The sequence below is a fragment of the Triticum urartu genome, chromosome 3A (genome assembly GCF_056163025.1).
Source record: "Triticum urartu cultivar PI428250 chromosome 3A, HENAU_Tu73, whole genome shotgun sequence".
NCBI classification, from domain to species: Eukaryota; Viridiplantae; Streptophyta; class Magnoliopsida; order Poales; family Poaceae; genus Triticum; species Triticum urartu.
This window is the reverse complement of record NC_141875.1, coordinates 698,674,561-698,746,184: the sequence shown is the minus strand read 5'-3', so window position 1 is coordinate 698,746,184 and position 71,624 is coordinate 698,674,561. Positions and strand designations below refer to the sequence as shown.

General features: G+C 45.9%; 3 protein-coding genes, 1 long non-coding RNA gene and 2 pseudogenes across 5 annotated transcripts; 1 reads left to right on the top strand and 5 right to left on the bottom strand.

The window, feature by feature from the left end:
• Positions 1 to 3,026: 3,026 nt before the first annotated feature.
• LOC125547251 (glutathione transferase GST 23-like) lies at positions 3,027 to 10,766 on the bottom strand. The gene is made up of 3 exons (XM_048711202.2): positions 10,452 to 10,766; positions 8,686 to 9,023; positions 3,027 to 3,063 (listed from the first exon to the last, which is right to left on the bottom strand). Exons 1-3 carry the CDS (start codon positions 10,764 to 10,766, stop codon positions 3,027 to 3,029), a joined length of 690 nt encoding a protein of 229 aa, XP_048567159.2.
• Positions 10,767 to 14,908: 4,142 nt separating this feature from the next.
• LOC125547250 (dirigent protein 19-like) lies at positions 14,909 to 16,383 on the bottom strand (annotated as a pseudogene).
• A 5,095-nt stretch (positions 16,384 to 21,478) lies between these two features.
• On the bottom strand, positions 21,479 to 22,117 carry LOC147981798 (glutathione transferase GST 23-like). Its single transcript, XM_087514111.1, has 2 exons — positions 22,037 to 22,117; positions 21,479 to 21,955 (listed from the first exon to the last, which is right to left on the bottom strand). Exons 1-2 carry the CDS (start codon positions 22,070 to 22,072, stop codon positions 21,581 to 21,583), a joined length of 411 nt encoding a protein of 136 aa, XP_087370237.1. The 5' UTR covers positions 22,073 to 22,117; the 3' UTR covers positions 21,479 to 21,580.
• A 14,304-nt stretch (positions 22,118 to 36,421) lies between these two features.
• On the bottom strand, positions 36,422 to 39,031 carry LOC147981797 (uncharacterized; annotated as a pseudogene).
• A 1,056-nt stretch (positions 39,032 to 40,087) lies between these two features.
• Positions 40,088 to 41,445, bottom strand: LOC147981796 (uncharacterized). The gene is made up of 2 exons (XM_087516110.1): positions 41,124 to 41,445; positions 40,088 to 41,010 (listed from the first exon to the last, which is right to left on the bottom strand). Exons 1-2 carry the CDS (start codon positions 41,443 to 41,445, stop codon positions 40,088 to 40,090), a joined length of 1,245 nt encoding a protein of 414 aa, XP_087372236.1.
• A 2,502-nt stretch (positions 41,446 to 43,947) lies between these two features.
• On the top strand, positions 43,948 to 49,911 carry LOC147981795 (uncharacterized). 2 transcript variants are annotated; one of them, XR_015599044.1, is made up of 4 exons: positions 43,948 to 44,490; positions 47,371 to 47,446; positions 48,779 to 48,811; positions 49,032 to 49,911. It is a non-coding gene; the product is annotated as an uncharacterized LOC147981795 (long non-coding RNA). The 2 variants fall into 2 exon arrangements; XR_015599045.1 differs by lacking the exon at positions 48,779 to 48,811 and having other exon boundaries at positions 43,954 to 44,490.
• Positions 49,912 to 71,624: the final 21,713 nt, after the last annotated feature.

The following is a 71,624-nucleotide window of genomic DNA, read 5'->3' as shown; positions in this document are numbered from 1 at the left end:
GACACATCTGAAACGAAAATACACAACTCCTAGGCTACTCCTTCAAGAAGGAATGACCGCACGTGTGTCAATGATGGCGAGTCCACCACAAGGTTGAGCTCCGGATTCTCATCCCCAAGCCAAGCTTCAGTCCACCACCTTTACCGAGGACACGACATAGGGGCGCGTCAACATAGCCAAATTAGAGATCTTGTGTTTTCACCGGAGTGCATAAACTCGTCGTTGAAGCCGTCCGTACCATCTGTCCTTATCCGTCTACCGACGCCTTGATAGCCGGAGACAAAGACAAAGCTCTGGAGAAGACAACGGAAGACAAAGACGTCCTGTACCGCTTGCCTACCGCTATTGTCGCACCATCTTCGACCCAATAGCAACAGAGTAAACATGACACCTCCGCCAGAACCACCGTGCATCACCTGCCGGTAGCAGGCATGACATGACGTCTTTGAATAAGATGTTGTGCATAGCATCCGCCGGTAGCGCATCCACCAGTGGCTTCACCAGCCGATGACAGGCACTACCCGACAACTGCGGAAGAGGGACATGTGTCACCTGCCGAGCCACATTTGAACCTGATCTGTTGACGGAGGGGACGTTCCATACCACCAGCAGCTTCAGAAAGGCCGTCACCACCTCGAGATCCAGACTCCGAGTTGCCTACATGACCCCGGCATCCGCCACCATTGATAAAGAGGGTCCACCGCCCCATTTTTCGGCACTACAGGGAGCACCCACCATCGCACCCAATGTTGTCGTTGCCCATACAACGGCAACTGCCACCCCAATCCCGCAACAAGCATCGTCGGCGCCGGAGGAAGCTCCGGCCGCCGCACGCGTCCTGCGACGTCCCCGGGTGCGAGATCCCAAGATCCAGTGACACCGGTGCCGCCACAAGGATCCACCACCTGGTCCGCCATCCCCGACGGAGGGGACGCCACCACCGCCATGTTTGGATCCGGACGGGAGTCACTGCCGCCACCGCCAAGACCGGATCTGGCCCGGATGCCGCCGCCGCCACCGGCCATGCCCAACCCTGTCTCCATCCTCTGGCGATCTCAACCCGCACCACCACAGACGCCTCCATCAGAAGCCACCGCGTCACCATGGATCGAGGAAGATGGCCGCACCTCCACTGAACTATCACCCTCGTCGCCAAATAGCCTGGGAAGGAGGAGCTGTCCTCCGCCACCGCTATCCCCCGGCAACGACGGAGGGGAAGGAGGAATACGATCAGCGGTCGCAGCACTTCCAACGACGAGGTTGCGAAAAATTGTACTTCCCTTGGGTCGGTGGTTGCAGCAAAAAAATCGGCTGATAGTAGCAAAAAAAAATGTGCCAGTTCCAGCAGAAAAAGCTCATTGGCAGTAGCAAATGAAGTCACCGGTGGTAGCAAAACCAAATGCCGGTTCAAGCAAAACAACAATCAACAACGAACTCGAGTAGTTGGTATTACAACAAAAGTTTATTGGTTGTAGCATCCCTAGACATCGGATGTAGCACAGGTCGGCGAGCCCGCACGACGCAGCGACGCTAGCTGCAGCTCAAGGCAGGCATCGCTCGGGCGTTGAAAGCCTCCCGTCGGCGCTAAAATAAATATAGTACCATACCGCTAGCCGTGGACGGCGTGCACCAGTATATAGCCGTGCCTCTGGTCTTGTGCACCAGCCGGGGGTGGTGGTGCACGCCTGTGACTCCAGCTTCGGAGGGCGGGCTGGCATTTGGGGGCGGGCTCTGGGTTTGGGCTCTCGAGCCTGCATATTCTTTAACACGACGGACTTCTCCGGGTCGATCGATCGTCCACTATAAGAGTAAAAAGTGGCCCAAAAGAGATGCGTGTAAACACGACATGACATCTCCGATCGAGGGGTCGTGTTAAAAGTGGCCTGAAAGTTAAGTAGGCCGGGTTGTTGGCCCGACCTTCTACTGGTTATATGCGCTGCGGGGTTATGCTCCCAGTCGAAGCCCAACTTCTGGATGGTTATCCCATCCGGCCATCCATGTGTATGTGGGTTCGCTCATCTCAACTCCCCTTCCGATGCCAGCTTTTTATTTTCTTCTTTTAGCAGCAACGAACAATCCCAAACGGTATAACTTTACTATTCATGAGCCTTTAGCACCAAACTGCCAAACAGTATAACATCACCAAGTGACCATTGTTTTTCTTGCCTACCAAATGGATATGAGTTTTTTTTTCAATTCAAAATGGATATGAGTTGGAACTTCAAGTTTCACAGGCTTGCCTAGCAGCACCTTTCTAGCATATACCTACATACAATAAAAGCATATCAATCTAAAAATGGGTGGCCATAGCTCCAAGGAAAGAGGCCCACGCATCTTGTTGGGGATATTCCCCAGGGGCGAGACCCGGCCAGAGAAGGACCTGGCCTAAGGGTATGACCCGGTCTGGGACGAGACCCACCAAAACATCAAGGGGGCCCAGATAGGGCTGCGTAAAGGGATAACTACGCACCAGCTTACTGCGGGCAGGAAGGAGACTCCGCCCAAGGGAGAAGGGCCGACTTACATAACCTTGAGCGGTAGGACAGCCGCCTTACATGGAAGGCACGCGGTACTTGGAGTAGGACTCCTAATTTGAGTAGAACCAGGATATGTTGGAAAACCGGGGACCCGACTGGTATATAAGGGGGGAGGGGTTTTTTTAGCTCTCGAGACTAGATGGTGAAACATGACCCTTGTAATCGAGATCATCATCATCAATAGCTATCTAGCAGGAGTAGGCTTTTACCTCAGCCTTTTATCTACGTTGGATCACCCGACATTGTCTTTTCGTTGAGTCTCACGGAAATCATGTCCAGAATTTTCACAGTTTGCACAGAATCTTCAAATCAAGTCCAAACGCCAAACCGGCATAGACCCAAACATGTATACGCACGTACGTCCTGATTTAATCATAACCTTTTGTGTAGGTAGGCTTGTCCCTTGACCGCGCACTTGTCACCTTTCCTTTTAATAACTTTTTTTGAACTGCTCATGCATGTAATCTTGGACTCCTGCGCTAATAACACCTAAATGTTACTGATTATTTCCTTGCGCGATCCATGCCTATTTTCTTTCGAATAGGCTTGCCCCCAAGCCTTCGCTGTCGGAAAGCGGGCTCACAAGGCAGTCTTGTCCTCCCAGGTGTTAGCTACGGCCACACTATCAGACCATCGAACAAGTACATGTTCCACCATGCGTCCGTTCTTCTTCCTACGTCTTGTGTCCATGGTAGCTGTTAGAACCAGCAGAATGTCGCTGAAGCGAGGAAGTTGTTGTTCTGAACTTGTACCTGTGGACAGAGCGTGTTGTAGTTGTGAGACGTGGAACACAGGGTGCACATCCGCATGCTCCGGCAGTTGCAGCTTGTACGCCACCTCGTTGATCTTCCCGACGATCTTGTACGATCCGTAGTAGCAGAAGGAGAGCTTGTGATTGGCACGTCGGGCGACGGATGTTTGAACATACAGCTGCAGCTTCAGGAACGCCATGCCGCCCACCTCAAAGACATAGAAGGAGCATTTCTTGTCTGCGCTCTGCTTCATACAGAGTCGAGCATGCTGCAAGTGCTGTTGGAGGAGGTCTTGGATGACTGCATGATCGTCCATCCACGAGAGAGTAGCAGTTTAAGAGATGATCCCCCGCTGACGAGGCTCGTACCCATATATCGCACGGAATGGCGACATCCCAAATGGCAAAGTGGTGTGCAGAGTTGTACCAAAACTGGGCTAGAGGAAGCCAGTGGATCCATCTTCGCAGACAGGCTTGGGTGAAGCACCGGTGAAATGTCTCCAAGCACTGATTCACACGCTCGGTTTGCCGGTCCATCTCGGATGATTCGCCGTGCTCATGCGGAGTTTCGTGCCGGCATACCTGAACAACTCTTGCCAAAAGTGACTTGTGAAGACCGGGTTTCGATCCAAGACGATGGCGCCCGAAAATCCATGGAGAGGATAGATGCGGTGCATGTACAAAAGAGCAACTTTAGCAGCGGTGTATGGATGGGCGAGAGGAAGAAAATGTGCAAATTGGTCAACAGATTCTTTGTCTGCTTCTAACTATGAGATGAAAACTTGCTACGGCAGAGGAACGGTCAGGATGATGTGAGCATCATTTTGGCTCACTGGTTGCGAGCAACTTCTCGGACTCATCTCATTGTCAACTGAAACTCAACTTCAGCCTAGAGCTAGCGTGACCAAACATAGCACAGTTGTTGTACCTGAAAAAGTGGCTTGATTGTTTCCATGAATTAAGAGCAACAACATACCCTAAACTTCATTAGTTGGTTCCATTCTAGACAATAATCCAGAGAGAAAGTATTATCTCTAGAATTTCATCATCTCTAGATATCAACGTGTCATCTCATCTGCAGTAACCCTCTCTGAATTTCTATGATACTATTGCGCAATTACTAACAAATCAAGAAATGCGGGGTCTGAAAATTGCTGCGGGTTCTTAACTGGCAATCATGTATATCTCTGTGACATTTATAACAATTTCTACCTTGACAATAGATCAACATCACATTCGAATAACTGAAAAATAATCACCACTAGTAACACGAATTGCGCATTACCCTGATGAAATCAGTCAAGTAACCATGATCAACGTTTATGTAAAAGTTGTTGAGATCACTAATATTGGCAGCCTTTATTTCGTAACAGGAAGGCCTGACAATTTTCCCACTTTCTCTAGCATATTGTGGGGTTATGTATAGTTTGCCATGTTTGTCCACGTAAGCAAAACCGTATGCACCATTTGATCTCGCATGATCATTGGGGCATCTTGAATCGTTCATATAAAATCATATATCATAATACAACCATTTTAAATATATTTTTTCTGGCTCAAACCCAATCATTCCATTACAGTCCACCGCCATTGCTATTTTTTTTTGAGCATCAGTACAGACACAAGCGCTCATATACATGCGCATACACTCACCCCTATGAACGCACACACGCACACCCTACCCCTATGAGCATCTTCAAGAGACTGAGCCGACATATCATCTTGAGATTTACGAAGTCACCGTAGGCATCATTGGGGCATCTTGAATCGTTCATATAAAATCATAAATCATAATACAACCATTTTAAATATATTTTTTCTGGATCAAACCCAATCATTCCATTACAGTCCACCGCCATTGCTATTTTTTTTTGAGCATCAGTACAGACACAAGCGCTCATATACATGCGCATACACTCACCCCTATGAACGCACACACGCACACCCTACCCCTATAAGCATCTTCAAGAGACTGAGCCGGCATATCATCTTGAGATTTACGAAGTCACCGTAAGCGCCTGGTCGTCGATGGGAACGTCTCCTCCCACTGAAAGTGCATCGCCGGAAATCCTGAAATAAATTCAGGAATAATGCGAGCACCAGGATTTGAACCCTAGTGGGTTGGGGATACCACTATCCACCTAACCAACTCAACCACAGGTTGATTCGCGTCATTGCTAGTATCCTAGGATAACCTTTATCATATGCCTGGACCACGAAACATATATCGCCCTTATAGCGAGTGATCCTTCAGTCATGCCTGAAGCTTTTTTTTTCTCGCACGACATAGACGGGCCCGCCCATTTGTTTGTTTTATTTTTCAATCGCCCTAGGTTCTACTATCGTTGGTAGCCTAGCGTGCCATGGACGTACAGGTTTGGTTTGGTTCTTTTTTTTTCTTTTTTCTTTTCCTTTATGCCTTCTTTTAGTTTTTTCTGTTTCTTCATCCTATTTTTTCCTATGTTTCTTAGTTTTTCCATCGGGTTTCTTCATTAATTTCAAGGTTTTCACTGTGTTTTCTTTTTCTTTTCATTTTCCTTTGTTTCTTTCTTGGATTTTGCTGGATTTTTTCTTTTCTGTCTTCATTTTCCTTCGTTTCTTTCATCGGTTTTCTTCATTTTTCTTTTTTTCTTCTTGGCTTTCTCTATTTCCATTCTTCTGAAATGGTTTTCTTGGTTTATTTATTTTTCCTTTTGGTTCTTATTGGTTTCTTTGTTGATTTTTATCGGTTTCTTTTTTGTTCGACACATGTCAATTTTTCTAGTACAAATTCAACATTTTTCGTATATATCCAAAGCATATTTTACATACATGCTTTTAAAATATATGATATACATTTTTTGAAAAAAAATATGTGTCCTTTTTTCCATACACATGGTCCTTTTTTTGGCATATATCTAATACATTTTTTAAGAAAACTTTAACATGTTTAATATACAAGATAAAAAATATGCAAAACATTGTCAACATTTTAAATATATGGTTAGCAGTTTTTAATCAAAATTAACATTTTTTTCACACAGAATGTAAATTTTACATATACATTAGGAACATTTGTATGTAATGTTCAATATTTTTTAATATAGTATTGTCTTTTTTCCAAATTTTCATTTTTATGTATACTTTAACTAATCTCAATTGTAAATTTTTCCTGTACATCAGGAACATCTTTTATACACGTTTACAATTTTTTTTATATACATGATCAACATTTTTACATACACATTAACATTTTTCCTGTACTTTTTAATATTTTTGTATGTATGACAAACATTTTTCTATAAACATTTGGCATTTTCCAAGTGCTTGATTAACATTTTTCAGTGCCTCCATAGTTCATGCCCTTAGAGTATCCTTAGCCGAATGTATCTAATACGGCCTCTCAAACACACGTGGTTGTGCACAGGCCTGTCCACGGGCACTGACTGGGCATCTCTTATTTCGTTGCTTACACAACTGTGTGTCTCATATCCAAATCCTCAAATCCATGCAAGAAATGCAATGCTACGTAGATGAATAACATGAAGACGCTTGATGGCAACAAAGGAACGAGTTCACATACTACTAGCAACTACATTAGTCATCTCACACAAAAGGATCAAAGCTCATCACTGAACAGCGCAAATTCATACTTCAAAATTACTAAAATATAGATAAAACGGAGAATGGCGGAGGAAATCACCTTTTCCTCACCGGCCCCTTCCCTTTGCGGTTGTCGATGTGGTTGTATCCCCTTCGTGTAGGCGTCCACAGCCAGACGGGCATCGTTGTCGTCATCGCTGGATCCGCCGCTGTTGTCCGAGGCCTCACTAGAGGAGATTTTGCCAATTGTCAGCCTCCGTACAACGCGCTCCTGCACCTGGGCCAGCTGGAGTGCCCTTGCCTTGGCTGCCGACTACGTCGTTGCCTTGCACTTCGACAGCTTGATGGCTAGCCGGAGCACTTTGGCTTTTTTGTGGCAGAGCTGCTACACGTCTGTCTGTCGATGTGAAGGAGCGTCGGAGGACAGACACGAGAAGCGCGTCTTCCCGGACCACTAGCGCATGCTTGCCCGACGTGATGCGAGCGCCTCTCTCTCTCTCTCTCTCTCTCTCTCTCTCTCTCTCTCTCTCTCTCTCTCTCTCGCGGTGAGCGGTCGACGCCTCAGATTCAGGCGTCCTCGTCCGCGGAGGCCTCAGCGAGGGCACGAGTACCCAGCGGTGGCCGGGGACACCCTGGCATTAGTAGAGTAGGAGAAGACAGTTAGTGTGTACCTACATATTGTGGCGGAGCGACTGGAGCTAGCGCCCGACGCGAGGGGCTGACGACGTCGCCCACAATGCGACGCCGGGCGTCACGTGCCGTCGCGGAACATGAGCTTTCGCTGCTGCCGCCCCGGTCCATGATTGACTGGTGCAACGCGATGCGGACGGCGATCTCCTCCATGTCGTCGTCGGCATCGGATCCGCCACCGGATGCAGCGCTGTTGCTGTCGCTCACCATAGATCGTACGTGGACGGACGGTAAGAGGAGGAAAAAGAACGAGAGATAGTGGAGTGGACTGCGGTCTAGGGTTCGTCAGGCTTTGGGGTTTATGTGGGGTCGTTGCGGGCCATGATGCGCCGGGCTGATGTGACGGGTGCGTTTGGGCGCTTCTGGTCCTCCCCAGATCCGTCTTAGATTTATGCTAAATATGAGGGGTGTCGGACAGGCGTCTAGTGCCGGTTTGAGAAGCCCGTTGGGTAAGTTTTCTGAGCCTGTCAGTAATCAGGCCATCTACCGAGGCGTACAGTGGCGGTTTGAGGCGCCCAGCTTAGGTGCTCTAACACATTCATACTGCACAGCTCATAGACGAAAGAAGATAGATCACTCGATCTTACACCCGACACAATTACACAAATTGAAGACAAATTTATGATTTTGAAAGAACAAACAATACACTCACTGTTTACCACTATCCACGTAATTGTCCTTTTTTAGCTTATATAATAACCTTTTTCATCACGTGACTTTGCACGCTCGTAATACACATCTATATTAGCATGTAGAATTTGTTTTACCATTTTTTGTTCATTTCTATACCTGTTAAAAATTGATTGACAAATATTTTTATATATGAGCAACAACAAAAATCAAATAAAAATAAGCATATTCTTTCTTATGACACCTCGCAAAAATATATATTCCTTTATAACATTTTGCAGGTGATCAGGAAAAATATTAGTTTTCTTGACTTCGTCTTATTCCTAAAACGGGCTCCAGGCAACTCGACATCCATTTGTATCTTCCTATGGTGCACACACTTTATTGCAATATATAAATTCTCACATGCAACTTACATATGCATTATTACAACAGGTCCAACACATAGCGCGCTAGTAGTTCTTTGCGGCCATCGTCATAGCTATGGACACATACCGATCCTTCCTCGCCGTCAACTCGGCAAGCACACGACCCCTCTCCGGAAGGCATTGCCTCACAATGTCGTCAGCCTTGTAGTCCCTCGCCCACTTGCACAACAATGGGTGGTCCTCCTCGGTGAGCAGCCTTACCCCGGCCATCTCCTCAAAGACTCCTAACCAATGCGCGATCCCGCCCATGGCTATGTCGAGGAAGCCAATAGTATCACCTCCGAAAAACCTCTTCCCCTCTGGCAACTGTCCCTCAAGAAGCTTTAGGTTCTTTGCCGCCTCCCTCGCTGATGAAGCTTGCACTTGACCGTCCGTCCAGAGTGCCATCCATACATACCTCCAGCACTGCACATATATAAATCCCTTCCATGTCAATGTCATCTGAGGTTCTCTTTTATGTAAATAATTATTAGAAAATACAGTTATAAATATTTGAGTTGGTAGTCAGGTGTTCCCTCATTTACTAATACTAGATGATATCTCGAGCCTTGCTATGGGAATCGGTTGCAATATATTTCACTGAGATTTGATTGTGTGAAATATAAATATTTAGATTAATAAGACGTGACCAAAACTAAAAATACACACGACATAGTATATTTGATTATGTATATTGACAAAATGTTTATTGATTAAAAATAGAATAATAGAATGAAAATTTTTTCCCATGAATGGTTGCAGGCGGTGATGGTTTTTTCCGATGCATGGTTGCATGTTGAGGTGGGTCGTGATGATGTGGCATGCTTGCGTGTTGATGAGATAAATAAGTTAGTGAGGTCACTCTCTTAAGTATATATAATCCGTCGTTTTAGCCATGATAACTGGGGTCATGCAAATCCCACTCACAAATTTGGCTGGTCTACCCCTGTTACCTCCCCTATCTCTTTCCCATGTTTCCTCTCATCTCCTATACCCCTCCTCCAATCTCCGATCTTTGCTGGCCTAGCCAAAAATCAAATCCAATATGACTAACTTCAATGATGGCAAAGTTCTTCGAATCTTAGCGACCAATGATATCCTAGCCTATCGTTTTGGCTGGCCTACCGACCTTGTCCCAGTTCGCCTTGCCAGCAATAGTAGCTAGTAAATCATTTGTCCATGAAGCACAATTTATGAATGAAAGTATAAACGTGAGAAAACTTGGTGAAAAACACAATTTCAGTCGGCGAATGCACTTTTTCACCAAGTTGTATTTTACTATTTAAAAAATTGTAATCATAAGTTGTCACTAATGTGTATCTATCCGTACCGTAATATTTTTGAATATTATGAATTAGGGAAATTTATATGCTTTCTCATTCCATTCGCGAGGAGCCGGATGACAAGAAACTCTCATGTGCAGTTTTGCAGTAGAGATGGAAGTAAGAAAGAGAACCATCGACTAAGGCCCCAAAAGAACCAGATTTCACAAACAACATAGAGGAATAATGAAAGGAAAATCCTGTGAGGCACTCATATTTGCTTTGGTAGATATCCTCTTCATGCACTTGAACCTGCTTGGATCACGGTAGGACAGATAGAAGCAGGACCAAGAGCAATAACGCGATATGCACGCCGTGGTGGAAAAAATGCACTTTTTCACCAAGTTGTATTTTACTATTAAAAAAATTGTAATCATAAATTTTTGCTTAACCAAAAGTGTATTTACCGGTATTAACTTAGACATCAAAAAATATCTGTCGACTTAGGATTAACAAAAGTGAAACATGAACCGAGAAATAGCAACACCACTAAACGAACTTAGTACTGCCCGCTGATAATATGTTTACCCACCTTCTCGTTGACGAAGCGAGCCCAGAAGCGGGCGGAGGCACGGGCGAAGGGGTCGGAGGGGAGGAGCGGCGGGCCATCGAAGGCCTCATCAACATACTCAACAACGACAAGCGACTCACATACCGCAGGCCGGTCGCCATGGAGGAGCACGGGGACCTTCTTGTGGACGGGGTTGTGCTTCAGCAGCAGCTTGCTTTTGTTTGCGAGGTCTTCTTGGATGAACTCGTAGGGGACTCCCTTCAGAAGGAGGGCCACCTCCGCCCGGTGGACCATCGGGCTGCCGAAGGAGCCGATGAGCTTAAGCGGTTCAGACATGTCTGAAGGAAGATAGCTAGCTCCGGCCGGGCTTCATCTTCATGAGAAACTTAATATATGCATTGCGTGCTTGTGTGTTCGGATGACACACATCTTGGTAGCTTCGCAACGAAGTTTGTTTGTCGCATGTTTTTTCACGACTGAAAGCTACGGCCCGGCTCTAAACAATTGCGGACACAACAGAGAACTAGATAACGTAGCGCTACATGTCACTTTAATCCAACGAATGTGCATTTGTGGCCTTGTGTGTGTGTGTGTGTGTGTGTGTGTGTGTGTGTGTGTGTGTGTCCGTTCTTATCCAGGATGCACAACTATTTTACAGTGATGCTCATATTTTTCAAAAAAGGTTTACGTGTTACAAATAAGTTCTCATTTGCTGTCAACAGAAGTTCTCTTTTTGATTAAAAAGTAATAAGGATTTATTAAAACCATAAAATATACAATCATGTAAAACATTAGAAATATAAAAAAGAAAAGATAAAAAAGAAAAGAAACAACAAAAGAAAGGGTTTAAATTACTGGCCTTCATGGTGCGGCCCATACTGGATTGCTCCATAATAACTTGCAATAAGCGAAATCACAATATGGCCAAACGCCAAGGAGACAAAAGCCACAAGAAATCATGAAATGAAAATCAAAATGAGGAAATAACTAGTGCGAAGGATGACTAGGAGCGTCTTTGTCTCGCCCCAAAGACCACTGTAGTGGGACGACCCAGTCGGAAGCTGTTGCTTTGCTTCGTTTGTTTATTTCATTGGTTGGTTTTCATTCGTTCTTTCTTTTAACTTTCGTCTATATCTCAAAATATTAATGTTAAAGCAGTGTTAACATGTTTTTAAAAAAAGTCTAAAAAAGTTCGCTGTGCATTTAAAAGATGTTAAAGCAGTGTTAAAATATTATTCGTGCAATTCTAAAAAATATGTGTACCATTGAAAAAATATTAATGACATTTAGAAATTGTTCACGTGTTTCAAAATATTGTTTATTATATATTTTCATAGAATTTGAATACAATGTAAAAATTTCCATGTAACTTTTAAAATAAGTTTTGTTCCGTTAAAAAATGGTAACATGTTTTCAAAGAATTGTATGTGATATTTTAAAAATAATGTTCATAAATGTAAAAAATACATAAGTCTTAAAAATATAATATTTCATACCATTCAAAAATATGTATAAGACATCTAAAAAATATTCGCATGTTTCTAAAATATGTTCATGACATATAGTGTTACTATTCATCATTCAGGGTGCGGAATAAGTTATTCTTCATCCGAGGTAATTTTACGGCCATTTCATAAATAAATTATGTTTGCAATACAAATAGTTACATTCATATTGATTCACTACATAAAATTTGGCATAAAAAGTTAAAATATAGGTCATAAGATCAGGAAAAATGCATTTCATGTATAATTTACACTATGTTTTACGTTTGTAATTTTACGTAACATAAATATTCTTTACGATGACTATATATTTTTCTTATGGTCTATTTTTACGTATAAAATAAAATAAAACTTACGGAACGTAAATTTACGGTGCATTGATGGTAAAATAGAGGGGAGTGAAGAATAACTATTCCTCACCCAGGGTGCAGAATAAGTTATGCTTCACCCGAGGTAATCTTACGAACATTTCATAATTAAATTATGATTGGAATTCAAATAGTTACATTTCTATTGATTCACTATGTAAAATTTGCCATAAGAAAATAAAAATATAGGTCATAAGACAATTGTTTTTGCAGTTTATGTGTATTTTACACTATGTTTTTACGTTTGTAATTTTACATAACCTAACATATATTTTAAAATGATAATATATTTTCTTACGGTCTTTTTTTTTCTTCGGAAATAAGAAAAAACTTAAGGAACGTAAAATTACGGTGCATTGACGGTAAAATAGAGGGATGAAGAATAACTATTCCTCACCCAGGGTGTCGATTAGTATAGTGATACTATTCATATATATAGAATTTAAAAAATGTTTGCATAGTATAAAAAAGTTTCGTATGATTCAAAAGAATGTTCATCGTGTATTTGAAAATGGTTAAAATTTATTAAGAAAATGTTCAACATGTATTTGAAAAAATGTTAATCTTGTATCTGAAAAACATTCCACACATATAAAAAGATGTTACGTGTGTATAAAAAAATGTACTACTTGTATTGAAAATTCGACATGTATTTTTAACAAGATCAAAATAAAAAAAACAGAGAAAATAGATGAAAATACACACATTAAAATAACAGAACTGCGTAGAAAAAACATCTCTCCAAAGTGTATGTTCCTAGCAGCAAAAAAAACAGAAAAATCTACAATAACAGCGCATATAGCATGTGAAACTGAAATAAGCAAGAAAAATATTAAGCCATCTCGCAAAAAGACACTGCCTTCCTGGTAGAGACGATGGATTGTCAGTTTCCATCACCATACCATTAAGATCCATCCAGCTGGCATGCGCAGATCGTGCATGAGACATCTCCTCGCATATTTCCATCAGCACGAAGGGGGCTTCAGTATTGAAATTAGAAAGCTGGCGCTTATCTTTGACAAATATTTTCTAGGTCACACAAAAGATAGAATGCCATGGGCCACCGCACAAACTTTAATTTAATACATTGCACACTGTTAAATGCAAACCTAGCCCCCTCCCCCCACCCCCGCCCCCAACCACCCAAGAAAACAACAACCAAAATTCAAAGTTATTCCTGTTTTTCCACAAGAAACAGAGGAGAGCAGTGCTGACTAAATTGATTATATCAAGAACCACGTTTGTGAAATGGATTCTAGCTACCACCTCCTAGTTTTCCCCTCAGAATTGAGAATTGCCTTACTGAAAATGTTTAAATGGTACGTTATCACGAGCAACTTACATCGGTTGGGACACATATATTTTATGATTCATGAACAAAAAGACGAATCAGAACTATAAATGGGGGTACATAGGACATTATAGGATTACGGCCCCTCCCCCCGCACCATCACCTCGCGGCCCCCTTTGTTTTTGAGGTGTGAAATTGCTAAAGTTATGGGCAACAGATTACAAAATTAACTTACGAGCGTGATTTCCTTCCCTAATCCCACTAACGTCCTGGTATTTTATTGCGGGTTCCACCCTGTAACTAACCATAGGCCTCCACCTCAACCCATATTTAATCTTCATAATGAACACCCTGTAGTTTACTCATTTCAACTACCCTGCCTCGGGCATATTGGCTTGTAGATTGTGGTTTGTAACAAACAATCTGTAATTGTAGCAAAGTTAGTGGAGGGGGTAGAGATCGACAGCCATGAGGTCTCGGTCTGGCAGGCATTGCCTCATCGTTTGGTCCGCCGGTAGCCCTTTGCCCACCGTCTATAATACATTGTTTCTCCTCGGTGAGCAGGCGCACCACAGTCACCTCTTCAAACACTTCCAGCCATAGTGTAATTGTGATGGCACCTAAGTCGAGGAAGCCAATGGTGTCGCCCTCGAAGAACCTTTTGGTCCGTTGCAGCGGCCATCCCTCCAGCAGTGTGAGGTTCTGCATCACCAACCTCGCCAAGGTCCATCCAGATCAGCACCCCCACCATATTAATAAAGCACTCCATATATGCGTATAGCAATTAACAAAATGGGTAGAAAGTTAAAAACAAACCTTGATTGTTAATAAATTATATATGCCTGAATAGTTGATCCTCACTACTTCTATTTTTCTAAACATGCACACACCTCACCTTACCACACATGCCAGATAGCACTCCATGTCATCAGGTAAATGTAATCCCTTCATATTTCTTTTCCGGCACATGCAAGCCCTACAAATCATCAAACACATGGAAGCCATCCACATCATCAAGTATGCAATGCGTCAGCATCACTGTTTTTTAATTATTTTTCAGCAAAAATCATTCCCCTGAAGCCAGAATGCATATCACGATGAGAATGTGGAAGATATTATTCTGATATATTCTTGTTCCATTTTTGATAAATTTTTTATTGTAAATATCACCGGTAAAGCGAGCTGTTTCGTACGGTTCATAATTGTCAGCGAGATACTCACCTTGTCATTGACGAACTAAGCCCATAAGTGGGTCATTGCTCAGTCATGCACGTCGCCAGCACGAACGGCAGGCTGTCAAAGGTCTTGTCCATATTACTCCACGATGGAGGGTGACGCGCAGACGACGCCCCAGTCACCGTGGAGGAGCATCAACAGCTTCTTGTGGACAGGGTTGTGCGTGAAAGGCAGTTCCCTCTCGTTCTCGAGGTCCTTGAGGATGAGCTCGTAGTGAACACCCTTAAAGCCAAAGCGAGGATTGCCTAGCTATGGCATGGTTATGACTTATGACTTGGTATAAATGATAATTGTTTCATAAATTGTTTAATATTTGATTTGCATGCATGAAATGGATGATAGGTGTAGAAGTGCATGCTCTCGCCAATGCAATCAAAAAACCGATCTGATGGAAGACTAGACACCACATTATACGTCAACACTCCCTCTCACGTGTGGCTCCCTCAGGCTTAAACGTGAACCGAAAGTGGGCTGCAATTTTAATTGCACCAGCCGGGTCTTGAACTCAAGACCTCTTGGCTTCGATACCATGTAGAAGTGCATGCTCTAGCCAATGCAACCAAAAGACCGATCTGAGAGAGAGGGCCGGACATTATACTCCAACTATATGATTTCAATTCCCGGCGATCGTGGATGGGTAGATGAAGATTGGGTCAAGGGGGCAGAAGTTGTTTGTCAATAGGTTGAGCCACTGCATGTGCCCAGCTTGGAAACCTCCACCACCTTGGATCTGCCACCACCGCGCCCACCTGCACCCTCGAGCATTGCCTGTCGTTGTGGTTCTTCAGACCATGTATGTCGATGGTCATGCCTCCTCTCCTCCACTGTCGATGCCACTTGCACGACCGAGGTGGTCGTGGCAGGATCGTGTGAGCAAGGCGGCGATGGCGTCTAAGTGGGGCCATGACGGAGGTATTCAATCGGGAGTGGACCTAGCCATCGCGGGGCGAGGGAGAAGACACGGTTGGCAGCCTAGGAGATGATTGATTTGGTAAGGAAAAAACACAGGAGAAAACTAGATGCCGCCGAAGATAGAAAGAGCGAGTTTTACATATGCGAGAGAGATGTGTGAGGAGAAAAAAAAAATTAAAAGAGAAGTGGAGAAGGGCGATAAAGAAAAATAACTGAAGGCAGAATGTGGTGAGGCGAACGTTTCAACAGCAGCCAAAGCATCTCACGAACCTCGGTGAACACCTCGTTGCGACCGATAATGGCGACGCTGCTGCCGTTGTACTTGCCGGCGGTGAAGACGAAGTTCATAAGCATGAGCAGCGCCAGCTGGTCCTTGCCGGCGGCGTGGCCCATGAGCCTGGATGAGTTGAGGCTCGGCCCCGCGGTGAGTGAGTTGTCCATGACCATGACGACGCCGAAGGCTGTCTTGGAGGTGTTGGTCGTGGCCGCGCGCGCCACCGGCACCGACGTCAGGTCCGGTCCGCTCACCACGTCATGCCATGCCAGTACACCTTGAGGTGCGTCTCCTTCTGGGACGACGTGGTCTGCGGCCGCATGGTGGCCAGGGCGAGGAGGACGACGAAGAGCGCGGCAGAGGCCATGGATTTCCCTTGAGTAGTCGGTGTTTTGCTGTTGTGATGCTTTTGTGGGCTTGACTATGATGTGTGCTGTGTGCGTACTTCGTATGCTAGTATTTACGCGCTGCGGCTGGGCGCGAAAGCGGGTATCCATACATTAGGCGGCGCATTGACAGTTCAGCAAGAGATATATGTGTTCGGCTCGTTAGAACTAGTGACTTCGCAGTAGGTACAACGGCTCATCTGCAACAGTGCCCAACGACCGTCCTCGCCGGGCGTATCTTTCTAGCTAGAAGGCGGTGTGGTGGCTTCATTTCGAACGTTAGCTCCCCTGCCATGCACCCTTCTGAAGATATCTTGTGCCACCTGAAAGAACTAGCTACGTCACTAAGTATGTTTTACGTTCCTTCTTTTTTCTGTAGAACAATCCACGAGTCTAGCAGCGCATGCAGTAAAGATAACATTAGTAGGCTCAAGTATATGTTGAAAACAAGATTTATGTCTCGTTTTCTAAATAATACTCCCTTTGTAAAGAAATGCGAATATAATGCTGGAGGAGTACATGAGGAGTACTAGAGGTGAGACGATTCCAAGCCGGATCCGTGCTTTCCACGATGGTGTTCTGCATTTGTTTCGAGCTGCTCCCCTTTTATTTGTCTTTAGATATACTAAAACAGATTTACTATTTCACATCTAGATATGAATTAGTTATATCACATCTAACTTGCCTGCCGTTGATTTTTCACATGCTAAGATTCGTGTTTCTGGTCGATCGCCTGGCTTGTCGCTTGTCGCGGTGCGTTCTGGTTCGTGATGTTATTAGTAGCGAGGCCCAGCAGGAATTGTTAGATGGGCTGATTGTGTTTTGTTTGTCTTTTCTTGCTTGACTCGTGCGACTGTTGATCCTTAGAAAAAAAAAAGACTCACGACGGCTGTACGAGGGTTTGTCACGAGAGTGCCACGTATCCATGTGTCCCAATCCTTTTTTGTCTAACTCAAAACACATGAATGGATTGACTCTCTAGTCTCCCATTTCTGTTACATTTTTAAGCACCATGCAGTTGCACTATCTCCTTGTACTAACATTTCATTTTATATTCAGGTTAAAAAACATTTCATATATTATTATTTTTCTTTTTTCTATCGCCCAAATAATATCCTTAGTGAGACCACGTGATCAAATTTCCGCGCATACTAGATGTTGTTTGTTGGATTTTATTGTTTTAATTTTTCCGCAAACTCTTGATCTCATGTTGGCGACCCATGTATTCCTATGTCACCTTGTTTTGTTTGTTCACTTGTCAGGTCTTTTTTTTTTGCATGCGCCCCATTTCTTCTGACATGCGTTGTAAAAGTGGATGTGGCATGCTCTATTGCTTGTCGCTGTGTATTTCTATTTCCATTCAAGTTCGATGTCGAAGAGACAAGCTCCGTGGAGAGATAGGCTTTGGCTTGCGCTTGATACGTAACTGGGCTTGATCAGTTTTTGTCCTTTGTGCAAGTCTATTCTTGACACCAATTCGAGGGCAGGATTGTTTTTTGTTTTTGTTTTTCCATTTTTCCATTTTTTAAATTCATGATTTTAGTTTTTTGTTTTCACATCTATTTTACATATCTCTATTTTTATTTTTTTGGATTAGCTAATTCTCATCTAGATGGTTTTTAGCTATGTCACACTTAAGTTGTTCACCACGTGATTAAACATGTATGTTTTGTGCAAAATTATTTTTGTTCACATGCATGTGCCTTGTCTCGTGCTGGTGTTTGCGTTGTCAGGCCGATTTTTGGTGTCGCTCTGGTGGCCGTTATTCTCGTTGTCTCCCATGCTTGCGCCGGTGTTAGTATATGGGCCTCTATTTCACAAAAGTTGTTACTCACCGAGATGAGATTTGGCAATGTCTCATCTAATTTTCAAACGTACGATTTCGTAGACCGTTTCATCCCAGTTGCAAGTCGACCCTTGACTCACAACTGAGCACATGATTTCATAGTTGTCCCAGTTGTAAGTCTGCCATTGACTCGCAAGTGGGCTCATAGTTATCCGAGTTGCAAGCCCGCCATCGACTTGCAACTGGAGCCTATGTTTTTGTTTTTCATCCCAGTTGCAAGTCCATCCTCCACTCGCAACTGGGCCCATTTTTGTTTCATCCCAGCTGCAAGCTCATTGTTGAATCGCAACTCCACATGTATTTTCAGTTTCATCGCAGTTGCAGGTACACCCTTAACTCGCAACTGGCCCATAGATTATTTCATCCCAGTTGCAAGTCAACCATCGACTCGCAACCGGGTTCATAATTTTCTGAGTTGCAAGCCCACCCTTGACTTGCAACTGAAGCTATGTTTTTATTGTCCCAGTTGCAAGTCCACCCTTGACTCGCAACTGGGTTATTTTATTTTTCATCCCAGTTGCAAGTCCGCGCTCGACTCGCAACCAGGCTCGTATTTTCTTGTTGTCCAGTTGCGAGTCCACCCTTGATTCGCAAATAGTATCATAGTTTTTGTGTAGTTGTCCTTGTTACAAGTTTGCCCTCACAACTAAGCCTGCAACAACTAAACGCACAGTTTGTTTTCATCCCCAGTTGCAAGTCCTCCATTGACTCGCAACTGGGCTCGTAATTTCGTAGTTGTCCCAGTTGCAAGTCCACCTTTGACTCGTAACTAGGCACATAGATTTTTTGTTGTCCTAGTTGCAAGTTCACCCTCGACTCGCAACTTCTAGCGTAGTTTTGTGTAGTTTTCCTAGCTGTAAGTCCATCCTCGACTCGCAACTGGTATTGTTGTTTTGTGTAGTTGTCCTAGTTACAAGTCCACTCTTGACTCGCAACTGGGCTATAATCAATTTTCCGTCCCAGTTAAAAGTCCATCATTGACATGCAACTCGGCCATTGACCCTTTCATTTGTCCCAGTTGCAAGTCCATCCTTGACTCGCAACTGGCCCCAACATTTTCTTGACCCAATTTCAAGTCCACCATCAACTTGCAACTAGGTTCGACCATTTTTCTGTCCCGATGTACATTTTTAAAATTCATGACCTTTTTTTTGAATTCATGAACATTTCTTTTATTCATGAATATTTTTAGAAAATCATGAAAATTTAACAAATTCACGAGCATCATTTAATTTCACCAATACGTATTGAATTGGTGAAAACTTTTGAAGTTAGCGAACATTTTTCAAATTCTTGAACATCTTTTATATCGTGAATATATTTTTCTAATTTGTGACCTTTTTTGACTTGATGAACATTTTTTGAATTGATGAACACTTTTTAAGCTACCACTATTTTTATTTCAAATTCTTAAAAAAATCACAAACTTTTTTCATGTTTTGCGGATGGGGTAAATTGACCTAAAAGATGTCAACCTAGGGACAAGCTGCAGGGCACTTTGCAAAAAACTGAAGGATACGGGCGTTATCAACAATAGGGCTGCTTCTCATTGCATGCAGACTTGTACAGTATCAATCAAGTCAAGGCCAGCGAGGGAGCCGAGCTAGCTAGCGCTGGCCAAGCAGCCGCGTGTGTTCAACCTGACAGCAAACAAAAGCGAAAAAGGCTAAAAAACAAACAAACAACAAAAAAGTCCAGCAGAGAGGATTACAAAACACATGACAACATAATCTCACATCTAGATGTAACATAGACGGACCCATACTAAAATATTCTACAGTTTTTGTTTTGAGTTGCTGGTGAAGCTGCTAGCTAGGATATGTGTTGTTCTGCATTTGTATTCGGTGCACTTGCATTTGTGGCATAAACAGCACGTCTGAAAAATTGAGATTTTTTTTGAAAACGCGTTCAGTGGATGCTTGTGGGGCATATTGCATGGCGATTTGTCCATGGCTCGTCAGCCGTCGGCGCTAAATGAATCGCCTGGACGCGAGGGTGTTTGTTTCCAGGGACTTATTGGTCTAGGGACTTAAATAAGTCCCATCTAAACCAAACAGGAGGGACTTATAGGGACTTAAAGTGAGCATTTGAGACTTATGGAATAAGACTCTCAAGGAGGGACTTATAGGGACTTATAGTTATAATATGGTCTTATAGAGACTTATAAGTCCCGGAAACCAAACATATAGAGACTTTTTAGGGACTTAGGACTTATAAGTTGGGACTAAAAAAAGTTCTAGGCTTATGAACCAAACAGTAGCACCGTGGAGGACATGGCTTCCTCCTACCTTAAGGGTGTGTTTGGTAGCCTGCACGGAGGGTGCATGAGCCTGAAAGTTCCCTATTCGACCCACTTTTCGCTGTTTGGTAGAGTGCATGAGCTCACTTGGGCTGTTTGGTAGAGTGCATGAGCTCACTTGGGCTATGCTCATCTGATGCAAAAAAGGCCCTCAGCTATGCCCATCTCATGCACCCCAGACAGGGTGCATGGAGGCAGCCATGCTCGCCCCGACCTTCGTCTGATGCAAAAAAGGCCCTCAGCTATGCCCATCTCATGCACCCCAGACAGGGTGCAGTTAGGAATTTCAAATTTTGTTTTAATTTTTTAAAAAGTTCAAATTTCAAATTTTGTTTAAATTTTCAAAAAATATTAAAAATTTCAAAAACTATTAATAATATCAAAATATATGTAAATTTTCCAAAAAATATTTAGAATATCAAATTTTGTTTAAATTTTCAAAAAAAGTTCAAAATTTCAAAAAAAATAGAATTTCAAATTATGTTTAAATTTTCAAAAAATGTTCAGAATTTCATTTTTTAATGTTCAAAATATGTTTAAATTTTTTAAAAACAGAATTTCAAAATTTGTTTAAATTGTCAAAAAAATGTTCAAAATTTGTTTAAATTTTGTTCACCATTCAATTTTTTTTCGAAATTCAAAATTGTTCAGCATGTCTAAACACATGCAGGTTGCCAAATAAAGTCTCAGCTCAGCATGTCTCAATGCATACACCGCTGCCAAACAACAGCAAATGCATGGACTCAGCATGTCTACACTCAACATGTATTAGAAAAGAACAGCTAGGCTAGGTCCATACATGCTACCAAACACACCCTAAGTCGCGGAGTGCATGCTCCAAGGGCAGCACAACCATGGCAGGGATCCCACGAAACTTTGTCCTACACATTGCTTCCTCTCCAATACGTTCCCCTTTTTTATTCTGGCCAGCAGAACAGCACAAGCTGACTCAGCGGCGATCGCTGGATGGGCATAGACACACCCATGCGCGCTCTCGTGCACATCCATGGATGGGCATAGACACACTGGCTAGCTACTTGGGCGGCAGCATGGACTTGGCGATGGCCACGAACATCCCCTTGTTGGCAGCGAAGCGGGCGAGCAGGTGCGACCTGTCCGGCAGGCACGCCCTCACCTTCTCGTCGGACACGTACTCCTTGGCCCAGCGGCAGAAGCGAGGGAACTCGTCCTCGGTGACCAGTCTCACCTCGGCAACCTCCTCGAAGACGCCTAGCCAGTGCGCGAACCCGCAGGCGGCGATGTCGACAAGACCGATGGCGTCGCCGCCGAAGAACCGCCTCCCCTCCAGCCGCGCCTCCAGCAGCGCGAAGTTCTCCTTGGCCTCCTTCACAAACCCCTCCTGTGCCTCGCCCTCCGCCCACAGCGCCAACCAGTACGCCTTCGAGCACTGCACGGTGCAGGCAAAAAATCAGCGGATGAAGCTGGGCGAGGACTGAGGTGTGCGGCCACCGTCGGGTTGGTTGCCTACCTTGCCGTCGATGAAGCTGGCCCAGAAGCGGGCCATGGCCCTCTCGTAGGGGTCGGCGGGGAGGAGGGGTGGGCCGGGGAAGGCCTAGTCGACGTACTCGACGATAAGGAGGGACTCGCAGACGGCGCGGTCGCCGTGGAGGAGCACGGGAACTTTCTTGTGGACGGGGTTGTTGCCATGAACCGGTACTAAAGGGGTCGAACCGGTACTAAAGGTCCCATTTTCAAACTCTACCCCCCCCCCCCGGATCGCCTTTTCAGTTTTAAAAAAATAAAAGAAAATAATGGAAATGTCAAAAAAATAAAAGAAAATAAGTTTCTCATGTGATATGTGGTCTAGTTGTTGGGAAAATTTGCAAATGTGAATTTTGACTTTATTTGCAAACTCTCTCTGAAATTTGTAAAAATGGGCATAACTTTTGCATACTAACTCGGATGAAAAAGTTTTTTATATGAAAAATCATCTACTCGAAAAGTTACATCCGAATTTAAACATTTGCAAAATCCTCAAAAACCTAATAGAAAAAAGTTACGAGGCTTTTAAGATCTAGAGTGGAAAAAATTGAAAAATATTCAAACAGTGGGCAAACTGTGGTCAAACAATGGTCAAACTAATTATTCTAGAATATTAGTGTTACTAAATAATTATTTTAGTTATTTCAATTTTGGTCAAATCTGGTCAAACTGTGGTCAAACTGTGGTCAAACTAATTATTCAAGAAATATTAGTGTTACTAAATAATTATTGTTTTTTAAAACAATAGTTTCAAACTCAAACAGTGAAATGTGTCACTTCATGCTCAAGCAAAATTCCTGAAGATTAATAGGATTGACATCTTACTATTGTCAGGAAAACAACAAGTGCAGACTTGGAGTGAGGGAGAATAGAACCCGAAAGTTAAGCGTGCTCGGGCTGGAGTAGTGAGAGGGATGGGTGACCGGTCGGGAAGTTAGATGATTTGGAATGAGTGATCCACACTTGAGTAGTTAAGAGAGGTGATTAGAGACTAAATCATCAAATAATTCAGAAAAATTAAAAATAAAAAAACAAATTTTTTTTCCAAAATTTTCAAAAAAGAAAATTAAAAAAAACCCGGTACTAAAGGTCCCCCGTACCAGGGCGCGAGCTCACGCCACGTGGTGGCACTTTAGCGCCGGTTCGTGCCAAACCGGTACTAAGGGGGGGGGGCTTTAGTGCCGAAACTTTAGTGCCGGTTCCATAACCGGCACTAAAGGCCCTTACAAACCGGTACTAATGGTCCGTTTTCTACTAGTGACGTGCTGGCTCTCGGTAAAGCGGCAACTCCTTGGAAAACATCATGTCTCATGTATACTAGCTGCTCCATGAGTGCTCGTTAGATAGGGGCTCAAAAGTGGAGCGGGCATGCCTATATTTACGACTTGATCATGTACAATTATTAGATGGCCCACCTACCACAGCAGTTCAGCTTTATCATCTCTATTAACTTTATCAGACACTAGTAATTGTGTAGGTGCCACACATGTCCAATTCAATAGTATATTGGGATCTTTATGATGTCACCTTCCACTCCAGGAGCATTATGTATGCTCAAGTATATACACGTCCTGACTTAGCAAATGTAACTGGAATGCTTGGCAGATATCAGTGTAATTCAGACTTAGATCACTGTAAAGCTGTCAAGAAAGTAAAGCGCTATCTTTAAGGGACTAAAAATCATATGCTTAGATATAGAAAGACTGACAACCCAGAAATTACGAGTTACTCAAACGCTGATTTTGCATGCTCTAAGGATAGTAAGAAAACCAGATCAGACTATATCTTCACACTTGCAGGGGAATCAATTTAATGGAAAAGCTGCAAACAGACACTTACTGCATCTTCAACGATGCAAGAAGAGTTTGTGCCATGTTCTGAGGCTACCGGGCAAGCTGTATGCCTTAAGAACTTTGTTCCTAGACTTAGAGTGGTAGACAGCATAAATAAACCACTTACATTATTCTGCGATAATTAAGTTGCAGTTTTCTTTTCGAGTAACAAGTCAAGTGGTGTTGCCAAACACATTGACCTTAAGTATCTTGTTGTGAAAGATAGAGTCCAAGATGAAACAATTAATTCCGGCATATAAGTACTAAATTGATGATTGCTGATCCCCTGACTAAAGGCTTGCCACCAAATCTCTTTTGAGAACATATTGGTAGCATCGGTCTAATGGAAAGCCTATAACTATCCGGGTAACTAAAATAATGAGATCTCAATATTTCAACTTGGAATAAGGAAGTTTGTTTCGCATACTAAGTGCAAATAATGATTAATAAAGAAACAAACTATTAAGACCATAATTAGGGAGCATGATGCATGCCCATACAAACTGCCAACCATAAATAATTATCTCTTCCGAGATGAAGTCTTACGCTATATATTTGGGGGTTCGAGTAATGATTATCTATTGTTGTGAATACATTATCTTGGTGTGATGCCTTTGTCGAAGTATGCACTAATGATGTTAACGATTCAATCAAGTGGAAGAACATTAGAAATATTAAGTGATTAAATGGTTAATATGTTAATTACCGTAAGTTAAAGTGGGTCCATGAGTTAATTATGGGATTAACAGTAAATAACAGTAATTAGCAATTTGCACCTATGATGGGGGGCCTAATTACGATGATGGTTAGGTCCCACGTCATATACAACGCTATATATAAATGAGGGCATCCCTGCACCTATTTGATCATGGTATCTCTTAGGGTAACAATGCACTCCGATAATTACTCCAACTTTGTTTTAATCAGGACCGCATTGGACGTTAACGTGAAGGCTTGGCCTTACTCTAGTGAGGTGCCGGAGTTGTGATCGACTACGCTGCTGCAATTCATCACCAACATCAGACTCTACTTCCTCCACCGAGATGGCCTCTTCAAACGGAGGTATAATCACTCTACTGTCCACTAATTTCCGCATCAAATCAAATAGTGTTCATGTGTATTACATAAGATCTGATTACCAGTAGCATAATGTGAGCAATTAACTCTAACAAGTGGTTGTGGAAGCTCTCATCGGAAAATGATGCTATGTGGGCTCAAATCCTTCGCAGCAAGTACCTCCAGACAAAAACTTTGTCCCAGGTTACAGTCAGGCTGACCGATTCACATGTTTAATAGGACGAAGTTTGTTATTGGGAACGGCATGAGTACACGTTTCTGGGAGGATACTTGGCTCGGCGAGACACCCTTGGCCATCCAATATCCGTCTTTATACCGCATTGTTCAACAACGTGAGGTGTTCGTCGCATCGGTCTTTCGATCTACCCCCCTTAAATTCAATTCCGACGAACGCTAGCGGGCAATCGTTGGGAAGAATGGCTCCGTCTAGTTAGGAGACTGATGGAGGTCCAGCTTTCACAACAACCCGACGAATTACACTGGAAATTGACTAAGTCTGGAGTATTCACGGTTAAATCAATGTATATTGATGTTATTAATTCGAACTCCATTCCTACGTCCAAGCATGTTTGGGATGTCAAAGTTTCTTTGAAAATAAAAGTGTTTATGTGGTTTGTCCATAAACAAGTTATTTTAACTAAGGACAACTTGATAAAGCGTAATTGGACAGGACCTACTAGGTGTAGTTTCTGCGATCGGGATGAGACTATCAAACACCTCTTTTTTGATTGCCCGTTGGCCAAGGTACTTTGGCAGACGGTCCACATTGCTTTTAATATCAATCCACCGGATTCTGTTAATGCGTTATTTGGGACATGGCTTAATGGGATTGAGCCTGACTTAGCGAGACATATTCGGGTTGGAGTTTGTGCTTTGCTGTGGAATATCTGGACTTGCAGAAATGATTTGGTTTTTAACAGAATATCATGTATACATTTTTTGCAGGTCATATTCCGAACTACGGCTCTGATCCGTTCGTGGTCGCTACTCACCCAGACGGAGGCCAGGGAGCATTTGGTTACTGGGTCTTTCCGCTGGGAGATGGTAGCTTGGGATATCTTCAACCGGTTTGGATGGCGGTCATGTAATAGGATAGGCAATTAGTTTCCCTATCTAGTTTTAGCCAGCCGGTTGTGGCGTCTTTTCTTGGCTAGTTGGTGTTTCTAGCCCTTATTGGCTCTGTGTGAGTTTTCTATGCTTTTTTATTACTTTTGAAAACCTTTAAAACCATGTTGGCACTACTTTATTTGATTAATAAGATAGCCGTATGCATCTTTCTGATGCAGAGGCCGGGAAATCCCCCTTTTCAAAAAAAAAACTCTAACAAGAGGTTGACTGTTCGGGGTGCAGGGTCGGCGGAGAGTGGGCACAGGCTGCCAGCGTTGGAGAAAAGGAGGTAGGTGGGGACGTGGTTAGAGGGATGGGGTGGTGAGACGGTGTCTCAGTAGTACAAGACCCCCTCATTAGTGGCGTCCAGACGTGCCTTGTAGCAGCGTTTGGCCGGAGCGACGCTACTACCGCGCCGCTGGTAGTATACAGCCAGCAGCACTCGGGCCGAACGCTGCTAACCGGTAGCACTCCAGCAACGGTTACGGCCGAACAGCACTAATCGCAACTCAACCTGTAGCATGCCTGGCAGGATGCACACCGCTGATTAGTTCTCAACATGGTAGTGTTCGCTTCACCTTGCACGCTAGTGGTCTAAAATGCCCGGAAACAAAATTTATAAGCATTTATTTTCTTTGGCAGTATGTTCTACCACTGAATTTTGCTTGCATGGCACCATTTTGGCTAGCAGATCCAAAGGTAGCAATTATTTTTGTTGAATCATGAACTAAACATATGAAATCCTGAAACACAATTAACTAGCATCAGATAGTACCTAGCAATTACGGAAAAAATACCAGCGGCGCAGCCGTCCGCATGTTGAAGGAGACTTTGCGTATAGTAGGCGGAGGATAAGAGAGGAATGAAATGTAATCAGAGTCATATGGAGAATATTGGTTTTCTTTTCGGACTACGGTTGGAGCGTCGTGGCTAGTTTAGGTCAAAGGAAGGTCAGGCAGAGAAGATTGGTTTTCTTCCCACGTTACAACGGGAGTCTGGGAGTTACTCCAGCAGCTGTTATTAGTTTCACTGGCAAACATCCCCGTGCGTATCGCATGCCCAACCATCACCTACCTCATGGCGCGCCATTTATGTGCAGACAATTAGAGACTTTTTATATTAGTCCTTGTCGCTTGTGCCTGTCCCTAATCTCTCAGATGACAAATATTAAAATAATAGGTGTTTTAATTTTATATGAAATAGTATTTGAAAAATGTGAACAACTTCCGAATTTGAAAAACTTTTAAAACATGAACAATTGTTGAAAAAAGTGATCAAAAGTTTCAAAAAACATGAACAAAGTTTTGAAATCCCGAACATTTGTTGAAATGTTTTATATATAATATTTTTTTTACAAATGTATTGTACAATTAGTAATATATGCTGAACAATTTTAAAATGCACATTGAATATTTTTGTGATATACTCTGAAAACTATTCAAATACTTATTGACATTTTTTGTGATACACATTGAAGTTTTTAAAAATATGATGAACATTTGCTCAATATAGGGTGAACATTCCCTTAAAAATACGATGAACACTTTTGTATATAAAACATGCAATGAACTTTGTATAGTACACGAAAGCAGAAAGAAAGAAAAATGGAAAAATGAAAAAGAAAAGAAAAGAAATAGAAAAAGTAAAGAAAAAAAAAGGAAAGAGAACAAAGTGCAGAACGACCGTGTCCAGCCCAAACTGGGGTATCGGGAGGTCAGCCCAAACTTTGTTTTCGTTGGGCTGGGAAGTTTTGTTTTAAAGAAAACTTGCGTCACCAATAAAAAGTCATCTTCCTTAAAATTTTCAAAAACAGTTCTTGGGTTAGTTGGTTGGTGCGCTGCCGTCTATGAACTTGTCATCCTGGTTCGGGTCTAGCTTTTCACAAACAAAAATATTATCGGATGAATTGGTCTATGTCTATCATAAGGAAACGGCGGATGAAAAAAAAATCTCGACCTTCAATCTTTGTGATTAACATAAAATCAGCGGATATAAAGGGGTGAAGTATGGACAACAAAACATTTCAAATAGCATGTAATTAACTAACTCAAGATTTGATGTCATACTACCAGCTCTACACTGAATGCGTTCCGGGTCCTCATCAATCTTATGGTTGCAAAAGGCAAATTCCTTGTGAACTCATCAATCTGTGTGGACCGCTGAAAAAACATCATGTTACCTTTCTCAATTGGACTTCTAAAAAATCATTGCCCTAATTTTAAACATCAAGATAAAACACACTTTTTATAAAATTCTAAAGAAACATGAGCTCATATTTTTCACTTCCCCGTGTCTTGCAAATTATAGTGCCTGTTTCTTTCATAAAAATAATACAGTCAGACCACTGACAAGATGAGAAACTATCAATCTTGGCCCACATTTTCTTCTTCTTCTTATTGTCTCTCTCTCAGTGTTGGTTCTTTCAGGATACAACACGCTTCGGTAGCCAATCACCTGCAGCTTCTTCGGCCAAGCCATCACAACCTTCATGTGATCTCTTTCATTCCTTTTGTCCCTGTACACTGCAGTTTACACAGGCAAGCGGTGGCCGTGCTTCAGATAACGTAGTTCCTGCCCAGCTCCCAGCAAACAACTCAGCGGCAGCTGCCCTTCCATGCGGGGACGACCTCGGCACATGCTTAGCGAACGGCCTACCCACGCCGGCGGCCCGATCCATGGTGACATCCACTCCCCAAAATCATGGGGAAGAGCAGGGGCCGCTGGGTGACGTCCACTCCCTCGATCATCCTCGTCAAGCAATAAAGAGACAAACTTATCTGGAAACACAACTACCATCTCCACTGCTGTCGTTCTTTTTCTGCAGTAGCCATTAGGATGGCCAGCTTGCCGTCAATACAATCTTTGTTGGTACAGAAACACACGGTGTTGATATAAGCCATTTCTCGTCCCTGTTTCTCGAGACCCAACGCCGATGTGGCCGACATGGAGGGAGAGGGGGTGGCGCCAGGGGAGGGGAGCAGCGGTGCCATCCCATCCGGGTACTCTGGGATCTGCGATCCAGCGGTACTGCGACCATCCGCTTGTCGCAGGCGCTTCCGAGGATGAGATCGCTCGTAACAACGCCCCCCTCCCACTATGACGCGCCGGATCGGATGAGACCGACGAAAATCTCGCGTAGAAGAAGATGGGAGCGGAAGGTGCGCAGGATCCAGCGATGGCACGGCGAGAACGGAAGCCGACGTTGATTCGGGGAACAGAGCAACTTGGAGTCGCTGCCTCCAGAACAAACAGTCGATCGTTGCTGGATTTAATCCTGAGTCAACGACGACTCCTTTTTAACGATTGGTGACACATTGTTGGTCGATCCCTTTGACGGTTTGTGTTGGGTTTGGTTTGGTTTGTGCGGCACACGACGATGGTGTATATTTTAATAGTCACGTGTGGTTACTTGGATGCTTCCGGTACGCCTTGCGATCGGTTATTTAGTCTCTATAAGTCCTACACGGTTCATGCAAGGAAACGTTGGTTTGGGGCGTATAATTGGAGGCAATTATGTTGTGTTCAGCTAGGACTCCTCATAGTATTCGAACAAAAAACAGAAAGGGATCAGGATGGTAGGTTTGTGTTCGATTCCGTGGGTGCATGTTTTTTTCTGTCCCGTTTTGTATATCTATTTTTAAATCTCAGCTGTCAATCTTTATGGGTAAAATAAAATCAACGGATATAAACGCGTGACTTATGAAAAACTATGAAAGGACCCATCTTTTAATATTAGATATAGATATAGATATAGATTTAATTGAGGATACACTAAATTAATGGCTAGATGTTTCTATTTTTCTGGCATTTTCTAGCTTATTTATCTTTTTTGTCATACCATTAAGTACTTTATATAGAAAAAGATTAGGATTGTCTTGCTTCACTTATACACTAATAGGAAAAAGCCTAGCAGCAGCGTGAGTTTTAGGCCTATCAGTAGCGCGGGGCGATGCGCTACTGATAAGGCGCTACAGCTAACGTATAGCAGTAGCATGCCTCCGCCCACGCTACTGCTAAATCGACTTAGTAGTAGCGACTTCCCGGAGGAGCGCTACTGGTAATTAGTAGTAGCGCTTCTCCCTGCCCGCGCTGCTACTATTATTTCGTATTTTATTTCTTTTTTATTTCATGTTGTATTCGTACACCTTTACACAAGTTTTCATACAACAGAAATTTAGAAATTGTTTTTACATCATAATGAGTTATTACATCACAGGGTGAAAGAACCGTGGACTAGTTTCAAGTGGATGTCCATCCACTTGAAACTAATTCGCGGTTCTTTCACCCAATGATATAATAAATATCATCATCATCATCATCATATCATTAACAACTTATCATCATACTACATCATTGTCATATAACACCTTCTCAAGATCATCGTTTTCATCAATAAAACATCACATAGCAAATTGGTCACTAGTCGTAATCACAAGTACTCCTCATCATCAACTCTAACACATTGTATCACATAATAAACATATTGTACCTCATAGGATCTACTACATTCTCTTAGGACCTACTATATTCTCTAAAGTAAAATAGCAAAAAACAAGATAGCCCCTGACTCTCCATTATGGAGAATGGAGATTGTCCTGTCTTCAAGTCTTGCCTTTCGCTTAATGTTACTTTCAAGAACCTCCTTGCGAATGTCCAAACATTTTTTTCATTCTTTGATTAGCATGTGTTCACCGGTTTTAGAAATCCGATATGCACAGGTGAGCTCCTTAGATTGACCTGGCTGTATGTTCAGAACTGCAAGGCGACCATTCTGCTACATCAGATGAGGCACACAATCCATCGGGATTTCCTGTTGAAAAACATAGTAATAAGTTTGTAGTTAGCAATGATGTACTAGTTTTAAAAGTATGCAAAAGATGCACGGATGTCGTAATAGTAAAAAAATCTTACCAGGGTATCTTCATAGAAGTTACCGTGGTTCAACATATGCACTAGTGGCACGTATTCACCATAATTTGGAGGAGTTCGATAATAGGTATTGTAATTCTCAAGATAAGTACAATAAGCAATCAGATGACTTTTCTCCTTATAAGTTAATTCGGAGCCATCAGTGTAGTGGGTTTTGTCTACCATCTTCTGCACATTCTTTGAAGATTCAAAATAAGCTGTCAATGGAAATAAGTTGTCAACTATTTTAAAATAAACAATATAAATTAGTTAATAACTATGTTTGAGAAACTCACATTGCGGTAGAATCGGAAGCGTATCAACAAAGACCCAAATCTCCATATTGTCTTGCTCGATGTCAGGATCACCAAGATCCATGGTGACAATCATACCCTCATAAAAACCATACATTTTGCAAAGTGCTTCCCAATTTTGGCAACCAAAATGGGTTACGCTCTGAGAATTGTACAGATTTACTTCAAAATCGATATCATGATGGGTCCTTAGGTGTATTTTCTTTGTTTGAAAATTTTCATGGTCTTCAAAACCCATCCTCTCCAAGGCATAGCGTCTTGCATGGCATAGGATAAGCTAGTCGAATTGTAAAAGATGAAAATTAGACGTTGAAATAGTTGAAGTCATACTTAATTACGAAAAAAAAACACTTGTCGTTGTTGCGTACCGTTTCAACATCGAAGGTTTCCTCGAGCTTAATGCTGAAGCACCGATCTTCGTCCAGCTCAACGAACCTGTCGCACATACCTCGATCGTCGTGGCACCAGCTGCACTCCCCCGGGAGACTGTCGTCGTCCAAGTACGACATTTCCTACGTTCATATTTCAAAGATTAAACTTGTACAATTAAATATATGTACTAAAAAACCTAAATTAGATCATTATTTTTCGAGAAAATCCAGGCACTCGATATTTCCTACATATTCTAGCACAAGTCATGCCAGAATTCACGGAAAAATCCGGTATGACATTTGCTAAAAAAGGTCATATCAAGCGCCTGAAATTTGCCGGAACGGAAATTAATCAACACTCCGGCAAAACATAGGCCACTCGGAGGTGTAACCAAAACATGACCGGGCACTTGGGCAACCACATATCCTATTTGAGCAACACAGGATATACATGTTTTTATCTACATCATATATATCTTATAGTACTCATATTGACATGGAGATCTGGCTGGTCTCACCTCGAGGTCAGAGGGGGTCGGTGACGGGGACGACGGCGGGGATGATGGAGGGGCTCCTTGATTTCTGCAAAAGCAAAAACCCTATAAGTTATCACTAATACATCCCGAATAATTGCTTAAACTAAAAAATAACAACAAATATGACATGTTCAACTAGTTCTATTAATTCAACTAGTTCTTACTAAATATAAACTTACTATAAATAGGAAAAAAACTAGTTCTTTCTAAAAATAAAGTAGTTCAACTAGTTATTTCAATTTTCTTACTAAAAATACATTAGTTCTATTAATTCAACTAGTTTATTAATTTACTTACTAAACTAGTTCAACTAAAACTAAACTAGTTCAACTAAAACTAAACTAGTTCTATTAATTCAACTCGTTCTTACTAAATATAAACTTATTATAAATAGAAAGAAACTAGTACATCTACTACTACTAATTAACATCTACTACTACATCTACTACTAATTAACATCTACTACTGCTAATTATACAACTAGTTTACCATCACTACTACTAATTAATATCTACTACTACTAAAGATCATTATCTATGAACCCTAAATTAACATCTACTACTACTAAAAAAACATCTACTAACTAAGCAAAGAGACAGGGGGTGGGGGAGGGGTGGGGGGCTTACAGAGAGGGGAGAGACGGTGGCGGGGAGGTGCTCGGCGACGGAGGTAGGGGCGGCGAGGGCGGGCTCGGGATCGGGAGGCGGCGGTCCTGGGCGGGCTCAGGCGGCGGCGGTGAGGTCGAGGGCAGCGACGGTGTGGTCGAGAGCGGCGGCGGGCGGCAGCGATGAGGTTGAGGGCGGGCTCGGGCGGCGGCGGTGAGGGCAGGCTCGGGCTCGGGCGGCGGCGACAGAGGAGTAGGGGAACAGGGGGAAAGGAGGACTTAGCGAAATTTTGAGCCGGGGGGTGGTTAAGTCGATCTAGCAGCAGCGCTCATAAGGAAACGCGCTATAGCTAACTTATCTATAGCGCGTTTTAGAGAAAAACGGTACTGCTAATGGAAGCAGTTATTTCTTTTGTTTATCCTAATATCAGTAACGCTTTGTCCTAAAAAATGCTATAAGTCTAAGCAATGTAAAAATATCAAAAATATACATTGGTCATCATTGATCTTTTTGTGTAGAATCTAAATAGTCAACATGAATCCTCACTGTACCTGTATAGGTACATGCGAGGATTCATATTGCAGCCACAAATCCTACACATATAGTTTAATGAAGACCAAGTGCTCAAGATAGATTGAGAAGTAACATATTTAAGGTGGTAAACACCTTGTTCGCTTAGCAGTATGGGACTAAACTTAATTAGTTGCGGTGATACTTAGCAGCAGCGAGTTTTGAAGAAAAACGCTGCTACTAAGTACTTTAGCAATAGCGCGTCCCTGGGAAGGGCGCTACTACTATATCTAGCCTGGAGGCAACACCGTGGCAATTATAGTAGTAGCGCTCGTTTCACCTAGAGCGCTACTGCTACTGAGATATTAGTAGCGCTGTTTACTGAATATTAATAGCGCTGTTCACCGTGGCAATTAGCAGTAGCGTCTGTTTTTAAACCACACTGCTACTAAGATTGTGTGTATAATGTTTTCCCTAGTAGTGATATCCTTTCAGAGAGTTGAATATTAATTGGTTGTGTGCATGAGTTATATAAATAATAGGTAGATTAGTGATATATATATAAAAACTTGCATGAACTTCTAGATAATTGAATTCAATAAAATTGATTCCTTGCGATGCTTTTGAGATATTAAGGGAGTGATAGACGATTATGTGGGTAAATGATCAAAGTTGAGTATTGAATAAACGGTGTAAAATTTTGTGGGCCCGTACCTTCATTAATTTACAAAAAAGTGGGAACCGCTGGTATTATGAGGGAGGTCTGGGTAGAATGCATCATTAAAATGAACTAATACCATGTGTAAGGTCGAGTAGTGCTCAATGGGCTTGCTCCGCCAACGGACTAGCATTCTAAGTAGTGCGGAACCTTCGTGACGAATAGTCCTATTTGTGAAGTGCCACATTAAAGTTGTGTATTGGATATTTAAACATCACACCACATCTTTGATACAAATATTCGTGCCACATGCAGGTGGGTGTGCTTTTTCAACCCTCCATCGTGCGGTTTTCGATGATGCACCCGTCTATGGGGCTCGCTTGGTCTATGGCTTTGACCGGCCTTGAGAGGGGATAGACCATGGTGAAATCCTATTGGTCTGTGTTAGGAAGGGCCATAGGGACATGTCCAAGTTTGAGCACATGTCTTCACGAGATTCCCTCTTGTCGGCTCGAGGTGCAGGAGTTGAGGTAATTTTACGACTTGCATGCAAGTAAGCTACATGCTGCATGTGGAGGGACTATTACCGTATCAAAGTCTCAGTATGATGTTGTCGTGGTGTTACGGGACGTTCCTGACTTCTTTTTTTGGATAAGGCTTCGTTTCAAAATTTTATTTCATAGAGATACAGACTTGGAAAAACTGTTGTCGGCCAACATAGGAAAAATGGCCATGCAAATTTACTTGCGCCTTAGCACGTAAGTTAAGGCCAAGGGTCGGTGTGTGATGGTAGAAAATATTATGATCTGCTAACTTAATTATTATTTTTTGCTCTAATACCAACTTAAATATAAACATAAAAACAAATTCCATTCTACAATAATTATCATGTAGAAGGAGCAATCGTCGCATGTGGAATTATGCATCTAACAAATGTGAAATAGCTGGAATCACCATAGCCTTCATCCTTTTGAATGTCCATCTTCTAGAACGCTTCAAGAAGATAATGGTGCAATGTCATATTGGCGGTACTGCAGCTTTGTTACCATCCATAAGGACAAGCTATTATAAATCATACATACTCAGCAGGAGATGTTAATAACTACACAAAGTAGGTTTGAGGAAGGCCTTTACAATCAGTGTACCCAGTCAAACAAAATCGTACTTTTACATTTTACACCATGAGCCATGTCAATAACACTGAAAGTTTTCTCCATAAAAAATGTGGATAATTGTACTCAAATCTTTCGGTTATGCAATTCAAGCTAGAGCTACCAACTCCCTCCGTCCCATAATATAAGAGCGTTTAAAAACTCTCTTATATTATGGGACGGAGGGAGTACTTTTGAACAACTAAAAGTGAGAGGGAGTTAACATGTAAGTACATTGTCTTGACGATACGAACTATTTTTGCTGTACAAATTACACTAATGATACTCATACTACTCTGCAGTCCCCATGTAATTGACACAATCAAATACATCATAATTCGTTCTGATATATTTTAATGGCTAAAAATCATTAAATCCACCACACTAAGAGATGGAACGGATCAAAAGCGCAACACTACTAACCCAGGAACCCCCCAAAAGCTCTAATTTTCACAGTTCTGTGCCAAGAGCATCATTTTGCAGGCGGCTGACACTTGCACGTCACAGAGTGTGGTTGAAGCGCCATTCCATTTGTTGGGGCTTCCTCCGCCGTGGCTGCTCATTACCGCTGATCAGCAGGAGTCGCTGGAGGAGGCGATGGATTACAACCCATCAGGAGTTGTTCTTTACTGGGTCTTGGTGCCTACCTCCAGATTCGGTCCTGCATGTATTGACTTCTCATTCCCTGAACTATGTACATCTATATATGATGTAGCGTGCACTAGAACGGGCACGGAGCAAGCAGCTAGTCCATCTACCTGGGTACCATTGCCTGCCAAAACAATATAGCTTCTAGGTAGAGTTTCAGCAGTAACGGCTCGCCTGCAGCTACCCAATGACAAAATCAAAATACTCAACAGCAGACTGGTTATGCAACTGATGGAAAATCATGCAGATAATCTGTAGATAAATAAGTAAAAAATGGAAAATAAATAAATCTGGCAGTGGTAGAGTAGTAAAAGGTGAAAGGAAACAAATTAGTCATATCTGAGTGGATTCCTCTGAAAGACAAGAAAACATGTTAAAGAAGACCAAAAGCAATGCCTTACAGTTTATATGAATCTGAAGCAAAAAGTGTTGATATGGATCCGTATAGAAACAATGGCTGGGCAAGAAACATAAAATTATGTTTGTTTCAAGAATGTACCAAAACAGATGTTAAATTGGTAAGCTTCAGTACAAAGTAGAAAGTCGATAAATATGATTATTGTTTTAGTAGTAAATGGTTGATATATGTATTCTATTTTGGTAGCAACAAAGGCCTCACATGATTAGAAGAAAAAATATCCATTCTATGATGGATCAGAAATTATGCCTTCGCCACACACATGCAGAAAGTAAGCCATATTTTTCTCTTTTTTTCACATGAAAAGATGCATAACTAGTCATGCGGAAACAGCTCCAAAGGAACTGCGCAGACACGCAGGTGAAGAATATATGGTTAGAGTCCTCTTCAGGCCCACAGAGTGGACAGCGCCCGTCCCCAGGGCCATTGCGTTTCAGAACCTCAACACCAGATGGTAGGCGGCCACGAATCCACTGCCACAAGAATATCTTAATCTTCAATGGGAGGCGAATCTCCCAAATAGATGAGAGCGCCTCATGACCGGGCGAGGGGGCGATGGCCAGATAGAGAGATTTGGTGGAGAATTGACCGGATGGTTCAAGGCGCCATCTAGCGCGGTCGTCGTCAGTCGTGAGATCCGGCTCATGGAGAGCCACACAGTCAAGCAAATCCTGCCAGTCCGCATTCTCCGCAGGACCAAAAGGCCTTCGGAACGCAAGGCGCCCAAGGTCGAGAAGGGCGTTTGCCAAGGAGATCTGGGGGGCCACCGCAATGGAGAACAGGACCGGAAACCGGGACGCCAGGGGTGCGTCTCCAGTCCAGCGATCAAACCAAAACAGCGTGGCGGTGCCGGACCCGATCTCAATTGAGGTCCCTATCCGAAGGACAGGGAGGAGCTGGATGACAGATTGCCAGAACTGGGAGCCTCCAGAGCGTTGACAGAAGGCGAGTGGCTGTCCGCGGAGGTACTTCTGCTGAATAATGCGCAGCCACATGCCACCATCTCCATTGTTAATCCTCCAGAGCCATCGAGTCAAAAGGGCTATATTCATGCGTTTGGATGACATGATCCCAAGGCCGCCCTGGTCGCGGGGTTTACAGATCTAGGACCACTTGACCATGTGGTATTTCTGCTTGTCACCCTCGCCGGCCCAGTAAAATCGCCCCTGAACGGTGGCAATCTTGTGATGAAGAGTCTCTGGAAGGCTGTAGAAGCTCATAATGAATAAGAGGAGGCTGGCGAGGGACGAGTTAATAAGAACCGTACGGGCCGCTTTAGGAAGCCACCGTCCCTGCTAGGGCTCGATCCGGTGTTGGAGCTTCCCCACCGTGGGGCGCAGCTCAGCCACGGTAAGCCTAGTGTCGCTAATGGGTATCCCAAGATAGGTCGTGGGGAAGCACCCAAGCTGGCAGTTAAGTCGATCCGCGATGCTCTGCCACTCGTCTTGGGAGTAGCCCAAGATCATCACCTCACTCTTGTCGAAGTTGATCCTTAGGCCGGACATCTGTTGGAAGCACAGGAGGAGGAACTTGAGGTTCGAGATATCACTCGCGGAGCCCTCCACCATGATGATGGTATCATCCGCATATTGGAGAAGGGAGACCCCGTTGCCTCCAACAAGGTGCGGGACAATCCCCTTGATGTGTCCTGCCGCCTTGGCCTTATCGAGGATGGCCGCCAGCGCATCAACAACTATGTTGAACAGGAACAGGGAGAAGGGGTCGCCCTGGCGGACCCCACTGGGGAAGAACGGGCCGATCTCCCCATTAATGTTCACCGCTATGCGGCCGGAAGAGACCAACTGCATAACTCTGGTCACCCATCTATCTTCGAAACCTTTCCGAAGCAAACATTCCCGAAGGAAGGCCCAGCTGACCGTGTCATACGCCTTGTGGAAGTCCAGTTTCAGAAAGACTGCCTTGAGGTGTTTGGAGCGCACCTCATGGAGAGCTTCGTGGAACACTAGGAACCCATCAAGGATATAACGGCCCTGGATGAAAGCTGACTGATCAGGGTGAGTGATCCAGTCAGCTATAGGGACCACCCTAATGGCGTACCCCTTGGCCAGGATGCGGAAGATGACGTTAATCACCGTAATCGGCCGGAATTGTCGAATGTCTGAGGCACCCGGCACCTTAGGAATGAGCGTGATTACCCCATAATTCAGCCGGCCGAGGTCAATGGTCCCAGCCATGAACTCGTCAAATAGGGCCATCACCTCAGGTTTGATCACCTCCCAGAAGGACTGAAAAAACTTCACTGGAAGGCCATCCGGGCCAGGGGCCGAGGAGGAGTTCATGCCCTTAATGGCTGCCCAGACCTCCTCCTCGGAGAACGGGGCCGTGATGGCCGCATTGTCCGCCGGCGAGACGCAGCAGTGGCCAGGCCAAATGTCTTGGGCTAGAGCAAGACCTCCCCGAGGGGAGGCAGAGAATAGGTCTCTGTAGAAGCCATCAACATGCGCCTGGATGTCCTCCGGGCGCTGGAGGAGGGTCGGGCCATCCCACAAGAGGGGGATGGAAGTGCAGCGCCTACGGCCATTAGCGATAGCCTGGAAGTAGGCAGTATTGGCGTCCCCCTTGAGGACCCAATTCTGTGTACCTCGCATGCGCCAGTAGGCTTCCTCGTCAGTGTAGATGACCGTGAGCTGATCTTCCAAGTCGTACCTAAGCATCCATTCGTCTGCCGAGAGACCCGTAGTGTCAGCCCGGAGGTCGAAGGCCTGGATGTCGTCGAGGAGAGCTTTCTTCCTCTCACGGATGTCCCGACCCACGTTAGCACCCCATCCTTTCATGAACTCCCGCGACCGCTTGGCGCAGAAATGCCAAGAGTCAACGGCCGACATGGCCCTATGGGGAGCGTCCCTCACCTCACGCCAACGGCCGCCCACCGCAGCAGTGAAGCCTGGCTGGCGCAACCAAAAGGTCTCAAAACGGAAGCGTGGCGGCAGCGGAGGACGTTCATTCTCCGAGCAGAGGAGAAGGGGTACATGATCTGACCCAATCCGCGTGATCGCCCGCAGCGATGCAGGGGACATCGAATGTCCCACTCAGGGGAGACGAAAACTCGATCGAGGACCGAGCGAGTCGGATCGACTTGGCGGTTAGTCCAAGTGAATCTGGCCCCTACACGATCGAGTTCCCGCAATCCCATATCTGCGATGCAATCATTGAATAATTGCATCCGAGGAAAGTTCACTAGATTATTGCTCTTCTCTTCCTCCGTCCGGATGAGGTTGAAGTCGCCGCCGACTACCACCGGGAACTGGGCCGACGCAACCTTCCTCCTGAGCTCAGCAAGGAAGGTCTCTGACCTACGGTGGTCGGCCGGGCCATAAACCGCGATGATCTCCCATTTAAAGTTTAGGGACCGTTCGAAAACCTCCATGCTTACAAAGAACTCTCCCCGGTCCATGCCCCCAACCTCAAGGGTGGCATCCTTCACACCTAGGAGGATGCCTCCTGAGTGGCCTGCGTTCCCACTAGAAGGGAGCCAGTGCCAGGCGAATAGGTTGGAACTCAAATGCTCAAGTTCCGACAGGGAAAATTCAGTTCACATCGTTTCTTGGATGGCTACTATGTCAATACGCTCGGTTCGCATGTATTCAATGAGTTGGCGGCGCCGACCATCTTGGCCGAAACCGCGGATGTTCCAGAATAAGGCTCTCATCAGGCATCCATCGGGGGGCTGCTTGACCCCAGGACACATGACGCGCTCTGGGCGCGGAGAGCGGCAGTACGAGAGCGAGTGCGGCCCCGGATCTCATCCGGGGCGACCGGCGCGTGGGGTGGGGCGCTCGGGGTGGACCCAAGCGGAGCTCCCGCGGCGGGGGGAGGGCGTGCACGGGCCTCGGCGAGCCGACCATCAAGGATCTCCCGTGCACGGATGGCATATATCTGGACTAGCGGGGGGCAACCTCCCCGCGGAAAACTATGGCCGAGTCCGCTGCCACCTTAGCGAGGTGGCCAAGCGGGGCCGACTCCAAAGCAGAAAAGGAGCACGTAGCAGAGGTGGCCGGGATGATCATGGTACCTGACTCGAGGTTCCGGGCAGCGGCCCGGAGGGCGGCGAGCTCGGGGATGGGGAGGGCCGGGCCACCTGGCGGCCTGGTCGCCTCACTCCGAGCACTGCGGCGCGAGGAGGACACCGGGGACGAGGTCGAACGGCCCCGCCTCGCATCCCGAGGAGGAGGAGGTGGAGCGGCCATCGGTGTGGTCACCACCACCGCCAGGCCCGCGGGGGAAGAGCTCGACAGCACCACGGGGGGAGCAGGAGACAGCACGCAGGGGACGCCAGTGGAGGAAGGTGGGTCCGCAGGCGCGTCAACCCCCACAGGCGGGCTGGCCGGCCGGGCCGGGGAGCCAGGAGCGCCCTCCGAAGGCCCCGGGAGAGGCGGAGCCGGGTCTGAAGCCGAACCCCCCAGCGGCACCAACTGGAGATCGACCACAGTGGGGGTCGGATCGGGTAGCGTCGGCTCGGCCCTGGTCGGGGAGGAGGCGAAGATGCCGAGGGAGATGTTGTCGGGGGAGCGGGGCGAAGAAGACGGAAACACTTGGAGACTGACATCGAAGGCGTCGGGGCCATCATCGGAGGACGGTGGGGCTGTCGAGTGGGTACGACGCGGCCCATCCCCACCCCTGGTGGCAGGCACAGGCGGCTGGTTGTGGTGGGGGCTGTCCTCAAGGTCGTCGTCGTCCTCGTCCGAGCCCGAGTGGTGGCCGTGACGTGGGTCGCGGTCGCTGCGGTGGCCCCCCGTGCCACCCCCACCGGGCCGCCCCCAGGGAAGCTGTCGTTGATGCGAGGGCGACCAATATGGTTGGGAGGCTCAGGGGAGATGCGGAGGTCGAAGCCCTGGTCGTTAAAGAACACCCGGATGGTGGCCCGAAGCTTGGAGGAGTCGAGAGATTTCACCTTAACGCGTACCTCCTCCTCTTTGCGGAGGGAAAGCTCATCAACCACCACCACCTTGCCGAGGATGCGAGACATGTTCCGGATTACCTGCTCGGAGTGGGCGATGTCCGGGAGTCCACCAATGAGGATACAAGCCGTGTCCAAGACCGCGACCGCCAAGGGGTCCCGCACCGGCACGGAGATGTCAACCACTAGCGAGTTGAGAGCTAGGGTGATGTCTCCACTGCGGGTGCCGTATCCGTGGCTGACCGCGTCCGGAAAGACGACCGAGAACTGGCCTCCAGAGAGTAAGGTGACCTGCCAATCCCAGTTGCAGAGGTAGAGGTGGTTGAGCTCGGCCTCGATCATCTCCGGCGAGGCCACCCCATCCTTCACTGTAACAATGGCCAGGAGCTAGGGGGAAGGGGTGGGGATGTCGGGCACCTCGATGTGGAAGTATCCGAGGCCCTCAATCTCGTGCCCGTACATCATCAGCTCCTCCGCCACCGAGCGGTCCGGGCAAAGGAAAGCGGGGTGATCTGGGTCCGAGCAGTGGTAACAGCACTGTGGACGAGTGCAAGCCACCTGGGAGTGGCCAGAGAGACCGCAATTGAAGCATTTGACAAGGTCGGCGTCGCGGTCGTTGGGGAGAAGGGCGGATGTCATCGAGGCGGCGGGATCCCGGGGAGCGCCGTTAGGCGGGGCTGGGCCGTTTGCGCGCCCAAGCCTGCGCTTCTTCTTGCGCTTGCCCCCAGGCCGGCCCCGTCCCGCCCCATTGCCGGTCGGGGGGAGGCTCAGCTCGCCCCGAGGAGGCTGGTAGCGGCGGACCGTGGTAGCCGCGGGAGGAGGGGCCGGTGGCCCATAGGATTGGTCGGGGGAGCGAGCGTGGCCGCCCCGGACCGGGGAGCGGCTGGCCACCCGACGGCGCGGAGGGGAGGGCGACCGACGACGACCATCGTGGCGATCCATGGTAGGGGGAGGCGAACGGGAGCGGCCCCGGCGATCCGCCCGAGGGGGAGAACGGCGTGAGGGGGACCGGTGGTCGTCATAGTCGTGGGTCCGGCGGTCACCGTGGGAGGAGAGCTGGCGGCGGAGCTCGGATTCATGGTGCATCGCGTCCGGGGATGGCCGGAAGGAGTAGTGCCTCTCCTCCGCACGGGAGGAGTCGGAGCGGAGGTCGTTGGCGCGGCGCTTGGGGCGCGTCCCAGCATCGTGCCACTCGCGGGTCATGGGGGCCGGTGGCGAGGTCGGCAGCGACGGGGGATGGATCGACGGGTTGGCGGCGGGGGTCGGGGGAGCAGGGGTTAGGGCAGGAGCGGGGAGGGATTGGGGGCGAGGGAAGCCCGACGGCAGCCAAATCGGCCTCATGGTCGGGCAAGCCGGCCCACTAGGGTCGTAGCCGAGGTTGGGCCCATTAACGGAGCGGCCAGCCCAGGCCCCAGGCCCAACACCCGGCCCCACCCTAGAACGGCCCAAGAGCCGTCGGTCCAGCCCGCAGGGCGGGGTAACAGCGGCTAGGGTTTCCCCTCGCGCTGCGACCGCCGCCGCGGCCGCGACCGACGCCGGCGCAGGAGCTCCAACAGCCATGGGGAGGCGACGGGAATGGATGGGCGAGAAACGGAGAGCGGAGGTGCCGAAAGCAGCGATGAACGGTCGAAACGGCGAGGAACCGGTGACCACCGGCCACGAAGACGCCGCCGGGAAGGGAGGAGGCCGAGATCCATGGGGGGCTGCCGCCGAGCGCCAAGAAGACCGGGCCCGACCCAGGTCGGACCGCCCCGTGACGCCCCACGCCGGAGCGCGGCGGCGGCGAGCGGTATGCAACTTAAGGTCGGCCCTTTGGCCAGGCGTCGGGAGGAGGGGGGCGCAGCCGGCCGGCGAGCAAGAGGTGGGGAGGGGGCTCCCCGGCGTGGCACGTCAACCAGCATCGGGCGCAGCACAGTCCGGCAGGCCGGAGGTGTGCGCCGGACGATGGGACAGCCAGCGGTGGAGTCCTCGTCCTCCGCCAAGTCTGCCCAACGCAGCGGTAGCGCCTCCTCCATGGGGGCGATCGGGCATGGGGCGAGCGGCCCAGCGGCCGGGATCAGCGGGGCGTCGGGCTGCGGGGGAGCGTCAGAGCCGACCGGAATGGCGCAGGGCGACGGAGATGGCGGCGGAGGCGGCCGCGCAGGCGAGCAGGGCGCGGCCGGGGCGGCGCCGGCTCGGTCGCGAGAGGAGAGCGCCATGCAACTTTTTCACGGTGTCCTTATTTGGCATCTCAACCCTTATTTCTTAATCTAACAACTAACATTTGATGGACCACGGCAGATAGAAAATGCAGCATATGAGCATGCTAAATTGAGGAGTAATTATACAAAAGGCACTGAACCTGAGGTGTCATTAGACACAAACGCATTGATAGCTCTATTTATGGAAGATTGGAGATTAGTAGGACTGCGTAGGTCAGATCTGGAGAGAAGCTCTTCTTTATTTGCCCCCAACATCTAGTCATCTATCTCGTGGACCAGATCACCACGGCCATGCAATTTTTTGTTCAATCTTGGTTGATATAGGAAGAAGACGCACATTATTCTGACTACACAATATTCTGACTTATGTTGGAAAAACTGTTCGCAGCAGATTAGAAAAGGACGAAGAGGTGAGCTGTGTTTTGGGTCAACGCATAATAAAAGGTAAAATTACCTCGCCCCTGATGTAAATTTAGAGCGAGGGATGGGCCTTTCTTTCAATCGCAGAACGGTGGCGACTTGGTTGGGTGTAATCAGGTCTGGCTCGGTCGATCGACCTGGATCTTAAATAGACTTTATATATATATATATATATATATATATATATATATATATATATATATATATATATATCACAACCAGAAACTGAAAATTTTCTGTGTGCCAACTAATTTTCCTGTCGGTCCCGCAACCGGCCCACAGAAAAATTGTTTTTTCCTGTCGGTGCTCAGCCCACAGGAGTAAATGCCATGGCGTTCGCGCGGCCCATCTCTAAAAACGCTAGCTCGCCGCGAAAATTTGCCCCTTTCGCGCCGCGGGGCCTGTTTTGGTGGCTTATATCGCGCCACGCCCATGGATAGAATCCCTAGCGGCAAATCCCCAAATCTCCCGAGCCCACCCTGCCCCCCAATCTCTCGTCGCCTCCGACCTCCAGATCCGCCCGACCACCGTCCCCCTCCCACCTGAGCACCTCCCCGCCCCCATCCGAGCTCCGCCTAGGGCCGATCTCCGGGCCTTGCTACCGCGGCATGCGCATCTCATTCCTCCGTCCCCGGATCTGTGTCAGCCCCTACAAATCGACTCCGATCTACGACATCCGACGTCTCCTCCGCCCCTCTGTGTGGCCTCCCCCGGATGGCTTGTCGTCCATCGCCTGCTCCAAATCCAGTGTAGTCCCTCTCCGCAGGTGCCCTCTCCTCCAAACTGCAAGTCTGCAAGTCGAGCATGGTCTCTTCAGTTTATTTTCAAGTCCGATGTACCATCTTGAAAAAGAAATTAGTATGAACGCAATTTCTTTTCACTGTTCATTAGTAGGTTCTATGCCTACACAATATTCTGACTTATGTTGGGGTGCATAAGGAGTTAGATTTATACTATTTTTTGTCATTAGAGTTCATGCAACACTCTCTGTAATGTTTCTGCCTGAATTTTGTGCAAAGCAGATATTCCATCCAGAGAAACACTGATTTTTGTAGAACGAAAAGGTTAAAAAGGTTCAACAGCCATTCATGTATTTCTCAGAGCATCTTGGAGGAGGCGGTGCTGCTGCTCCCGTGATGGGCCTAGTGGAGGCTACAGATCCTTGATTTCATCATGGAGGAAAATGAAACATGATTAGTTCGTATCTCCGAGAATTTCGTCTACGCTGCGGAACTTATCCAATGTTGCAAGAAGAGGGGGGCGCCGACGCTGGTGTTCAAACTGGACTTCGCCAAAGCCTTCGACTCCATCGCCTGGCCCAGTCTTCGCCGGATCATGGAGGTGAGGGGGTTTCCTGCTAGGTGGTGTGACTGGATGGACCTCATCCTCTCGTCCTCCACGGCGGCGGTCCTCCTCAATGGGGTGCCCGGGCGGTGGTTCGTCGTCCGCAAGGGGCTGCGTTAGGGTGACCCCATGTCATCGTACCTCTTCCTCCTGGTCGCCGACGTGCTCCAGCGCATGATCCGCTCCGACGCCGAACTGCAGCACCCTCTGGTCGATGGCGAGCCCCCCGTGGTGCTTCAGTATGCTGATGACACGCTTATCATCATGCGTGCGGCCCCCGAGGGCGCGGCCCGGCTGCGGATCGTCCTCGACCTCTTCGCCGAAGCTACCGGGCTTGTCATCAACTTCGCCAAGAGCACTCTGGTCCCCATGCATGTCGCCCCTGACGTGCTGGCGGCCGTTGTGGCGTCCTTCGCGTGCTCCGTCGGCTCCTTCCCCCAGACCTACCTGGGGCTGCCGCTCTCCAGCGACAAGCTTACAATGGAGGACTTCGCCCCGATGATCACTAAGGTCGACCACTACCTTTCCGGGTGGCGGGCGAGGCTGCTGTCGCCCGCAGGCCGCCTGGTGCTCATCAACGTGGTCCTTGACTCGCTCCCCACGTATGCCATGGCCGCCATGCGGCTGCCGCCCAAGGTCCTACATAAGCTCGACGGCCTACGACGCGCGTTCCTCTGGAATGTGGCGGATAGAGCGTCGGGCGCTCAGTGCCTCGTCGCCTGGGATCAGGTCTGCCGGTCGAAGGCAGAGGGCGGTCTCGGGGTGCGCGCCCTGGGTGTGCAAAACGATTGCCTCCTACTCAAGCTGCTGCACCGCCTCCACTCCTGCACGCCGTCGAGATGGGCCTCCTGGGTCTGGGGCCAACTGGCGGGGCGGTCCCTCCTCGGTGCCGGGCGCTCCCCTCTGGTGGGTGAGCATTGGTCGGCCCTCCTGCGGCTGCTCCCGGTGTACAGAGCTCTCACCAAGGTGACGGCGGGGGATGGGCGCGCGACCTCCTTCTGGCATGACCACTGGCTCCCCTGTGGGCTTCTCCGGGCGGCCTTCCCCGCCCTGTTCACTCATGCTGCCTGCTCCGAGGTCACGGTCTGGGAGGCGCGCCGCCGCGGCGTTCGCGCGCTGCTGGTGCCCCGGCTCACCCCGCGGGCGGTCTGGAAGCTTGAGGCGGTTCAGCGTCTTGTGGAGGCATGCCCCCCTCTTCATGAGCCCGACGTCCGGTCTGTCACGCTTTGCGCAGGCCGTGGCGGTGGACTCTCCTCTCGGGGCGCATATGCTCTCTCCCACTACGGCGGGGTGGGCGCGCCCGCTGCCTCCTTCCTTTGGTCTTCCCGTGCCCCCCCACGAGTGAAGTTCTTCGGGTGGCTGCTCACCCAATCTCGTGTGCACACGCGGGACGTGCTGCTGCGTAAAACCATCCTCACCGCGGAGGAGGCTGGGTGCCCCTGCTGCAACGCGGAGCTCGAGACGGCCGACCACCTCATCTTCGGGTGTCCGTTCGCGGCGCAATTCTGGCGTAGGATCGGGCTGCCCCCCGCCGCGGGCTCGGTCCGTGAGCTTCACCGCTTCGACGCGTCGCCGGTCGTCGGTGACAACTCTCTGCGAGCTTCGTCCTTCTCTACTGCTGGTGGCTTTGGAAGCGCCGCAATGCATGTGTCTTCCGGGGAGACGAGATGTCCCTGGTTGCTACGCTCAAGGCCTGTCGACATGACGCGGTGCTCTGGCGTGGCCGGATGAAGACCGACGATCAGTCCCACATCGACGTTTGGTTCTCTGTCGTTGGCTGAGCCGCGTGACTCGCGAACTATGAGAGTTGCGCTCCGCTCTCGCCCCCTCTTGTAATGACTGTACTTTCTGGTGGCTTTGCCCGTTTACGCAATATATACAGGTGGTGGAAGGGCTTCCCTTCCCCCCCGGTGAAAATTCAAAAAAAAAAACATGATTAGTTCTTGGAGAGATGAGTTGTTCCATGCAAAAAAATAAATCTCCTGTTCACTGTCATTGTTATGTTGTGATACAAAACTTGCATGAATTGTTATTTTTCACTCAATGCCTAAGCTGTTGTTGGTTTATTTGAATTTGATTGTACTGCAATAATCCCTAAGATGTCATTTCCAAATGTGGTAACTAATTTGAGAACTTAGCAAACCATATTCTAAAAATAGGGCTAGGCAGCATGAGCCAACACAGGGGATTGTAGCTACCGTACTGGAATTGTAATGCGTAGTTCCAACTTCCAAGTTTTTAGACAATAAAGTTCTAAGGATTTATTTATTCTTATGTTGTCTAAAATGCCTTTAATGTGCAGTTCATCTAAGGAGTGTTTTAGCGCCATGATTCAGCCCTTCCGCAAGCGCTTGGCTTGGAGCTGTCCATTGCCTTAGGTGAATGTCATCTCCCAGCTTGTGGCATTGCCCCCGAGTTTTCTTCTTACTGTACTAAGCTGCAAAAGCATTTTTATTGGTTGTTTTAACTCATCACAATACTCCAAATAGAAGCAACGATAGTAAGATTGCTCTTGTCATGTCTTCTACAGAAAGTAGCCTCCATGCTTCTTAAATCTAGGTAGTGTTTTGTACAGAGGCTTTCATCTATGGAGAAGCACATCGATGGAGAAACAAAACATGCTCGAAGGCAATCTTTTTCAGATGCATACTCTATTGATTAAAGCATATGAGCAAGGTTGTTGCAATGATTTTCCATATGTATGGTTCACATTCCATGGATTAATTTGCAGATTGATATTTCATTCATTTTGAATTCTGCACATATTCACATTTCCATATATTCACATGATTAGATGATTGAGACGACCGAGTCATCAACTGTCCAACAGCTAAACTGGAACTTCTAGGCACCTATTTGAGATCGCATTTTCCTTGTTGCGGCTAATTTATATCAGGACTAAGGTTTAAGGTTCATGATCCATCTATAAGGGAGGTGTAATATCCTCTGCTCTTATCAGTTATACGATTAATTCCGCACGTCTGTCCAAATTCATGCAATGATTAATTTTGACACAAGTTTTTGATATTGCGATATAATGCTATCTCCAGTATTATTAAGAAATCTGATATGTACCTAGACATTTTATTTCAGAGTATTGACGAGAAAAAGAATTTTATCAGTAGCAATGCACAAGAAATGTAAACTTTTTATGTCAAGGGGCTTCTATCATGGGCCATATGGCGGAGACAGACCAGCAGGGGCCCTGGTCCCCCCTAATGTCACTGGTTTAAGACTAATACTAGTGTAAACACATAATTTTTTGCTGTCAAAACAGAGTATTTCAATGGACGGGCCCTCCCCAATTAGGTTTAGCAACGTTTGGCCCTCCCCATTGGATTTTCCTGGCTCTGCCACCCATATTGTATATCATCTTAATTCAATTAAACTTTTTAGTACTTGCTTCTTGGAACTTCCTATTTTCTTATTATATGTTCCAGCATATGGTACGAACTCGTGCTGACAATCCTTCCCTGACCCTCACTAGTTATCTTTATGTGACTTAAACTTGTAAGCAACACACTAGTCTAAAGGGCAGGACAGATCCATATAAAGACTTCAAAAGACTGAAATGCAGAGACTTAATTCCCTGTTATGTTGAGTTGTTTGCAAATTAGGTTGATCTGTATGCTGATTCTCCATGTTCTTTGCTGATTGTTCAGCCACATGTAGAACAATAATGAATATGTATTTGTGTTCTTTCGTTGCAGAACTGTTATATTCAGTAGGCGCATCCTTTTGAGGTTAGATATTACTATTTTCTCAAAACAACATTACTGATGCATTTGTTGTCAACTTTTCGTACAAGTTTGCGCCTTATAGTTTCACTCAGCTATTATGTGATAACTTTAGAGGGATGGAGCCAAGATTTTGCCAAGTTAATTTGAGATAATGGTCCTAGTTCTTGCAATCTTACTTTTAACAATTGACCAGCTTCAACGAGTCTTTCATTTTTTTAAACAGATCAATGAGTCCATTTGGTGTAGGCCATTTGGACCAGAAGCTTGCAGTCCAAGCCGTGATTGAGTGACATGAGCTCCTGTTTCTGCATATAGTTGAAGAACCTATGTGTAATTAGTTGTGCACTTCTGTTTCGGTGACTCTGGATCATTGTAAGCTAATTATAAATGGATTTGTATACGAAATAGATGTGATTTAGTAGAATTATGGTTAATGTGATGTATTAATTGTGAAATGGATTAATTGTGAGAACTGTTTATATCATTTTTATTTTTTTTGTTTGTCCAATTCTATATTCCTGGCGGTTCAGTCCCGACAGGGATGGCATATTTCCTGTCGGTCACCGACAGGAATAGCTTTCCTGTCGGCCTCCCGACAGGCATTTTCTGCTATCCCTGTCAAGCTATGGCTGACGGCTATTCCTGTCAGTTGGCCGACAGGAAATATTTTTCATGACGGGTTTCCTTATTTTCCTGTCGGTTGTTGGCACACAGAGAAATTCCAGTTTTTGGTAGTGTGTATATATATATATACTTTGGCAACATGCAGGTGGGTGTGGTTTTCTAACCATCCCTCGCATGGTTTTGGATGGTGCGGCAATTCATGGGGCCTGCTTGGTGTACAGTCTTGAACGGCCTCAAGAGTGGGTAGACCATGGTGAATTCCTCTTGGTTTGTATTAGGGTGGACCATAGTAACGTGTCAAAAAAAGTTTGAGAACTGTCTTCACAAGAATCCCTCCTGTCGGATCGAAGTGCAGAGCATTCTAAGTCCTGAACTTCATGCTGGATAGTCCTGTTAGCAGCTGCGGCATCAAAGTGGTGTATTGGATATTTAAACATAACACCACCATTTTATACATAAATTGTGTGTCACGTGCTGGTGGGGTGGGTTTCCTAGCCCCCCCCCCCCCCCCCCCCCCCGCGCGCATGATTTTTGATCATGTGCCCATCCATGGGGCCTGCTTGGTCTACGACTTTAACCGGCCTTGAGAGGGGTAGACCACAATGAATTCCTCTTGGTTTGTTCCAGGGTCGTCATATTGGCATGCCAAACTAAGATTGATCAGTTTCCTTCACAAGATTCTCTCCCATCGTCTCAAAGTGCAAGACTAGCACTCTATGTAGTGTGGATCTTTTGTGCTGGGTAGTCCAGTAGGTCATAGGAATTTGCTTATGCACCCGTAACAACGTTTAACACGCACAAATAGGATAGTCTAGATGGAATCAACCCGTTTGAGGGAAACCCAGGGGGTAGACGGTTCCGGGCTTACCAAACAAGGAATTCATCCAATTGCAAATAAGGATCGAACAACTTATTCTTTTGCGTGTGATCAAATATGGGTACACTAGGGGGTGTGAAGAGTACAAGGAAATACCAAACAATTTTAAAATGGCAAAATGGTGGTAATTAACTAATGAGAGATCACGAAATTTTGGCAAAGGGCGATGTAAACTAGCCCAGACAGATAGGGTGAGAAAAAGGAGAAAGAAATAAAATGCAATAAGTAAATATGAATGCAAAGCACCACATGTAAAATCATTTTTGCACTAACAAATAGATTTGGAATAAATTGGCCACGTGTAAGCCAAGTTCATGTTACCGGCTACACGGCTCATATTTCTTGTATCTGAAAAGGAATAAAAGGATTCATTAAGGTTAGCTGAGAAAGGCGAGCCGCACACTCGACTTATAACCTGCTCTATCATGAAGCCATCTACCACGTCCGTGATTGCCATGTGACATGGAGCATTGCCGAGCCCTAGCCTTTACACCTATTAACTATTTCCTACTCCCTCCGTTACGGTTTAGAAGGCACAGTTAAATTTGCGTGCGTTTCCACAATAGACAAGGTTTAGGGTGCATTGCATTTATTTCTAGTACCTAATTAGTACTCCGTATACTATTTCTATATGCATGCATAGTGTGAATGCTATTTTTTAGCCCACCTCACAACCAATAAATAACCACCTAGGTCTCAGAGAATTTCCAAGCATGCCTTCTAAATCGTGACGGAGGAAGTATGTAATTCTTCATTTCTTCTAAGATAGCAAAACTAGGATATGTACACGAAATGCTCGTCGGAAACTGAACCGTTCCTCTAGGAAGATTGATCTCGCTGGAATTTGAATCCTAAACTTGCCAGACATTCCTATAGAACTGATCCCGATTCCTCTCATTCCTACGACGGCCTATGAACTGTCCTTGTTGTTAACTAATTCACCGTGCTGGCTCGCGGGGAAAAGATCTTCTGCCCCTCCCTCCCTCCCCGAGGTGCTCCCGCGGGCGCCCCCGGGAGGAAACCCTAGCACCGCCCCTGTCGCCCCCTTTGCCTCAACTATGTCCCTCGCTGCCGCCGGGGGCGTCCCCGGTCAAAGGCCGGGTGGCGTTGGCGGCGGCGGGCGGCTCTCTCCCACACGCAGTTGGGGACTTCGTGGGGCGTTTCCCTCTGCCTGGTGGCGCCGGGCGTCGGGCCGGCCCTGCCTCGGCTCCTTCTCCCCCTCCCGGCGTCCTTCGCTGGCGCCGCCTCTTCCCCTTCGTGGTGGTGGGTGGCGGGGGATGCGGATCTGGGATTCCTGCCCAGATCCGGTGGAGGGTGGGGGTTGGTGTTGGGAGAGGTGGCCGGCGGACCAGGCGTGGTGGCGGAGTATATTGGAATCTTTGCGATGTCTCCATCCACTCCAATAACTCTTCCATTTGGCTGCACAAAGGTTTGTCCTTTTGAGAATCTGAGCCAAGTCATGTGCCTGTATGACCGTGGTCAATTAAACCCTTTAACAGTCGTGCAATGTGCGCATCCTGGTGACGTCCACGTCATCACAAAGAGGCGATGCAGGTACTGTTCGGTCGCTGCGCTGTGAGGTCGTTGCGATTGGGCAAGAGAGAAACTGAGAAGAGTACGCACGGGATTGGCTGTTGGAGGTGCATGCGGTTACGCCTGGTCGGGTCGCTGCATGTGGCCCTTTTTGTTTGCTGGACCGCATGTCAATTGCCGGCTTTCTGTGCTCGTGAGTTGGGGAGAGATCGCTTACCAGCGAAGGCAACCGAGGTGAATACATCGAGCCCCACAACCACGCATCGCTCCCTGTGCAGCTTCCTCCTCCCTTCCCTCGTACGCCTCCCCCTCGATCTTGCGGCCTGGACAGCGCTGCCGCTCGTCTCATTCAGAGCTCCCGCCTCCCACCTCCTCGGCCTGGGCTGTGCGACCTCCCGGTGGTCACCAGTGGATAAGAGGCCGCCGAAAGATGAGACGCCATGCGGGAGGAAGAAGCCGTCATCGACCGACGGAGGGGCAGATGTTGAGGGGAAGGGCAGCGAGCACGGGCAGAAGCCGACGCCCGCCAGCAGCGGCAGGCTGGATCTGGACGGCGTGCTCATGGCGCCAATCACCATCTGGGTGATCAGGGGCGATGGGTTCATCTACTCCCACCTCCTGCGAGAAGCTCATGGCAGAGACCCCATACTCCGTCCTCGCCGTCGACGTCTAATGCTACAAGATCCGCGGCCTCGTCGATCCACCCCCGCACCACGTCGCCGGCCACATCTCCTTCCACTACGTCAACGTCAAGAACGACTCCTGCCTGGTGGGTCTCATTAAGGTGTCTGATCTGGTGCGCCCCTCCCCACCTCCTCTCCCTTCCCCGCTCACTCCTGTCCCCTAATGGCAGATTGGTCTGCGAAATTTTGTTGTTGTCTCTTTTAGTGTTCTTGAGCTTGCTTTACTTATTTAGGTTTGGATGGTGGGAGAAAAACTGGGTGAAGGCATTGGTAGTACAAAGAAAGAAGCATTGCATCAGGCTGCAGAAATATCTTTAAGAAATTTTCCAATTAATTTTGTTTTGTTTCATGTTTGTATTAACCTCTCCAGTTTCGTTTTTGCGGATATAAGATAATATTTTACGTAATCAAGAGATTCATTTTAAATTTGGAGTGTTGACATTTTTACTCGAAGCATATATGCTGTACCGTGTGGAGTTTTGTCTTTTTAGCACCATCTATCTTGGAATTAGATCGGATAGTGTGAGAATATAATGATGACTATTTCTTGATGGGTACTTGCTGCATGATTTTTCCAGTGCATGTCCAAGTTTACATGTGAAAGCGTCTTGCTTGATTCCGTTCTACTGGTTCATTGGATGAATAAACTCACATCTTTCATGGCCAAATGTCAGCCGATGCTTCTAATAATTCAGTTTTTGTCATTGCAGGAGATTATGGAGTGTAATTCTTCAGATGTGCAAATCCCGCAGCCAATCTTGCTGAAACTATCATTGTGAGATTTACTTTATTTCGTTGACTGTGTTCATTTGGAATTTCTGAAGCTGAGATTTAATCATGTTTCTGGGATTCTTTAGTGCTTGGATCAAGCTGGTCATGAACTGAATGTTGATGTGGGCAAAGTGGAAATGCATAAGGCTTAAAAGATCATCTACAAAATTACTTTTGCGTAAAGATCACTATCAGTTTACTTGAGTGGGCTCATCCAATGTCAGGTTCGCCGTCTTCTGTACCTCAAACGAGTGCATTTTGTTGATGTTATTACAAAATTTTTATATGTACTAGAAATAATATATCATTACCAAGTTAACAATGATCGTCATAGCTTATCGAGGTTCAGAGAGCTGTTTTAGGCCGAAGTTTTCTTTATAGCAGGCCACATCATTAGCCATACATTTCAGGCCAATCAAATGGTTTGGACATGGGATCCTGGAAAGTGCAGCACCGTAGTTAGTACAGGGAGGTTGGGAATATGTGCTCGCGGGTCTTAACTAATTGCAATTCTGGTTATCGACACTACATTTAACTAATTGTAATTCTGGTTATCGAGACTACATTTAATTCTGCCATAATGGTTAGTTAGCAGAATTAACATCTGACTAGGAGATTGCATATGGAGCTGGGGTGAGGTTGCATTTCACTCTTTGTTGGAAACTAATAAGCTATACAATGTCCAAGATTAGAAGATCAAATAAGGAGCTACGCTCAAGTTTCACCGTTTAGAGTGTAAATTTGTTTGTTCTGTTAGTCTCGCACGGACAATATTGTTTGGTTTATACTTTATACTATGGTTACTTGAAAAGTTGCTCTTCGTCTTTCCAAATACTACTCCCTCCGTCATATAATGTAAGACATTTTTTGACACTACATTAAGGTCAAAAAATGTCCTATATTATGAGACAGAGGGAGTAGATGATAAGATAACTTGAAAGCCCATATCTTGGTACCTCTTAATACATATGAATTAATAATCAAGCCAAAAATGATGCTTCTTTTGTCGAATGTCTATGAGTTTCTGAGCTCAATCTAGAAATTTGACAATGTAATTTCTGCATTTTTCAGCGAGGAAGCGGGTGGCTATGCATGCTTCCAAACTAATAGTTGTTTTCATGTCATCTAGATTGTACCAAATATGCCAATAATGAATAAGCAATTTTGGGCAAGGCCTAAATGCTACTAAATAAATAAAAACCATACCGTTCATCCTATCTGAATCTGGAGATGAAGAGCCGGATCCGCTTACTCAATTTTCAGTTTTCTTCTTCTTAAGCTCTGCATTTGCAGCCACAAATTAATGGTGTTACAGAAATTAGCCTCAAGATTTTCGGACTACCTACTTCTGTATAAACTTTGGTCAAAGCTTAAATTATTATATTTTAAGGTTGTAAAGGTTGTATGCTGTGTCGGCTAAGACTAAAGATTGTAAATTCATTGCTCATCGTATCAATGTCGTTCTCTTTGTAAATGATTCTAAAAAAGTATATTATCAGTTCATTGCTACTTTGTATGTGATGTGATTTTAGTTCTGAATTTGTGTATTGTCTGTTAGTTTTTGTTAAGAATAATTAACCCATCATTAATTATGGGATAATCCCACTCTTCCCGCACGGGCAGTTCCAACCGATGGAGCGGTTTTCTCCCTAGAGCGTTGCAACCTTTGGAGCCAACCTTTCAGGAATAGTCGCCCCCTTTGGAGACACTTGTTGAGATTGTATATAAACTCATATCATCTATCAATAAAGGGTCATTTGATTCTCTATCGCTTGTCTGTTGATTACATTTAACACGTTATCAGCACGCTTTCCGGCGAGAGCAATTCCGACGAGAAGACAAGGAGAACAGGGAAAAGGTGAGAAACGGAACCATGCCTCGAGTTCCGACGTCCCTGTTTCTTCGCCTCCTTCGCGCCGATGGCCGTGGCCGCCGCTTCCAGCGTCATGTGCGCAACCTCCGCCGCTTCCGGCGTGGAGGTTGGAACCAGCGCCCCCAGGACCTCCGTCACAACCACCGGAACGGCGCGGAGCCGTCGAACCAGCCCGTGCAGCCATCTGTGCCTCTGCAGCCCGATGTGCCCGCCCGACTTCTGGCCGGTCCAGCTGCACCAAGGCTCGAGGCCGATGGGGGCATCGACCCGGCGCTGGCGGCTCCGCCGCCGCCGTCCTGGTACTCGGTGCATGGCTGGGTACTATGCCCCTTGCATCAGTATGACTTTCCCGTCATGGATCCGCCGATGCAGCCTCCGACCCCAGCGGTTGTTGAAGCAGAAGCCGGCGCGCCGCTCCAGAGGTTGCCGACGGTCGCGCGTGTCCCGGGCGACGCTGTCGCGCTGCCACGCCTGCCGTTCCCGACTCCGTCGAACGGCCACTCCGGCCGCTCCGGCTCACGGAGCCCCGCGGCACTCGGGCTCGCGAACAGCATCGCGTCCGGCCCCCTCGCCCTCGCGCTGCGCCCGCCCGCGCCCGTCCGCGCCGAGGCCTCGCCCTCGCGCGCTGCGCCCGCCTGCGCCTCGCCGTGGCCGCGCCGCTTTACGACCTGCATCTCACCAGTGAGGATTCTCCAATGGTGACGCCCGCGAGAGCGACCACACGGCGCTGCTCCCCACCCCGCGGATTCGTCGGCGCGGTCCGCGGTGGCCAACATCGTTGTGTCCCTCCGGCGTGGCTCGAACCATCCAGGCGGTGGTTCTGTGAAGCAAATGGGAAGCAAATCGATTGATTTGTGCCCACGTAGGGAATCACGATGGAGAACCTTATCTCTTCGTCTCTTTACACTAAGGTCCCTGCAGTTACTAGAATTAGCAAAACAGGCTGATTCAGTGGTCCAGGCTAATATTTGCACATCATCCTTCAATTTCGGGGATTTCGCAAATTGGTCCTGTTAACAGTGCTGTTTACTAGCGTTGATCTATTTTGACCCGGTTATTTCCAGTATTTGTCTTAAATACTGTGTTTCTGTAGAGTAACTTGTATTCCAGAACGTGATGTAATATATTTTCATGTTTCTTACATGTTGAGATTCATTACATCTATTATTTGCAATTGAGATTTGTTTTTATCTCTTGCAAAGATAAATTTAGTTCCTCTAGAGTACTGATTTGCGATTGAGAATTTTCTTCTCTCGCAAAACAATCTCATTGCGATTGAGATTAATTTTCTCTCGCAAAATATTAATTCACTTTGCTGAATTATCTTGCAACTTGATACAACATCATCTCATTTAATTTGAGGTCTATACAATTCAAGTTTTTCACTTGAACATCAAGTTTGCAACGTCATTACTATTCATTTATAATAGTGGTGTATTTCTGTTGAGTATGATGTATTCCGGAATGTATGTATCTCCATGTTCGCTACATGTCGAGATTAATACGTCTATTTGCAATTGAGATTTCAATTTCTTGCAAATACATATGCAAAATTCTTAGTGATTTCTTCAAATTGATGTATTGGGATCCCGAGGTAGTGTGTAGATCTACTGCTTTGCAGATTATCACCACTACTGTTTAAGCCTACATTTTGTCAAATTTGACATTATGATTGCACAATATTGTGCACTCACATGCATTTTACTAAGTCATGACATAAGGCATTAGGAGTGAGTATCTACTGATTTCATCAGATTATACTCCCTAGTGCTGTGAGATCTACTTCATTTTGGAGATTATCTTCAAGGTGTCATGCTTAGCAATTTGAGATTCACATTTATGGTTTCAAGATAACTTCTTGAAATATCCATTAATTTTACAACATTACCATGATGGAATTTACTAATCGTAAATTAACTATCTCTGGTAACCGATGGCTAGAGAATTTGAGGCATTCGGCCTCAATGGTCACCACCGCCCTATCTGGGCCATGGATATCATGATCACTCTTGTGTCCCGTTGGATAATGTGTGGAATCCTGGATTTACCTCTGGTCAGGATCACACCGCTAACAGAAAAATGGTGTCTTATATATCATAAGGCATTAGATTCAGATCTCTGCATCTGGTTATTCTGTATCAGCAATTCCTAGGACACAACATACCTCAAGGGCAAAGGTTTGGAGCTCCCTTCAACCTTCAACCCGACATCACCAGCAGTGACGGGACCCTATGGGCACGGAGAATATGATGGTTGAATATGACTCAACTAACATGTTTGGAGACTTCGTCTAGTCTCTCAATCTCCTGAGTGGTCAACATAATTTATGTCCATTTATGATGTTCTAATAAGAAAATAAGTATTGTTGTCATCATATATTGCATATCACAATATATTGTATCAGCACTTTGGTACAAATACATTTGTATGTATTCTATATATCTGACAGTGATTTTCATATTGAGAATTTTCATGTCTATATATAGATTTCTACGGGAGTCAATCCGATGAAAAATGATATGTGCCTTGTGGACATATGCACCACAAACTCTATACTTAGGGAAGTCCAATGTTTCCACTCTCATTGAGAGAAAGGAGATATTTTAAAATCGCTAGACACGATGAGGTATTTGTTGGCTCAAGTTGAGTCATATTTACTATCCCTATGGGTACCCGAGTAACATCGGGATGCTTTATTGCTTCCCAGGTTTAACTCGTACCCTACTAAACTATAGAGGTATCCGTCAAAATAGTTTCCATAGCGAAACTTATGATGACAACAAAGAGAAATATCTTCTCTTTACCATATGCAACGGATATGGCAAGCACATTCTCTATGTATCATCGACATTGCACTACACATACTACAAAACCCGTAGCACATGTTGCGTACGAGATAGTTTTCCAGAGTGTCTTTTGCATGATAAACTTGGCATTCCTGCTTTGGTCATCATTGACATTGGGTTGAAACCGAAACTATCAACAATTCCTCTGGTTTATAATTGTTATGATGCTAAATTCTAATAACATTTGGATTTTATGTGCACTACAAGTGACACAGGGAAGCTAATTTTAAGGCTCGCACACCTTAAAGTCTACGCTGAACCACTCAGACTCCTTGAATGCATCAAGTCGAGGTAAGTGGCTCTTCCCAGCCATTGAGTAGACTATTCAGGTATCCATGGTTCTAAAAGACATATCTACATGATGGTCTTAAGTGTGTGCTTTATTCACACGAAACCATTGGCCATTATCCTGACATCGATTTCAAGCAAATTGAATGGATAACATTGCAGAATTCTCCTTGAATGCCTTCTCTATGGTTTTTGGATTGAAATTTAGCAATTTGTCCTAATGTCTAGACTCAAAATGGTTTGGTAGAATCCTATCCAAAGAGTTAAGTTCATTACATTATCTTTACTTTGGAATTGCAACTTACCAACTTTACGTTGGAGTCATGCAGTTTTACACGCTCATGACAGAACTGCATAATATTATTCCCCACTATCTTTGATATGTGGATATCTACCAAGTATTTCCTATCTGCGGTAATTCGGTTGCATACCGATATCACCACCCGGCATACATCATTGGCCCCTTAACATATAGTTGGGATCTATGTGAGGAATAACTGTATTTCGCTCAATACCTCAAGCCCCTCACATGGGGAGTTATTCAAGGCCAGTATGCTGATTCAATGAGGAACATTTCTAGGCATTAGGGGGAGATTTCAAGTACCATAAAGAATGCCAGGAAATTAGTGGAATGTTCAACACATTTTCTGCCTCAAATCCACACACTCAAAGATCTGAACCATGCGTTCAGAAGATTTGCATCACATTGCAAATAACCTGCCAGATTCATTTACTGACTATAAAGGTGTCACACAATCTTATAATCCTGCAAAAATATGCCTGAAAGAGTGATGGTACCAACAAAATTCACTCCACTCCCTGTTCATAGCAACAAGGGGAGATGTATGGCAGAAGTACATCAGGATTCAGCTTCCCGCAAGCAAGGATATCAAGGCATGTGAATCAGTAAATGCAAGTCAACTTCACGTTGATAGACACCTATTGGGTAGTATACACCCAGTGGACGGGAAACCTCCACCAACCCAGGTCATAGTGCACACAATGACCAGGACATCGGAATACCCGACTCGATCGCATTGGGAAATCGCGAGCAGTCACCATGGGTAACGATATTTCCATCAAGTCTATATTGATATATAGATTCTGGAGAATCATATAACCGGAAGTCTACAATTGTTGACATATATTTCTCAACTAGATTGCAAAAACCTTTCAAATGATTCAGATCCAAAGACCATGGCCATGGCAAAGTGTGAACAACACTCGGACTGAACTCAAGCAAAGGGTATAATCTAGGTAGAAATGATCTTGCTCAATAATGGGAAGGTATTCATAAGCAATACCTACACCAGTTTTCTTTTGAAAACGGAATTGAGAACAATGAGGTGGTGAAACATAGAGCAAGTATTGTAGCACAATGGTTCACGCAGATACCCAACTATTCTCCAGAGGTGGAATCTCTTTCCGATAACTTATATCATTGGCAATACAAAATCATCTATCTCTGCAGTTGATAGATGTAGTGATTACATATCCATGTCGATCACTAGATTTAGACATATATGATTTATTCCCAATGGAGTCTCAATTCTGAATCAAAATACAAAATGCAACATACATTGTGTAACATCAGTAAGTCACCATAAGACTTATTGTTGTTGGTACATATGGTACAACCGACGTAGTGAGGTCCTTATTCACAAGGATTACTCCTACAATGATGATTATCCATGTTTGTGTGTCTGCAATGATGACACATGTAATCATCTAAGTGACAGAGTTTAAAATGAAGGATTTGGGTGAACCAAAAATCCGCTCGTTACTACAACTTGAGCACCTTCATTCATACATTATGGTATACTATGTTGTCTATATCCAAAATATATTGGAGAAATTCATTATGGACAAATCTTATCCATCCATAAACTCTCATGGTAGTTCATTCTCTAGACGTAGAGAAAGGTCTATTTAGACCAAGAGATGATGGGAATGAGATATTGGGACTCAACGTTCCATAATGCCATTGGATCCACCAAACACAATTGGTTGGTATTCAAGAATATCTTTGGATATCTCCAAGGCATCAAACAACTTGTCCTGATTTTTCAGTTTCACAGAAATGTGAACACCAATATCATTGGATACATCGATCAGATCCCCACTATGTCAGATCATAGACAATTTTAGTGTTCCTACTAGGTGTGGTAGCCTCTCATGAAGAGTCTTCAAAATAGACCTCATGGCTACATCCACCAATCATTATCTCAAAGATAATGTTGCTTGTGTTTCCCGGATGCAAACATGTTACTAATAAGCAATATCTTTATATTGCATATCTTGCAAGTCAAATCATGCAACTGATTTGTTCACCAAGTCTCTACCAACTTTTACATTCCAGAAACATGTTCATGGAATTGGTATATGACGGCTTCGGAATTTTCAAGAATCAGGGGGAGTATCTTCCTGAATTGTTCCTGTTCAATGCATCATATTATACTCTTTTTTCCTTCATGAGTTTACTATACTTGTTCTCATAAAGGTTTTTAATGAGGTAATATCAACATGAGATCATATGTCGTACTTTCCAGTTTTCCCCACCGGGGCTTTTGGGAAAGTATAACGACATGTTTATTATTCTTATTATTCTCCAAACTCTATGGTTCGTACATATTGAGTTAACGGAGATGATAACCACTGTATGTTGCAGCATTTTCTCCTTATTTTCCCACTGGGTTTGCAGGAGTTTTCGCAACATATCATACACTACTCCTCATATTTTTTCCCACAGGGTTTTTGGAGGAGAACTTAATCAAGGTGATGGATCCTTATGCAGTCAAGCGTTGATTAGGGGGAGTGTTAAGAATAATTAACCCATCATTAATTATGGGATAATCCCCACTCTTCCCGCACGGGCAGTTCCAACCAATGGAGCGGTTTTCTCCCTAGAGCGTTGCAACCTTTGGAGCCAACCTTTCAGGAATAGTCGCCCCCTTTGGAGACGCCTGTTGAGATTGTATATAAACTCATATCATCTAGCAATAAAGGGTTACTTGATTCTCTATCGCTTGTCTGTTGATTACATTTAACAGTTTTAATATGTTAGGGATTGCATTGCAGCAGACCATAGAATATTGAACCAGAAAATCCAACATGCATATTGAAGCTTAGATTAGGAACCTAACCAGCTACCCTCTTGTGTGTAGACAAGATAAGAGCGCAAAAGAGTGCCTTAGGAGGCGCGACACGGCGCGCCCCAGCCTCTAGTTTGCATCAAATGCATACCTACACTGACGTCCTCATTTATCCACTCAAAGGACGTGCCCCGCCTTTTAGTTTCAGCTTTTCAGTATGCCAAGCCAAGGTCTTAATTTGTGACAAAATGGGTCATCATCCTAAGTGAAGCTGCTACTTCCATCTGCACCAATGGTTGGGTTTCTTGGATGGGTGTTGTTGCTACATTGTGAGGAATTTTGGCAGCCATGGAACCCATAACAGGTTTGCGTCCTCATCGATGCACAAACACGCTTTCTCCCACTCCTCCTATCTATAAAATTGGTCGTGACATGATACGATTATAATGGGAAAGAAACAATCAAGGTAGGCCTCCATCCCTATGCGACGCAACCCGCACTCGACTGCAAATGCGTCAGCGAGGCGGACGAGCAATGGAGGCGTCAGCGAGGCTGTAACACCCCGGATATGATTTTCCTAATATGTAATCCAACTCTTGCCGTTTCCGGCCTTAAGTTATTTTATTTTCTCGGGTTCGGGTTTTTGTCTCCGTGTGTGTTGTCGTTGTCATGCATCTCATATCATGTCATCATGTGCATTGCATTTGCATACGTGTTCGTCTCATGCATTCGAGCATTTCCCCCGTTGTCCGTTTTGCATTCCGGCGCTTCGTTCTCCTCCGGTGGTTATTTCTACCTTTCTTTCGTGTGTGGGGATTAAACATTTCCGGATTGGACCGAGACTTGCCAAGCGGCCTTGGTTTACTACCGGTAGACCGCCTGTCAAGTTTCGTACCATTTGGACTTCGTTTGATACTCCAACGGTTAACCGAGGGACCGAAAAGGCCTCGTGTGTGTTGCAGCCCAACACCCCTCCAATTTGGCCCAAAACCCACCAAAACCCTCTCCATCATCTAGAGCGTTCGATCACGATCGCGTAGCCGCAAACCGCACCTCATTTGGACTCTCCTAGCTCCCTCTATGCCTATAAATAGACCCCTCTCGAAAATCCCGGATCCCCTCTTCCAAACCCTAGCCCCGCTACATCCGCGCGGCCGGACAACGTCCGGGCCGCACCGGACATCCCGTCGCCGCCAACCCGCGATCGCCACGTGGGCGGGTGAGCCCCACATCACCGCCGCCGCTCGAGGCCCGCCAGGCCCGCGGGAGGCCCTCCCGGGCCCATCGACCGCGCCGCCCCGCGCCCTCCTCCGTCCCTGCGCCCGATGCCCGGCGCCGCCGCGCGCCATTGCCGGCCTCGCCGCTCCGGCGAGGCACCGCCGCCCTGCAGCTCCCCGACGACGCCGGCCGCCGCCTCCCCGAGACCTCGCCGACCCGCCGCCGCCTCGACCTCGCCTCCCCTCGCCCGGATCCGGCTCCGGCAAGCTCCTCCGGCCGCTAGACGCTCCGGCCACCGAGCCCCGTCGCTGGTGAACAGTTGCCGGCCAACCTCGTAAACCGCGCCCGGCCAGATCTGGATCCGGATCTTGCCTCGGTTGACTTTTTGCCCGAAACCCTAATTATTTTGGCTATGTTCATTGCATCGTAACTTTGCACCTGTAGCTCCGTTTTGGGCATATAGCATATCACAATGTTCGTCTCAGAGAGCACATCATTTCATCTCATTGCATCATTTTCATTTGAGTTCATCTTGATGCCTGAAATGCTGTTGGAAGAGTGCTATTTGAGATAATTGTCAGATATGCTGCTTCAATTAGATATTTGTCATTTTTGCCATGATTGTTGTGTGCATGATATGCCCCTGAGCTCTACATGTGTTTTGTTATGTGTTTTGCCATCTATCCAGAGGTGCAACCCATGTATTTTTGTGATGTGTGTGGTGACTAGCACAAGCTTGCAAAGTGGTGCATTCGTTAATGCTGATTTCAGGGACTTAACATTTCCACTAAGTCCTTGGACTGTTTATCTCATTATGCCATATGTTCATGTTGTTTCCTAGTGATCCGTGCCTCTTTTGAGGATGATCAGTAAGGATGTTTTGTTAATCTTGTAGTGCTCTATCCATCCATGTCTTTGTTTGCAATTATGGAGCACCCTAGCTTGAGTCAATCGAGCTCTACTTTTGCTATTTCGTGAATCTGGGCAGATTGTCTACTTGTTAGCGATTTTGCCGAGGATGTTGTAGTTGATCCGTGCATGCTATGCTATTGTTCTTGCCATGTCTATCTTGTATAATGTGTATTATTGATGGGTGTGTGCTTAGATTGTCATGACTTGCTCCAGTTTTCACAAAGTCTGAGAACTGATTATGTTTTTGCCATGTTCACATGCTTGCAAATGTATTTTCCGATCCCTTTTGGCTCAAGGTCACTAAGGGACTTTTGTTAAGCTCTTTGAGTAGCTCCATGCCATGCTTTACTTTGCCATGTTTAGGTCCTGTAGTATATAGTTTCATGCTCCAAAGAGTGCTATCTGATCTGAAATTCCAGACAAGTGTTAATTTCACTAAGTCTGAAATCTGTTTACGAAATGCATTTTTGCCATGCTTGTTTGAACCTGTTAATGGATGAATTGGCCGTAGCTCAGTGCTAGCCTTTTGTTAAGCATCATGAGTGGATCCCTGCCATGTATTTTGATGCCATGTTTGGGTTCTGTAGCATGTTCATCTTGTTGCATTTAGATGGCTACGTGCTGTAAATCGCAGAACGTGGTCATATTTGAATTGCTTGCCATTTCCGAACCATAACTCCGATTCCGGTGATCTTTATATCGTTTTCAAGTGATTTCATCTCACCTTTCCAGTGGCACACTTGGATTTCCATGTTGAGGCCAGGTTCATTCATTCCTTGTCAAACCTTGCATATGCATCACATATTGCATCCCGCATAGCATACCATCTTTGCATCATGTTGTTTGAGTTTGCACGTGGTTGATTATGTCCTTGTTGCTTGTTTTTCTTGTTTGGGTAGAGCCGGGAGACGAGTTCGCTAAAAAGGAGCCCGGTGAGTTTGCTTTCGAGGATCCAGTTAACTCTGACAACTTTGCAAGCAAGATGATCATACCCTCGAAATCACTACTATCTTTGCTTTGCTAGATGCTTTTTTTTTGCTATGCCTATGCTATGATGCCTACCAATTGCTTATCATGCCTCCCAAATTGCCATGTCAAACCTCTAACCCACCATGTCCTAGCAAACCGTTGATTGGCTATGTTACCGCTTTGCTCAGCCCCTCTTATAGCGTTGCTAGTTGCAAGTGAAGATTGGAGATCGTTCCTTGTTGGAACATTACTTACTTGTTGGGATATCATTATATTGCCTTGTTATCTTAATGCATCTATATACTTGGTAAAGGGTGAAAGGCTCGGCCTCTCGCCTAATGTTTTGTTCCACTCTTGCCGCCCCAGTTTTCGTCATATCGGTGTTATGTTCCCGGATTTTGCGTTCCTTACGCGGTTGTGTCATAATGGGAACCCCTTGATAGTTCGCCTTGATTAAAGCTTTTCCAGCAATGCCAACCTTGGTTTTACCATTTGCCACCTAGCCTCTTTTTCCCTTGGGTTTCCGGAGTCCGAGGGTCATCTTATTTTAAACCCCCCCGGCCAGTGCTCCTCTGAGTGTCGGTCCACCTGTCAGCTGCCGGTGGCCACCAGGGGCAACTCTGGGCTGGCCTACCTGTACCTAGGACAATCTGAGTGTGCCCTGAGAACGAGATATGTGCAGCTCCTATCGGGATTTGTCGGCACATTCGGGCGGTGTTGCTGGATTTGTTTTAACTTGTCGAAGTGTCTTGAAGAACCAGGATACCAAGCCTAATCGGAACGTCTCGGGAGGAGGTCTATTCCTTCGTTGACCGTGAGAGCTTGTCATGGGCTAAGTTGGGACTCCCCTGCAGGGATTTGAACTTTCGAAAGCCGTGCCCGCGGTTATGGGTAGATGGGAATTTGTTAATGTCCGGTTGTAGATAACTTGAACCTTAACTTAATTAAAATGAATCAACAGTGTGAGTTGCCGTGATGGTCTCTTCTCGGCGGAGTCCGGAAAGTGAACACGGTGTTGGAGTAATGCTTGCCACAGGATGCCCTCTAGTTACTCGCTCGTGCTTTGCCTCCTCTTCTCGCTCTCTTTTGCGAATAGGATAGCCACCATATATGCTAGTCGCTTGCTGCAGCTCCACATATTTTCCTTGCCTTGCCTATAAGCTTGAATAGTCTTGATCACGAGGGTGCGAGATTGCTGAGTCCCTGTGGCTCACAGATTACTTCCAAACCAGATGCACGGCCTGATGATTCCGTTCCAGATGACACGCTTGAGCTCAAGTGGGAGTTCGACGAGGACTCACGCCGATACTACGTGTCTTTCCCTGATGATCAGTAGTGGTGCCCAGTTGGGGCGATCGGGACCGTGTCGCATGTTGGGTTGTTCTTTTATTTTGGCGCCGTAGTCAGGCCATGAGTGTTTGAATGTTGTAATGCTATTTATGTACTTTGATTGACGTGGCGAGTGTAAGCCAACTATGTATCTCCCCTTTCATTATCTATATTACATGGGATGTTGTGAAGATTGCCTAACTTGCGACATTGCTTTCAATGCGGTTATGCCTCTAAGTCGTGCCTCGACATGTGGGAGCTATAGCCGCATCGAGGGCGTGACAAGTTGGTAATCAGAGCCTTCCGCGACCTTAGGAGCCCCCATTGCTTGATCATTTTTAGCAGCCGTTTTTGAGTCTAGAAAAATGTTTTGAGTCATTTAGGAATTATATATCGGAGAGTTTAGGAATTCTTTTTACTCCCCAGTCTCCTCATCGCTCTGGTAAGGCATCCTGACGTAGAGTTTTGACTCTTCTCTTCTCAAATTTCACTAAAAAAAATTTTAGGATCACGCGGGTATCTTGGAATCGTTCTGATGGTTTTGTGACGAGAACATTGTTCTTGGTGCCTCCTGTCTTTAGGGGTTGTGGCAGTGTCCCGGGGAGTTGAGCTCCGAGGTGTTGTCGTCACAATTTTATCGTTGCAATTCTGGAATACCTAAGTTTAGTACACCGACATCGAAAATCTCTTTTATGCAGTTCGTTGGTGAGATAACCTCGACGCCACCCAGTACTGGGGCGGGAGTTCGGGAGTATCGCCATAACTTGTATAACGGATGCTTTTTCGAAGGTTGAGGTAGATGGTTTCCAAAGTTTTTCTCGGTTATGTGTTGAAGGATGGATACAGCTGGATGTAGGATTTGCTAGATTTGGGTGAGATATTATGCTTCCCCTGTATCCCCAACACCTGATTGCATAACCGGAAAGGTTCGGGAGTTTCATAGGTGGGAATTCTTGTAGCTCTAGTTCTTCTTCCACGGATATTTGGTTTGAGATTGGGATTTCTTACCGAGTATTCGTTCTTGATCCGTACCTTGTTGATTTATTCCTCTACCTAAATTCTAAGTGGCTTCTCAATTTATGGATATGTGACCATTTCAAGTGGAATGCATTCGTTCATTTTTTTCAGATGTGAAGACTATATGTTGCAATTTTCATTCTGTTGGATTCAGCTTCAATATTTGTCTATCAATGTGCTAATGGATGTCACCCTCTTCAGGATGGCTCCCGCTAAGAGCACCAATCAGAATCAGAATTAGGATCCGCCACCTCCTCCACCTCCTTCGGAGGCATGGCAAGCGGTGATGGCCACAACCAATGCAAACACGCAGTTGATCATGCAAATTCTTCAAGAGAGCAATCAAGCGAACCAAGGCAACCAAGGCAACAATCAGAATCACTTTGCTACACTCAACCAGTTCCTTGCTAACGGGCCAAAGATTTTTAGCAATTGTGTTGAGGCAACTGATGCTGACGATTGGCTCGTGGACCTGTGCAAGCATTTCGACTGCAGTAACGTCAGGCCTGAGGACTTTGTCAAGTTCGCTTCCTTCCAACTCAAAGACCAAGCTACAGAATGGTTCCAGTAGTACAAGGATTCCAGAGGAGGCCGTGTGATTACCTGGGATGAATTCTGTCAAGACTTCAAAGCTCATCATATCCCTCAGAGCGTGGTTGAAAGCAAGCGTGAGGAATTTCGCAACCTGAAGCAAGGCTCTTTGTCTGTCTATGACTACAACAAGTTGTTTCAGAAGCTTGCCCACTTTGCTAAGCAGGATGTCCCTGATGAGAAGAGCATGATATACCAGTTCAGGGGTGGTCTCAAAGAAGAAATCCAGCTAGCTCTTGTTCTCTTTGAGCCCTTGAGGTACGATGAGTTCTACAACATGGCATTGAAGCAAGAGGCTGCTCAACTGAGGTGTGATGCTTCCAAGAAGCGAGTCAGAGACACTACTCCTTCTTCCTCTACTCAAGTGGCCAAGCAGCAGAAGTATTGGCTCCCTCCTCCTCCGTTCCATCATCCGTATCAGAAGAGCAAAGGTGGAAGTGGATCTTCCCACCCACCCAACCCTGGCTTTCAGAACAAGACTTCGTCTCAAGCTCCAAGTTTGAGTGCTCCGTATCACCGTCCGCTTTCAGAGGTCACGTGCAACAAGTGCCAACAGAAGGGTCACTATGCCAACAAATGCTTCAATCAGAGGCGTCTTCCTCCTCCTCCTCCTGTGAGATCGGCAAGTACAGCTGTGGTAAAACATAACCCCAAGCACGCCAAGGTCAACTTGATGAACGCAGCTCAGGCAGAGGACTCGTCAGATGTCATCATGGGTAACCTTCCTGTTAATGATATTCCTACAAAAGTTCTTTTTGACATAGGTGCATCGCATTGTTTCATCTCGAGACCGTTTACATCTAGGCATGAATTGACTTCACAAGTTTTGCCTAGTCCGTTAGCAGTTGTCTCTCCCGGTAAGCGCATGCATGCTAACTCCATCATTCCGGATGTTACTATCACCTTGGGTGACTACAAGTTTTTGGCTTCTCCAACGGTTCTTGGTGACTCGGATATTGATCTTATTCTCGGAATGGATTGGCTTTCTAAGCACAAGGCGCATCTTGATTGTGCAGCCAGGCAGATTCTATTGACTCATTCGTCTGAGGATGTAATTGTTTTTGCCGCTCGTGATGATACCATCTGTCTATTTTCTCTCAATGAGAAGGCTGAACCGGACGCTATCTCGCAGATTCCAGTCATTTGCGAATATCAAGACGTCTTTCCAGAAGAGCTTCCAGGAATGCCTCTGCACCGGCCAGTTGAATTCGTCATTGATCTTGAGCCTGGCACGGAACCAGTGTGCAAACGTCCTTACAAGCTCGGACCTGAAGAGTTGAAGGAGCCGAAGAAGCAACTCGATATTCAAGAGAGAATGGGTCTCATCCGACCTAGTTCTTCTCCGTGGGGTTGTGGTGTTCTTTTTGTGAAGAAGAAGGATGGAACGGACCGACTTTGTGTTGATTACCGTCCATTGAACAAGAAGACTATCAAGAACAAATACCCACTTCCCAACATCAACGAGCTGTTCGAACAACTCAAAGGTGCCCAAGTATTCTCCAAGCTTGATCTCCGTATGGGTTATCATCAGATTCGAATCCGTGAGCAAGATATTCCCAAGACGGCTTTCAGGACAAGCTATGGTTCATATGAATACACTGTCATGTCTTTTGGCCTCGTCAACGCTCCTCCGACGTTCTCTCGCATGCTGAACTTCATCTTCAACGCCTAAACCAATGACTTCGTTTTGGTCTATCTCGACGACATTCTGGTCTTTTCGAAGAACAAGGAAGATCATGCCAAGCACTTACGTTTGGTACTCGATAAGCTGAGGGAACATCAGTTCTACGCCAAGTTCTCAAAGTGCAAATTTTGGCTCGATGAGGTTCTTTATCTTGGTCATATCATCTCTGCCAAGGGCATTGCGGTGAATCCTGAGAAGGTGTTTGCAATTGTGAATTGGGAACCACCTCAGAACGTGAAGCAACTCCGTAGCTTCCTCGGTCTCGCAAGCTACTGTCGAAGATTCGTTGAAAACTTTTCTAAGATCGCGAAGCCTCTCTCAAATCTTCTCTAGAAGCACGTCAAGTACGTTTGGTCTCCGGAGTGTGACATTGCTTTCAACACTTTGAAAGAGAAATTGGTCACTGCTCCAGTTCTGACTCCGCCTGATGAATCCAAACCGTACGAGGTCTTTTGCGATGCCTCTCTCCAAGGTCTCGGCGCAGTGTTGATGCAAGAGAAGAAAGTTGTGGCTTATACCTCTCGCCAGTTGAAGCCCAACGAGAAGAACTACCGCACTCATGACCTCGAGTTGGCGGCAGTTGTGCTTGCTCTTTTGACTTGAAGACATCTCTTATTGGGAAGAAAAGTGGACATCTTCACTGACCACAAGAGTCTCAAGTACATCTTCACTCAGCCTAATATCAACCTCAGGCAAACTCGATGGGTCGAAATGATTCAAGAGTATAATCCAAGTATCGAGTACACTCCAGGCAAGGCCAATGTGATTGCTGACGCATTGAGCAGGAAGACTTATTGCAATAGTCTGATTCTCAAGCCTTATCAACCCGAGCTTTGTGAAGCTTTCCGCAAACTTAATCTGCAAGCTGTTCCTCAAGGTTTCCTCGCCAACCTTTAAGTCTCTCCTACCTTGGAAGAACAGATTCGCCAAGCCCAACTTCTTGATGCTATGGTGAAAAAGGTGAAAATTGGGATTGCCAAGAGTCAACCCAAGTACAAGTGCTACCGCCTTGATGACAAGGATACTCTCTTCTTCGAGGATCGTATTGTTGTGCCCAAAGGTGACCTTCGTAAAGTGATCATGAACGAGGCTCACAATTCTCTCCTCTCCATCCACCCTGGGAGCACGAAGATGTATCAAGACCTCAAGCAGGCTTATTGGTGGACTCGAATGAAGAGCGAGATTGCCCAATTCGTGAATGAGTGTGATGTCTGCAGAAGAGTGAAGGCAGAACACCAAAGGCCAACTGGTCTCCTCCAACCTCTTGCCATTCTAGAATGGAAGTTTGACCACATTGAGATGGACTTCATTACTGGGTTTCCAAAGTCCAAGCGTGGCAATGATGCTATATTCGTTGTCATCGACAAACTCACTAAAGTGGCTCACTTTCTTCCTATCAAAGAGTCAATCACTGCAGCTCAATTAGCGGAACTCTATACCTCTCGAATTGTCTCTCTGCACGGTATTCCACAAGTGATCTCTTCAGACCGTGGCAGCATCTTTACCTCCAAATTTTGGGATTCTTTTCAAAAGGCCATGGGCACCAACATCCGCTTCAGCACAGCTTTCCATCCTCAAACTAGCGGTCAAGTCGAGCGTGTCAATCAGATTCTTGAAGATATGCTCAGGGCTTGTGTGATCTCCTTCGGCATGAAGTGGGAGGATTGTCTTCCTTATGCTGAATTCTCCTACAACAACAGTTTTCAAGCAAGTTCGGGCAAGGCCCCATTTGAAATTCTGTATGGCAGGAAGTGCCGTACCCCTCTCAACTGGTGTGAAACCGGCGAACGTCAGCTTTTGGGAAATGACTTAATCACAGAGGCAGAGGAAATGTGCCAAGTCATTCGAGATAACCTCAAAGCAGCCCAATCCTGCCAGAAGAGCTACTATGATAGTAAGCACCGTGATTTGGCTTTTGAGATCGGAGATCATGTTTACCTTTGCGTCTCTCCAATGAAAGGTACTCGTCGCTTCGGTATCAAAGGGAAGCTTGCCCCCAAATACGTGGGACCTTTCAAGATTGTTAGCAAGAGAGGCGATCTCGCCTATCAACTCGAGCTTCCTTCAAACTTTGCAAATGTGCATGACGTGTTCCATGTCTCTCAGCTTCGAAAGTGCTTCAAGACTCCTGATCACATAGTGAAATTCGAGGACATTGAGCTCCAAGAAGATCTCTCTTATCGTGAGCACCCCGTTGCTATTCTTGAAGAGACTGAACGTAAGACTCGCAACAAGTCAATCAAATTCCTCAAAGTCAAGTCATCACACCATTCCGACCGTGAAGCTACCTGGGAACGCGAGGATCACCTCCGTTCTGAGTACCCGGCGTTCTTTCAGTCCTAGATCTCGGGACGAGATCCTTTCGTAGTGGTGGAGTGTTGTAACACCCCGGATATGATTTTCCTAATATGTAATCCAACTCTTGCCGTTTCCGGCCTTAAGTTATTTTATTTTCTCGGGTTCGGGTTTTTGTCTCCGTGTGTGTTGTCGTTGTCATGCATCTCATATC

Excerpts from the sequence above, each read along its gene's own strand:
- LOC125547251 (XM_048711202.2), bottom strand. The coding sequence starts at position 10,766 with ATGTCTGAACCGCTTAAGCTCATCGGCTCCTTCGGCAGCCCGATGGTC. Across the intron at positions 9,024-10,451 it reads CTCGCTTCGTCAACGAGAAG|TGCTGGAGGTATGTATGGAT; the intron begins GTGGGTAAACAT and ends ATATATGTGCAG. Across the intron at positions 3,064-8,685 it reads TTGACGGCGAGGAAGGATCG|GCATGGATCGCGCAAGGAAA; the intron begins GTATGTGTCCAT and ends GAAAGAAAATAG.
- LOC147981796 (XM_087516110.1), bottom strand. The coding sequence starts at position 41,445 with ATGATCGAGGCCGAGCTCAACCACCTCTACCTCTGCAACTGGGATTGG. Across the intron at positions 41,011-41,123 it reads GGTTGATGAGCTTTCCCTCC|CCTCCCAACCATATTGGTCG; the intron begins GCAAAGAGGAGG and ends ATCTCCCCTGAG.
- LOC147981798 (XM_087514111.1), bottom strand. The coding sequence starts at position 22,072 with ATGGCCCGCTTCTGGGCCAGCTTCATCGACGGCAAG. Across the intron at positions 21,956-22,036 it reads CCAGCTTCATCGACGGCAAG|TGCTCGAAGGCGTACTGGTT; the intron begins GTAGGCAACCAA and ends TGCACCGTGCAG.